The sequence below is a fragment of the Meriones unguiculatus genome, chromosome 2 (assembly GCF_030254825.1).
Source record: "Meriones unguiculatus strain TT.TT164.6M chromosome 2, Bangor_MerUng_6.1, whole genome shotgun sequence".
In the NCBI taxonomy this organism is placed as follows: domain Eukaryota; kingdom Metazoa; phylum Chordata; class Mammalia; order Rodentia; family Muridae; genus Meriones; species Meriones unguiculatus.
This window is the reverse complement of record NC_083350.1, coordinates 148,651,456-148,723,544: the sequence shown is the minus strand read 5'-3', so window position 1 is coordinate 148,723,544 and position 72,089 is coordinate 148,651,456. Positions and strand designations below refer to the sequence as shown.

Here is a 72,089-nt window from a genome sequence, read left to right as displayed (position 1 = left end):
TTGGACAGTTGAGTTAGTAATCACTACTAAGCTCTATTTTATGTCTCCGCAATTAAAAATGTATAAATGCCTCCTTTCAAACTGTCCTCATTAGAAATGTAAAAACTTCAGCCACAGAACCGAGTACTATGCACTAGATTTGACTCAAAGTCAATGGATGACTATCCTTCTTTGTGTAGCTATCATCTGGCTGGGTAGACAAATGCTCATCAAAAGAATTTAAGAGCAATTTTAGAATGACATATGCTAACCACATGTGAACTGATACAGCACCAGTAAATCCAAGAGAATGTAAAATACGAAAAACTCACAACCAGAGCTTATATAATAACAGAGCGTGGTGGTTGCAGAGGAATCTTTGGGTTTAAGATTGAGTTCAGAGACTATATTTTTCTTCCAAGCTGCTTTTGTTCTAATGACATGACACTTCCTAGACAATACTATAAGTTTGTGTCTTCAAAGTCACATCTCTCCAGACATGTTTCTCAAGATTACTACAAGAATGCTACCAAAATATACATTCCATACCAAGAGATGCAAATTGGAAACTCTAGCGTTGGAACCTGGGAGTACATATCTTAAAAAGTTTCCCAGTTAAGTTTATACATTCTCCTGGTTAAGCAGTTCTGCCTTAAATCATTCCGCAGGAGGAAAACATTGATTACATAATTCAAGAGCATTTCCCAGAATTGAAGGACATAAATTTCTAGAGTAAAAGAGCTTGCCAACTGCCTGGCCTAATTGATGAAAATAGATCTACAGCAAGACACAGCATGATGAAATGGACCAATGCTGAAAACAAAGAGAAAAAAAACAGTGAATTGTGAAGAGACTTATTTTGAAAGTCATCTAAAAGGAACTGTGTAATCTGAATGGTCTCAGAGCTCTCAGCAACAATACCAGAAGCAAGTAGACAAAGAAATAATGGCCTCTAAAGCAGAAGAAATATTTTTTTCCTACCTAGAATTTTATACCCAGCCAAACTATTGGCCAAGTTTATAGGTAAGATAAAAAGCATCTTCAAAATGCATTGTTGGGAAAAATGCAATATTCCACCAATCTTTCTCCAGGAAGCTAAAACTGTATTCCAGGGCTAGCAAGGCAGCCCATCAGGTAAAGGCACTTGCTCCTAAGCCTGATGACTCAAGTTCAATTCCCAGGATCCACACAGTTGAAAGAAAGAACTGACTCCAGCAAGTAGTCCTCTGACCTCCACTTGTATGCTGTGGTATACATACACACACACACACACACGTGTGCACATGCACAGAGAGAGAGAGAGAGAGAGAGAGAGAGAGAGAGAGAGAGACAGGTTAAAGATTTAAGGAAAGAGTAACACGGATTTAACTGACAAAGGATCCATTACAGGAGAGTGCAAAGGGAGGCTCCAAGGTGGACAGCAAAGGGTGACACTGTACAGGAAGCTGAGCCAAAGGCCAAAGGGGTCCTGACAATGGCTCAACAGATAAACCTAATAACCTGGGCTCGATCACGTGAGGCCCACATGGTGGAAGGAGAGCACCAACTTTTACAAGTTGTCCTCTGACTTCCACACATACCCTGTGGCATGAGTTCTTGTACATACACACACACACAAATAAGTAAATAAATAATTGTAAAACATAGTTTGCATGCTTTTCAAACTAAAAGGGCAGAAACCAAGTCAGATTGTTCCAAAAGAGATTGCCTCAAGACAGGAAGTCAAGAGAATGCCAGCTGTCTCTGAAGGCCTTGTGAGACTATCCTGAACAACTGGGGAGTTTGAGGCTGAATTACACAAACTGGAAGAAGACCAATTTCTCCTGTAAAGGGCCAGATAAACATTTTAGGTTTATTAGTCTTCATCCAGCAACCTCGTTCATCTGTCTGATGGTGAAAGCATGTATAGACAGTATGCAAAGAGATGGCTTTGCTGCCCTTCAGCAAGAGGAGACCAACAGAGCCATAAAAACTGAGCCCTGGGGTCCCTGAAGAAAATGATACCCCAACCAAGGACAATGCATGGAGAGGACCTAAAAGCCCAGCTCAGATGTGGCCTGTAGACTCAGTCTACAAGTGGGGTCTCTAGTAAGGAGAGCAGGGGCTTTCTCTGGCATGAACTCAGTGGCCCGACTCTCTAATCACCTCCTCTGGGGGTGCAGCCTTGCCAGGCCACAGAGGAAGATAATGCAGCCAGTCCTGGTGAGACCTGATAGGCTAGGGTCAAATAGAAGGGGAGGAGAACCTCCCCTATTAGTGGACTAGGGGAGGGGCACGGGGGAGAAGAGGAAAGGAGGGTGGGATTGGGAGGAGATGAGGCATGGCCCACAGCCAGGATAAAAATTGAATAAATTGTAATAAATGATAATAATAAATATGTAAAAAATAAAGAAAGAAAAGAAAAAAAGACTCAATATTTCCATCCTCACACACACACACACAAAAGAAGCAGGTAGCTACATTTGACCCAAAAGCTACAGTTTTCAATTACTCCCAATATAAGCACAAAGAAAACTCAGCAAGTACGTGAACATGGAAGCTGTTTACACATTATAACTTCGAGGGAAGATAAAGAGCAGTGCAGAAAAGAAAATGTTATCAAGGCCCCCGTAATCAGAAGCGTGTTTGCACAATCACAGGCATGCAGTCGCTGGCTCGCTTTGCCCCTCACATACCAATATGTCCATATTTGGAGTATGGAGAAGTGGGAGGTATGCAAACATGATAAGCGCCGGGTAGAATAGTGAGAGAAAGTCAGGTCCTCGTGTTTTCTAGTACGAGCTAATGTCTCAAAGGAAAACCTCAAGAAGCAGCCATGGTGACTAGCTGCTCAGTCTAACCTCAGCTAAGCTTCACGGAGAAAAAGTGCTTGGAGGGGATAAGAAGGACGATGGGACAGTGTTACCAGTGCTGAAGGTCTAGGTTGAGTCTTCCAGGCTCTTGGCCTCCTATCCAAGATGAAACAAGGACTCAACTCAGGTGACCAAGGTAGCAAGGTAACCTCATTCAGAGCAAAGCAGTGCTATAGGTGAGAGAGGAAGACACCGTCCAAACTGACAGCAGGTCGCACGACTGAGAGTACTCAAGGGCCTGATGATTGATTGCTTCAAGAGAAGGAGTTTGATTATTAAGACGCATAATAACGGTGCTTCTCTGTTTCGATTGATAGGCCATACAACTGTTTTTTTTCTCTTGCACATGCCCCTTCCTAAAACGCATATGATCTTAATTATGTGCACACCCAATTACATATAGACATAAGATGATAAACAGGGGATTCTTCCTAAAAGTTCAGTTTAGCACACTGTGGCCCTCCTCCTCTTAGACCAGGAGGTCTGGGGGATAGATGTGAACAGACATTGTCCAAGGTTGACGGTCATTAGGAGGGGGAAACCTATTTCACTGTTCGGAAGGGATTGCGCATGTAAACTCACACAGGTGGGCGGTCCTACGTGGCTGGGTGCATTGTCCAGAAACTGTTGAACGCATGGTATGTGGATCTAAAGAAGTCTGGGCTGCCGGGGGCATTATTAAAGAGAAGTGCGCAAAACTTAAACTAAGCAAAGTCCCAGGTTGCTCAGCTCTTCCCCGTGCTTGCCTGCCTCAGTAGATGTTACTGTGCGAGGCAGTAATACCCATAAGAGTTGTAGCATCGTTATCCAGGACATTGCCCCCAAGGATGTTCAGAAGCGAGCACCAACAAAGTACAGAAATTCCTCTCTCTTCACGGTGCAACAGGAATTTCTGAGCATCTACTAGAAATGCAGGTACTGCTGTTAGCTCCTTCGAAAAATGTGTCAAATATCCATTGCCACATCTGGCAGGGCATCACTAGAGGTCAGGCCTGTGTCAGGTGACACAAGGCTTGTTCCTCCAGGCCAAACTCTGAGCCATTGCATAAGTCAACACAGGCAGAGAAGGAAGACTGGGTGTGCAAACGGAGACTTTCTGTGCCACACGCAGCTGGCACGAGCTCTTCTTTAGCACGAGCTCTTCTTCTTCTTCTCACCAGATTTGCGGGATGTCAGAGGCGAGGTTGGGGAGGTCCTCTGACCATTCGGGTTTAGTGGTTCCAACAATTACATTTGACATTTTCATAAAGTCTAAATGAAGGAATCCCTTTTCAGCATTATGTTGAAATGAATAGTGAAGTGGTGACTTGGAATTTTTCTATTACCCACCCTTCCCTGGAATGACCCCCTCCTACTGCATCGGAGGTACCCACATTGTAACAAGCTATGAGCACAGATTGTCAGTGCAGACTTCAAGCACATGCTGGGTAGAAATGGAACACGGGCTAAGTATTCATACAAAATCAGGACAGTCCTAACGGGACTGAAGGAAGTAGGGTGTGACAGTGGGGAGAGAACAGAGGAGGCAACCAGACTGGCTCTATTGCCTGAGATCACAGAGAATCATTTGGTCTGAGGTTGAGAAGAAAAAGTCAATGACCTTGTGCATGAATAGAGGTGGACTAGAGAAACCACAAATAATATGGAGTTTCATGAAAGCTAAGTCAAAGCTCGCTAACTGCCCAGTGTCATTCTGAAGAAAGCCACCGCCACCACGGACACACAACAGCTGATCTCATCACTGACAAAAGCCTTTTTTTTTATTCATTGTGAATTTCACATCATGTATCCCAGTCCTGCTTATCTCCCTGTCCCCTCCGATCTGCCCTTTGCCTTTTCAACCCCCTCCCAAAATAACAAACAAACAAAGCATAGAAAATGTCTCATCGTAGAAGCTGTAGTATGTCACAGTATGTCTGTCCCACAATATACCCCTCTATCCACACATCTTCACTTGCAAATGTTCATTGCAGGGGGGCATTGGTCTGGTTTAAGATCTCTGGCTTCTGGGACACTGTCAATATTGGACCCTCATCAGGACTCCTACCGTTATCATGTTGTTTCCTTGTGTTGTGGAGATCCTGCAGCTTTGGAAGGAAGGACTGGCTCTTTCACATATCCCAGCTATTTGCAGATGATATAGGTTTTGGGTAAGCCAATTCGGAGCCCTGGATCTGGGCCTGGGTAATAGCTGAGCTGGTCAGCTCACCTACTCTTCCTTACCTGCACCACCAGGGCAAGCTCCCCAGCACTTCCCCAGCAAAGCCACCCGATGCCACCATCAGCAGGAGTCAGGGTCAGCTCTCCTGCTCCCTCCCTTTGGGCATGGCTCGTCCACACTCACACCTCCAGAGCCAGCTCCACTGTGCTGCCCAGTCAAAGTTTGGGCCGCTCTCCCAAGTGCTGCAGTCTGTGAGGGACTGGGAGAGATCTCCAGCTCTCACACCCTCGTGGCCGGCTCACCCCATGCTTTCACCCTCACAGCCAGCTCCCCTGTGTTGCGCAGGTGAGATGCAAGGCCTGCTCTCCTGAGTGCTACAGCCGCTGAGGGGTCAGGGCAAACTCTCCCGCTCTCATGACCCCAGGGCCAGCTCTCCTGGCTACTGCAGGCGTTGAGGGCAAGGGGGCAAAGGGCATCTCCCCCTGCCCAGGCCACCTCACAGCAGATGAGTGGATCAGCCAGCTCTCCCTCTTGGGCCTAGTTCACCTGCATTCCCTGCCACCAGGGTCAGCTGTGCTCTGCTGTCCAGGAAAGGTACAGGGCCCACTCTCCTGAGGGTGCTACCCCACAACAAACAAGTGGCAGTATCAGCTCTCCCACCCTCACAGCCTCGGAGCTGGCTCAGCCACATCTCTGCAGCCGGGACCAGCGCTACTAGGCTGCCTGGCTAAGGAGCAGGGCTAGCTCTCCAGAGGGCTAGCTCTCCCGAGCGAGTGCTGCCACAGGTGAGAAATGGGGCCAGCTCTCCAGAATGCCACCTCCAGTGAGGGGTGGGGCCAGTTGTGCACAACCCCTGAACATCCACTTATCCCTCCTGGCTCCCTCTCAACCATGGATGTCCCTGTGTTCTCCAGTGAAGATATGAGCCACAGACTCCAACACCAACCTCTGGTGCTGCATAGCCACAGACTCGGACTCAGTGGCAGCTCGGGCTGGGAATTCACCATAGCCCCTGTGGCAGGACCGGCCACTCACAACAGGCTGCCCCTCTCCATCCTCATGTCTCCAGTTCCATCTCTCTCCACAAGGCTCAGGGTGCTCCACTCTCTTTCTCTCCTGCCTGACCCTTACACACTTGCACATTGTGGTGGCTCCCGCTGCAGGCTGGCCACGCCACTCATTGGAAGGCCTCTGGGCAACGAATTCCATCTGTGCTGCCTGGTGTAGCATCAAGCAGGTATCTGCGGCCCGCCTGGGCCATACCCTGGAGGGCATGTCTGTGGGTGGTCCACAGGTCTTTGTCGGTCTTCCTCCTGCTGCATTGTGCTGGCTAGAGTTGATTTGATTTTTATGAGTCCTAGGCATAAGACAGCCCTGGCCACCAAAGCAGACTCCAAGCTAGAATGAACAAAGGACTGCCATCTGCTCTGCCCCTCGATGATATCAGAACAACTCCACCAACAAAGCGTATCTTTGCCCATTCCCGGGGTGGTGGCGGCACCGACAAAAGCTTATACATGTCTAAGAGGCTGCCATCTCTCCCCAGAGCCTGCTGAATCCCATAGCAACTGACCCTTGAAGATTTCCCAGAAAGCTTTGAATCTGTGTCACTCAAGAGGGGCCGTGAAAGAAAGAAGCCCCCTCAGAAGCGGGGCTAAATGCGCTCCAGCGGCAGGCAGGTAGCCCGGGTGTCTTGTTCTCACTGCCGGGCTACCTGATGGGCATCCTTTAAGGCGTTCAGTGTTAAGGAGATATTTTTGTTGCCGTCTGCTTGTTCTAAAGTCTGGTGCTGTGTGTGAAGAGGAACATTTTCCGCTCCCTCTTTCCTATGTGAAGCATAGGGGAACAGGTGGAACGGTTCCCCTCGGGACTTCTGAGGTCCACGGTCTCTGTTAGTCTCTGATTTCAATGAAGGGTTTATATCAGCAACAGAGATCCTGCTGGGGTTCAGTTGATATCCAGGTGAGAGCTTAAAGCCAGATAGGAGGCCGAGCATGCAAAGCCACAGCAGAAAGGAAAGAATGTCTGCCTTTGGGTTCCTGGAGTATCTAAGCATGTGTGTGCTATTCTCATAATAGAGACTTGAGGGTTAACGTTCTAGCGCAACCCCAGGCACTATCTCACTATTCACCCAGAATTTGTAGCCAATACTGCACTGTAGGTTTAGCACTATATCTGCCTCATAAATATGCACTCCTCAAAATTAATAAGCACAGAAGACTCTAAGTTTAACAATCCTGCACCTCTTCACCAAGAAGTTTTCTCCGAGATGAGAATATTGTAACCATTTTTTAATAGGATAGGCAAGCAATGGTCCAGTCATAAATCTGTTAACCAAACGAGTTCACACCCCCAACTGCAAGAGGACAATGTTGCCAGGGAGAGGCTCAGGTATTCCTATGGCCTATGACAGGACTGTGTGTCAATGTGTCATTAGGAAAGAAAGTTCCAGGGTGGACTACACCTAAAAGGGACATCAGGTCCTAAGTGGAATAGTACGACTCTGGGGAGATACTGTTTGGTTGTAAATGTGTAGGTTATAAACAGTGGCGAAGGACAGACAGGCTGATTTGTGTCTGAGGCAATTCCTGATAAATTCCTAGGCACCTTTTTACGACCTCACCAAACCAGCATTTCCAGGCACAGCAGCTGTGCCCCGTGGCTGAAATAGACTGCGTTATCAAGTCTTAACAAATGACGTGTCAGCCATGAGCTGTGAACACAGAATGCTGGGGGAACATGAAACACGGAAGGGAGCTAAGGGGGGGAGCCATAGTGAGTAAATAGTGAATAGATAATACTGGGCCTGGAGAGGTGGCTCAGTTGATAAAGGCCTTGTCATGCACGCATAGAAGCAGAAGAACCTAAGTTTGGTCCTCAGCACCTACAGATAAACAAGCAAACAGATAAATAAAAGAAATAATAAAGATGAAAGAGCCAGGCATGACATGTCTTTGCAATCAGAGGCTGGAACAAACAGGACCTCTAGGGCTCAGTGACCAAACAGCTTGGCCTACCAAGCTTCAGGCCAGTGAGGGACCCTACCCTAAAACAAGATGGATGCTCCTGAAGAATGGGAGCCAAGGTTGTCCTTTGGCTTTTATGTGCACCACACATACATGAAGAGGTACACACAGATACACATATACACACACACTTTCATAAACATCTTTAATACACTTAAAGTCAGGAAAAGAACCATATCATTAAAGTTGAAAACCACTTAGAGATGATCTAACCCAGGTTTCTCTGTTCTAACAATGGAATAAAGTTGCATTTTCTTTCCTTTTTTTAAGATTTATTTATTTATTATTTATATAGTACTCTACCTATATATATGCCTACACACCAGAAGAGGGCACCAGATCTCATTATAGATAGATGTGAGCCACCATGTGGTTGCTGGGAACTGAACTCCAGACCTCTAGAAGAGCAGACAGTACTCTTAACCATTGAGCCATCTCTCCAGCCCAAGCTGCCATTTTCTTAATGTCCCATAAAGTTTTTTTTTTTTTAATTTCCTGTTATACTTGTTTCACTGTCCTCTTCCAGCCTTCATCACTTGTCGTGGATCTCCAGATTGCCCTTCTAGTCTAAAAATCCCTGGTTAACAAGGAGCTTCAGTGGTATAAACCCAGGCCTCTACTTTCTCCAGGGATAGCAACCCTTCAAGCCTCCACACAGCACACAGAGGAAGTGAATAGAAACACTGCACATTGCTCTTGGTGGCTTTATGGGCTAAGTAAATGAGTAGCCAGGCTATCTGCAAATCATTTCCTGCTTTCAAAGATGCAGGAAGAGCCCCACAAGCCTCACCCTTTTGGGAGGCTGAGATTTCCTTGTAGAAGAAAGGAAAAGAGTAGCATGCTCCAAAGCAAACCAGAACAGGCATGCTGGGGACAGAGCTGTGGCTGGCAAGTATCTGCTCTGAGTTCCAGGTAGGGATCAGCAAACAAGTGCAGGATCAACTTTAGAATTACATGTGGTCGCTTTGGCCGATAGAAATGTCCTTATTTCGGTATTATTTATTATCTACTCTAAGTCAATCAACACTTTGTACCTGAAGAAGGGGGGTGGGAATGGGATCCCCAAATCCAGTTATGGTGCTGCATGTTTGTAATCAGGAGACTAAGCCAGAAGAAACGCTTTGAGTTCAGGGCTAATATAGACTGCATAGCAACACCTCGTCTAAGAACAAAAGGGAAGAAGGAAGAGAATGGAGGAAGAAGAGAGGGAGGGAGAGAGAAAGGAAAGAAGGGAGATGAAGGAAGAAAGAAAGTGAGGGAAGGAGACAGGTCTACAAAGCCCCTCACTCTACCCTTGTAAACACAAACGTCGCCCTCCCGACCATTCTTTCACAGTCCCTCCACTACCCCACATTCCGTACCTTTTCAAATACCTCCAATATCCTCTCCCCCTTCCTGCTTGCTTCCAGCACTATCCCATTTGCCTAGGCTGTCATTATCTCCTTCCTACACCAGTTTTCTGACATACATTGAGTCCTCTTTCAATTCACAACCTTCGCTATGGCCTGACCAAAGTTTCTAAAGGTCCAGTTTCTCCTGGGTAGTTCTGTTCTCAAAATCTTCACAGCACTCACCCCCACCCCAAACTCCCTGATTGACCTGTCTCCACTTTCATGTTGTGGCTATGCCTCTGCAGTCCAAACTTCAGCATCAAAAATGCTTCCTAGAAGCAATTTTAAACCTATGCTTGTCTCTGAACTACAAACTGGGCACGTTTACACCCAGAAAAAAAAAAGGATTCAGGTGAAAAGCATCTCTTTAAAGTGGGTTAGGTTCCAGTAAATGTCATTTTAAGTCAACACAACACACATTAGAATCTCATTGTTCCATGAAAACAATGGTGCTATAAAGAGTCTACTCTGGTTGGAGGCCAAGGCCCAACATTTTTTATTACAGGCCAAGGTAATGGGGAAAATGCTATTAAATTAAAATGTTATAGGTAGGACATTGGCTTCTGCAGACAGAACCGCAGTTCCAGCCAGGCATCTACCTAACAAGTCTTCGTGGAAACCACAGTTACCATTATGGGCAGCTGCCTGCCTGTAAACCACATCGCAGGACTTTCTGAAGCATATGTAGGCAGGTACAATCAGGAGAACTCAGTCAGTGTGATACAATAGGTAAACAGTGTTTCCTCTGTGTGTTTGCTAACTTCTAGTTTACTTTGACTTCAGTCAAGGTGAAGTAACCTTCCTCAAGGACAGAGAGTTTGGGGAAAATCAACCTGGGTGGATTTGGAAAGTGATTTTGAAACATACCTAGGGCTACTTACAACTTTTTGTCAATAACAGCGACACAGAGATGGTTGATGGTGCCAACTTTATTCCTGTCAAGAAAAAATATATATCCTTCTAGAGGTCTTGATGCACTGGTGCTTAGACCAAAGGTCTTTATAGGTTTTGAGAACTTCCTTGAGCAGAAATACTGCCTCAAACCTCAAAAGACACAAGTCTTTTAATTCCGCTGACATCTTGATCTCCTGCTCCTTCTTACCTTACAATGTTAGGGGGACTCAAAGTGTAATGAGCAAAGTCAAAGCCCCAAAACACAGTGCTCTGCTTGATTTGACTCCTATAAAGAGAATCTGTCTACCTGGCTCACACAGAGGGATTGGGGTAAGTTCTAGAAGGCAGCCAGACTGAGCACACAACCAGCCCTGGGAGGGAAAGTTCTACATAGATTATGTCCCCAGGTTACTGGCTAATTTTTTTCTACAAACATGAAACTATTAAATGTAAGTGGGTTTGCTCCAGGACGTATAGAAAGCCTTTAAAGTGTGTGTGTGTTATTCGGTCATTAACTTAGTAATTTCATTTGTAGTGGTTTTTCGCCCCCTAAGGAAATTGCAAAGATGTGTTTCTAATATTGTGCTTTATAACATGAGATAGAAAGAAAGAAAGAAGGGAGGGAGGGAGGGAGGGAGGGAGGAAGGGGGAGAGGAAGAAAGGAAGGAAGGAAGGAAGGAAGGAAGGAAGGAAAGAAAGAAAGAAAGAAAGAAAGAAAGAAAGAAAGAAAGAAAGAAAGAAAGAAAGAAAGAAAGAAAGAAAGAAAGAAAGAAAGAAAGAAAGACATTTAAATGTGCATCAGTAAGGCGATACAGAGTGTAGGCAGGTTGGCCTGAGCTCCAGGCAGAAGGCTGAAGCTAAGAGATTGCACAGATCGTAGTTTGCTTTGGGAGGTGAACCCAAGGAGGAGCCATGAAGGAGTGTGACAAAGAAAAGTCTTTATAAAGATAGATTACAAAACCGGAAAGCATTGGAAACTGATGATTATTCAGGTAGGGGCCTCTATGGAACCGCGCGCGCACACACACACAGCAACCCCTTTGGATTGTCAGCCTCTAAGATAGTATTGGGAGCATTTACTCACTGCCTCCCATTCTCCACTGGGCAAGGTTTCTCCAGTGCGGATTAACACTGTCACACTTCCAAGTCTGCACAGACTCAAGCGCTAAGTGGGTCCCTTTGGGCTTCCCACATGGGATGTGAGAAGCCCAAGACAGAAACTGAGAAATACAGTGTGGCTACAGCAGCGGGTTCATACGAGCTACGACCTATGGGACTGACAGAGTGAGTGAGGCTGAGCGGGCATGAGGCGTAAGAGCACGAGGTGTCCAACACAGACACCGCGGGCCCCAAGGTGACTCTGCAGTCAGCGGAACCTTACCGGGAAAGATGCCCGTTTTGACTTGCAAAGCAAGGCAAGCTACTGGATGCAGCTGCGGCGTGTAGCTGCTCATTAGCATTAGCTAGGTTTAGTTTCTAGTAACAGTCTCTCAAGGTGGCTCTTCAAGGAGAGGGTTGGTTTAATGAAAGGAGCAACGGAGCAATGAGGAAGTGAAGACCTCGGAGGATCCACTGTGCGGAGTCCTCGGGGGAGACGGAAGCCACGGGATGTGGACACAGCTGGGTTCTGGGTACCTCTGCACTCCACTCCCAGCCTTCTGGGCTCTCTCAGCCTGCCCTCCGTCCCAGGGCACCTCCGCTTCACCTGAAGCTTGTTCCTGATTCTCCCCAGCCTTGGTTCCTGCTCTCCAGCCCCTCCTGGTCAACAGTTTCTGAGACAACTCCCTGGGGAAACTCTCGCTCGCTTTCTCCCCTTCAGATGCTCCCTCAGGGAACGCCTCTGTTTACACAGATCAGGTTGTTGTCCACTTTAGATTCTCGAGGCTTCTCAGTGCGCTTGGGAAACAAAGCCACACTCCTGTGACACGGCGCTCTTGCCGCGCTCTCCTTCCCATGCTACCCCTCCAAGGTGATCCAGTCAGGCCCAACAGGCTCAGCGCTACGTTAGAGTCATTAGCCTTGCTGCGCCCACGGCCTCGAACTCCGCTCCCTGAACATCTTCAAACATCACCTCCTCCAAGAATCCCTCTTGCCCCAGTCTTACGAAAGCAAGTCTCTGTGCTCACAGCTTTCTGCCAGTCTGTTTCAGTCCTTTCTGAATTATTCCCAGCACCTGCAGCTCCATCTGTTTGTTGTCCTTCTTCCCCGTAATGTACAGGACACTTGGTAGCTCCCGGATGCTGTTGCTGCATGCTAGCACACGTTCCAAAGAGGAGAAAGCTGACGGTCCCAGATTCTGCTTTTTCCACTTCACAACCAGGTTGGAACGGGCAACCTTACATCCAGGAATCTTTCCCTAGCCCAGTGACAAAAGTAGCACTCACTTCTGTGGCACAAAACAGAGCTGCTCTGTCTGCTTTGGCTAAGACTATGAGCAGGTAAACAAAATTCCTATTTAAAAAAAAAAAATGTATAATCCTTTATCAGCCTGGAAACCTAAGTCATTTGTTTTTGAGAGAATTCACTTCCAGGTATGCAACACAAGGACCTGGTCCAGAGTAATCTGTTAAAATCTTACCCTGTCGCTTCATTCTCCATCGCTGACTTCTCTGCTCTCATTTTCCAACTCTGAGAAACTCCGTCTGTGTGGCTTCTTCACCACCTCTTCCTCCTCTCGGTGCTTCTTCTTCAGCCTGCGTTCTTCTCCCTTTTCCGCTGATTTGCCCTCATCGTATGGCACCCACTGGCGTGTAGTCTCCTGGGAAGTATAGACTGTCTTCCTCTGTCAACGGTTATTTCAGCTGAGCTGATTCTTGTACATCGGGAGGGTTAGGGTGCTAAGCCTTTGGAAATTCACCTGGAACAATGTTTTCTTCTTAGTATAGAGGGCCCAGATATGGGGCTCGTGGTCAGTACTGTCCTAGTAAGTTGTGCTGACCGTTCATGGGCCACACTCACTGTGGTGGATGACTATGCTACATCACTTGTTAAATATTTTTGCTCTCACCTGTGTGCACACATGCTGCCGTATATGCATGCACAATCTATATTTACATATGCTTATGTTATGCATTTATGGAAGAGAAAGAGGCGTGTAAGGAAACAGAAAGAACCACGGAAGATCCCGCAGCAGACCCCGTGGAGGGAGCTATGGCTGTCATAACACACACGACGCACCGTGAGTGTACACAGATGTAATAGTGTCACAAAGAGGGCTGCCTTCAGTTCAGTGCCCAAAACAACCCCTTCTCCTGTGTGTCCAGCAAAATGAATGGAAAATTTGCAAAAGTTGCGCTCTGACTCATCTCACGAGAATATGTTCATCTCACGAGAAAGATAGGGAAGTCCGGTATGGTGGTGCACAGCTTTATTCTCCTCACTCAGGAGGCAGAGGCAGGTGGATATCTGTTAGCATGAGGCCAGCCTGACCTACATCGTGAGTTCTAGCCAGCTGGAACTACAGAATGAGACCCTGGAGGGAGAGGGTATTCATAGATCCTTCGTGATACAGCAAAATAGTCATGGGCCTTGTGGTGAAATGTATGAGGGTCTGGAAGGACGCTATGTTAACTCTGAGAATTCAGTGTTGTCCTATGCATACAGAAGGAGACAACTTTTCTTAGCCATCATCACATGCCCTGCTGTGCAATAACCACTAAATATTAATAAATGTTTTCTGTTAAACTCCTAGGTCCTTTCATTAGCCATATCATTCCTGATATTTACCATTTGGGTGGCTGTATTTTCATTAGTCTCCCTCCTTTCCCATCGGAGCCAAGACACATGGTTTGCATGGCCAACTCCTCGCTTAATCCCTTTGAGAGTTACAACTAGACAAGATTAATCAGCACATCCAGGCCTTTTGCTTAGAGCAGTGGTTTTCAGCCTGTGGGTAGCAAACCTTTTGGGAGTCGCATGTCAGGTATTTACACTAGAATTCACAACAGTAGCAAAGTTACAGTTATGAAGTAAAAACAATCTTATGGTTAGGAGTTACCACAACCTGAGGAGAGTATCAAAGGGTCACAGCATTAGCAAGGTTGAGAACCACCGATTTAGAATAATTGGTTTAAGGATTGGCACATGACGTCATTTGGACCATGAACGGACACAGAATGTTCATTCATCTACAGAGACAGGAGGTCCTCTCCTCTGCCACAGACTTGACATCTTGGGATCATGAAGTCTTGAAAGTCAGCCTTCCTGTACCCATGATGAGACTCGGTTTGAGAAAGAGGCCACTATGGGGAAGAGAGGGAAGTAAGGAGTGAGACATGACCCTGAAGGTTGTGCAAGAGTGCCTGTGCTGAAGAAAGGCTTAGGCTAGCTTCCCTGCGAGAGCAGTCAGTTGCTGGAGCAAAGAATCCTTTCTTAAATTCACATAGGGCAAGCTTTCTTTCCTTTCAACCAAAAGGAACTTACCCAATACACTGGCTAAAGTATATAACCACCAGTTTGCCTCTACGATTTTCATTACAAATGCAGAGAGAGGCCACACTAACCATAAGTTTTGTGAACAGAGTATTCTACAAGGAAAGTATCCTAGCTAATTTTGACCACTCCGAACCACTAAATCCTGAATTTTATTCAGTTGTTCCTTCCGCTACAGACACTTTCAGTGAAAAGACTTCACTCGATTCCTAATTCCAATACTTCATAAAAAGACTGTTGAGAACAGTGACTCTGCCTTTGTAATGAGAACTATAAAGATCTATCCATACAGTGCGAGTAGTGGGAATACTTTGTATCAACTGAAAATGTTGCAATTCTGTTGCAAAAATCTTAAGTTCCAGACTCACTAAGGAATTATGGTTTTTAAACATTGGCTTAATTTGGTCACCAAAACAGCCACTAAAGTGTTGTCCTGATCCACTTTCTTGCATTGTCCCTTTCACAATAGGTGAGGACCAGCGCTATGCTTCGAGGATCCGGGGCCTTATTCATATCCATAGGTTGTTTACAGCCTCTCTCTACTGTCTCCAGTTTCCCTTTCAAATACCTCAGCCCCATTAATAATACCACTAAAGAGGCCTCACCAGGCTTTCTTAGGGCTACAGACAATTTTTAGCCCCACGGTTCTTCCCAATTTAAAAACAAAATGAATCTCGCAAACAGAATTGAAATGTCAAATTTTACTACCATCTGGATTTAAAGACTGCAAAGAAAATTCAGTTTGCGGTGTTTTATTTCTGTGGCCAGACTGAATGTATTGCAGTACATTTGTTTTCAGGCCATCTACCTCTCTATGTCGATGCATTTCACTCCGGGGGAACAGGGTACTGAAGTGAAAAAAGGAGAGACCGTCCAGAAAATTCCAAGAAGAACCTATAACATTCGGTAGCCCCATCCAAAATAATGGAGGTTCATCGTCATCGTCATCATGAGGATAAACCTGATGTGTTCGCTGGCTAAATTTAGAAGCATGAATGTGAATTAACAACGTGGTGCTGCTCCTCTGGGGGTTACAGTCTGATACATGAGCAGACATAAAGGACGTACGAACTGCTTAACAAAGCCTTCGTGGTCCATCCGTTTAAAGCACAAGGCAGCTACGGTGCCTCCCGGGTAGGAGAAAGAATATCAGTGGCTGAGACCAACGAGGTGAGATAGACCAGCCCCCAGGGGAGAGGGACGAGAGTGGTGGATTTAAGTCACTCTTACCATGCACAGAAAAAGAGCCCAGTACTGTCCCATAGAAGAGTATCAATTCTCTTAAGGACACCAAAAAGAGCCAGCCAACATTTTAAAGATACAGAGAGACTTATACCCTATGAAGTTAGGAGTGGGTTGGGAGCACTGTGAGAATCAAAGACAGGACCTGTGGCACACAGAAAAAAAGCTTTTGGCCAGTGTTCTCAGGATGGAAACCTGGTAGCAAACAGCTAGCTTCATTTCCTCCACTCGGGCACTCTTTGTACACTCGTTTGCTCAGCTCCAACAAATGATACTACTATTCCCTGAGTCCTGCCTTAGATGCGGGAGATAACACGACTAAGGCAGCTGCTCCCAGAGAGTATGAGCGTAAACGGGAAATATAGGGCTCTTTTCTTCTTTTCAGTTTTGCATTTTTATTGTGCAGGAGTATACAAAACAGAGAGTGTGCCGTGCGTGTCATTTCTCGGCACGCCGCTCAGCACCACTGTTGTGGACTGTCCGTCGGAAGAACTTTTTACATCTGACGAAACTGCCATTGTACACAGCCATTGAGGAGCACTTCCTCCTTTAAATTTAGGTTTAAATTTGCCTATTTGTATCTGGGTTGTCACTCAGCATACTAGATGTCCTCAAGGTTCATGTAGTAGCGTGTGCCAACACTTGGCTCCTTCATAAAGCTGAATAGTTCTTATATGCATGGACAAACACACGGACACACGGACAAACAGACACACACACACACTTAGCATACGTTACGTATCTGTTCACTATTCATGGGGACTGGGCTGTGTGTCCCCACCCGTTGGCTGTTGTGAAAGAGGCTGCCATGGACGTAGGTGTACGTTTTCAGTTTGAGCCTCTGCTTTCGGTACTTTTGGAAATAGCGAACAGTGACATTTCCGGATCAGAGTCTATCTTTAATTTGGGGGAACAGCAGACGGCTTTTCTCCGGCTGTGCAGCTTTGCATCCTTCCCAGCAAAGCTTGAAGGTTGTAATTTTTCTGCATCCTCACCAACACGTGTTATTTTCTGCCTTTTTTGTTTGCCCGATTCTTTTGAAAACAGCCGGCCTCCAAATAAGCAGGAAGTGGTATCTTATTACAGGTTTGATGCTCGCTCCTTGAGTGGCTGCTAACCTTTCAAATCATTTCATGTATTTGTTGCCCATTATTTCTCTTCTTCGAGGAAATGTTTACCCAATACTTTGCCCCCATTACAATTTATATTATAGAGATTTAGGAATTTTTTTTTTACAAGTCTGGAGACTAATCCCTTTTTCAGATATATGAGATGTGTGTGATGGTTCATTTTCCCTGTCAACTTGACTGGCTTTGAAGCCACCTAGAAAACCAGCTTCTCTGTGTCCATAAAAGTACGTCAGTAAACACCCTCTCACAGGGAAACCCCACCCTGACCGTGGGCAGCACCGCCCTGTGGCCGGGATCCCGGGCTGAAGGAAAAGGAGAGAGTAGTGGAGCACACCTCTGCTTCCTGACTGCAGAGGCGATGTGAGCAGCCACTTCACACTCCTGCCAGCAAACCTCCCACCATGATGGCCTGTGTCTCTTCTTAAACCAGGAGCCAACCAAACCCTTACATCCTGAAGTTGCACTTGCTAAAGGTTTTCTCAGAGCAATGAGAAGAGTAACGGGCACAATTTGCAAACATGTTCTTCCGTTCCATGAAGAGTTGCTCTTCTCACCCTGTTGGTCATGGCCTTTGGTGTGAATACAGATTTAAGCAAAATACCAGGCATACTAAAATACCAGGCACACTGTGATACCGGAGACAAACTTAGCAAACCTCATGTGTACTGCGGGTATGAGGGCTGCCTTGCCCATTCATTTACTTGACAGTTGCCACTCTGTGCACTGGGAAGCGGCAGTGAACAAAACACACACATCCCTATTCCCAAGGAATTCCCGTTGCGATGCCGTTCGTGAAGTAGCATCTAACTCAGAGATAAAGGATAAGGCAGAACCTAGGAGGCATCCAATAATGGATGTAAGGAGGAAGAATGAGGAAGGGTGGAAGGTACTCTCTAGAGACAAAAAAAAAAAAAAAAAAAATGGTCTGCCTGAAGGCCCTGATAAGATGAGGATGTGAATTTAAAGGAGAAGAAAAAGACACTACGAAGGCAGGAAAATCAGCAGGAGTTAGCTATAGCGGCCACGCACTAGGACACTGGCTGACGAGAACAGTGGTAGAAGAAGCCCCTTTCTGGGCCAACAATGGCATTGATTCTGGCTTCAAGTTAGGAATCTGGAGCCTGCCAAGAATATCAAGAAGAGTGGTTTGCTAGAACACTTTCTCAGTGAGTGTAGTCATTGTCTCGGCTGCACTGACAATGAACTATTAACCCCACTTTCCAGCAATTCGGAAGCTTCTGGACGTCCTAATATCTTCCAGTAAATCACTTCTACCTAATGTGGCTGAACTATCAGGAATGGGTTCTGCTGCCCCCAACCAAAGTTACTAACTGCTCTGCCGATTTCTTCTTTTACCTAAATGTGTGGGGGTGTGCATGTATGTATGCGTGTTCACATACATACATACGTGTGGGTGTTAGTATGTGTGCATATGTATGCATGTGCCTATGAAGGCCAGATATAAGGTTGATGTCATCCTTGACTCTCTCTAACTTCCATGTTGAGACAGGTCTTTTGCTGTACCTACAGCTCACAATTCAGGTAGCTCAGCTAGGCAGGTCAGTTAATCTAGATTCTCAGCTTGCCCAGTTTCATGTGGGTTCTTGGGAGCCCACTGCACTCCTCATGCTTAAGCACTTTATGCCCCAAGCCACCTCCACAACCCCTTACATCTTTCTTGACTCTTTTAACACCTCATTATCTCATTATCTCATATATGTATAATCTATGTGGCAAAGAAATAATCCATCTACAATGATTTCCTAGTTCCCTGACCCAAATGACAAGTCTTCTTTTACTTTAGCACCAAATAAAAGAGGTGATGAATGATAATGACTACCATTAATATAGATTAATATAGATTTACTATGAACAAGAGTCATTCAATATGCTTGACCATGTGTTAACTTGTTTTTAATCCTTGCAACATCTCTAGGAAGCAGGGGTTATGATTCTTTTCTCTCCTTTTTCTGTTTTTAACATCAGAATTTTATTTTTGAAATTACCATATATTATCCAGGAGTGGTGGGGCACACCTGTAATTCCAGCACTTGGGGAGGCAGGGGCAGGTGGATCTCTGCAAGTTTGAGGCCAGTCTGGTCTACAAAGAGAGTCCAGAACACCCAAGACTATACAGAGAAACTTTGTCTTAAGAAAGAAAGAAATTGCCATATATAAACAATGATGGGTTTTGTTATGACATTTTCATATACTTATACCATATGCTTCAATCTGTTCACCTCTTCTTTATCCTCTTGCCCCACTCATTTGTCTCTTAATTTTTCACATCTAGCTGTGTGTGTGTGTGTGTGTGTGTGTGTCTGTATGTGTGTCTATGGGCAAGAAGGTCAAAGGACAACTTGTAAGAGTCAGTTGTCTCCTTCTACAATCAAGGTCCCTGGAATTAAATTCGGGATATTCAGGCTTGGCAGCAAGTGCCTTTACCTTCTGAGCCACCTCACCACCTCTCAGCTCCTTGTTTTTCAAAAAAGAAAATAATATTAAATTTCCAAGGTCGTATTGCTAGAAAGTGACAGAATCAAAATCTAAACCCATGTAACTGGACAACACATATGTCCCCAGTGTTAGGTCATCCCAAGATCAATCAGTAAACAACAGGAACCAGAGAAGTATAATAGGAAGCCAATGTCTGGAAAGATAAAGATAACTCAGGGGGAAAATTGGTGGCTTGGAAAAGAAAGGGCTTCGAAAAAGAAGGAAATATTTATCTACTCAATCACACATCAGCAAACCTTCAAAACTAGTCATATGTTCAGTGAGTCCTGTTAAGATAACGCAGAGAAATTTCAAAATGTAAAACTACATCATGAAAGAGTTTGAAGTGAATTGTGAATATACTTTTGTTGTCTGTTAATAGTCATACCTCCACAATTCATTACAGGAAAAAAAGGGAAAGAAAAAATCTTACTCATAACCCAATACGAAGCTGAATAAGATTAGGGCCAAAATTTGACTGCTATAATAAGATCTACCAAAAATATGAATAAAAACCATTCTAGTGGAGCAGTGGGTGCAAAAAGTAAGTGTACTCAGAATGACCTATGAACGTGGAAAGTGGTGAGAAAATAGAGGCAGGAAGTGTAAACAAATAGTTGGAAGATTATGTGAAGAGAGAAATGGATCATGGAAAACATGATCATGGATCATGGGGGACAAGGGTTTATCCTTAGACATGATTAGTAATAAAAATGTCTTCGTGTTGTTATGAATAATTCAATGATGAAAGAAGTATGAGGAAGAAGATAATTTCAATATTGGGGATCTTGGGTGAACAAATGTGGGTCAGATTAAAGATACCAAGGAAGGTTGGGATTTAGGCACACCAACATTGCTTTCAGTGTAAGGAAGAAAAAAAAAAAAAGCAGATGCAGTTGATCTGGGTTTTAGTGATGGTGTGAGGGGATCATTATTATTAAATTGTACCAAACTGGTAAAAGTTACTGGCGGAGCCTAAGTGCGGTGAGAGGGAGGATATGTGGAAAGAAAGACTTTGTAGAGAATGGAGGGCACGAATGTGCCAAAAACAAACAACAAAAAAATTCTAGCAGCATTGGACACTGTTTGGGATTCAGAGTAGAAAATCAGGCAAGTCCAGACAACGCAGTCATATGAACTTTCTGTAGTAACATCAGCTTCTCAGACGTAGCTAAAGCATAATAGAACAACTGAGCTTCGTGGGAAGTTCCTCCATGATGAGCCATTTCCCTAAGAGGACTCCCACCCCATATATCCCAGGCTCAGAAATACATGGTGAGATGGAGAAGGTTCCTGGGCAAGAAGATAAATGACAACATAATATTGAGGAAAGTAAGAATCATTTAGAATCATTTAGGGACATTCAGTCCCCAAGGTGTCCTGAAGGGTCAAAGAACAGTTCCAAGGGAATAGGAGTGAGACTGAGAAAAAAAAAATACACTATCGAATAGTATTACAATGGTTTCAAAACAGAGACTTTGAAGAATGAGAGGGTGTCTGTAATGACAGTAATGCATGGTATGGCTGTGGAGGTAGCAGTGGCTGGCTGAAATCACTGCAACACAAAAAAATGCAAGACATTGCAATTGCAGGGTGTTGGGTGGATCAAGGACAAGGGACCTGACTGATTATGGGAAGAAAGGAGGAAACAAGCCCAACACACCAGATGACAGAGCCCTCAAATAAAGATGAGGGACAGGAACGAGGTTTTACATGAGAACTCTTAAAGGAAAGAGATTAGGTGGCAACATCTAGAGACATAAACTCAGGGCTTTCAAAGTTGAAAGAAGGGTGGTGGCTTTGTAAGGATCTCTAGAAACCAACAAAGAGATCTGCTTTACCTACAGTTTCCAAGACAACTGAGTTGAGGGGGGAAATACTGTCCGCTTGGGAGGAATCTGGAAAAGGAGTCCATTCCTATAATCTTATGAGAAGGATAATCTTACTTAAAAAAAAAAATTAATCAGCAAGAATGAAGCTAAGTTTCTAATTTCCAGACTTCTACATCCTAGAGATTACTACAGTGCTCAGACATACATAGATTCAAGTAGAACGGGGCTAAACAAAGAGTTAGAAGCCATAACCTCTGCATGACATTTGCTCTCTTGGGTAAAAGAATCCTTTGAAGGCAAAATCAGAGCTCTGATGCAAAAATTGGATTTACTAGAAGTGGGCCCCCGTGATGCTGTTAATGTTTCCACAATGAGAAGGGACACAAACAGCCCATGACTCTTTAAAACAACAACAACAAAAAAGACCTGCCCTTGGATTGTGGCAGCTCAAGGAGTCATTGGCAGCAGAATGTTGAGTACCGCTACCTACAGTGCCCTCTCTCTCAATTCCCCTGTGAGTTTACCGCTCAGTGACCTATAAAAATGTCCCCTACATTCCCTTTATGTAAGCGCTGTGCCTTTGCTCTCTGTTCCTGTCAGAGAGTCAGCTGAGAAAGTAAACACAGCCGAGGCCACATGTTCTTAAACTCTGATGCACCATCAGTTCCCCAAGGAGGAGAACCGTGGTCGAGGCAAACTCACAGGACTGTGTTTTCTGAAGCCAGATGCCTTCCCAGTCATCTTCACACACAACCTCTGGGGTGTCATTGCTTTCGTCCACAATCAGAGAGAAGGTACTGAGGCTAAGGAAGCTTCAGTGCCTCGCTCAGGTCATTCTATAAATACCAGGTAATGCAGGTTGGTCTTCAGTCCATCACCAGACCTTGTATGGCGTCTACTCCATGAACACCAACCTGTTCACTGACGACCAAGGAAGGTCCATAATTAGAAAGAAGGGGGTCGTATGAAAAGTTAGTTTGCTCTTGGCAGCGTCTTCCCTGGCTGCATTATGCACAACAACCAGGAGATGGAATTAACCTACATGTCCATCAACAAAGGAATGGATAAAGAAAGGAGGTACATACACACTATAGTGGAAGGGAGAGGAAGAGAAGGAATTAGAGTAAAGTATAATCTTATATGCATGCATGAAGATGTCATGAAGAATCCCATTATTTTATATGATAACCTAAAAAGCTAATACAAAAAAAAAATACCCTTGAATAATGCACATTAAGACAGTCAATGCTGGCATAGCAGGTATCCAAGGGAAGTGTGTGTGTGTGGGGGTGCTTTTAAATTTAACAGCATTTCAAAGAATGCTATTGAATTGCCAAAATGTGAGAATTATTCACCCAGGGTGTGAAATTGTTTATACAGCCACCATAGCTTTTAAAACAATAGTCATACATTATGAAGTTTGTTCCATTTTAAAATAGGAAAGAAAAAAAATTCCAACCATCTTTCCTGACCTTTTTGGGCTCATTGTTCTTTAATTAATTGATCCAAAATCAGCATCTCAGGCACTGTTGTACAGTGGCACCGTTCTACAACACTTCCTTGGTAGCATGTACTTGAGTTGTCCTTATGCAGGCTGGGTTTAGAAGTCCCTCAGAGCTCTGACAAAAGGAAGCCCTGCTAGCATTCCAGGGACCTCCCAAGATCTCTCAGCCTTCCGTTCTTCTCATCTCTGCTTCCACCAGTATCTACATCCAAGCATACTTTAATCAAGACTTCCCTCATTTGAGGGAATCTATACATATTTATATGTGTGTGTGTAATATATATATATATATATGAATGTGTATATCCCTTCTGAAGTGAATACATGTTCTTTAGGCTTTCTTCCCATACATCACTCTGATTGTATTATATTCCAAAAGTGTTGTTTATAATAAGATGTCCTCAGAGCTAGAGAGACTGCTAATAGTTAAAAGCACCTGCAGCATCCCAGGTTCAGCTCTCAGAACCCACACCAGGTAGCTTACAACCTCCTGTAATTCCCACACAAGGGGACCTGGCGCCCTCTTCTGGCCTCCACCAACACATGCATGCCTGCAGTACACACAGATCCACATAGGCACACATGTACACAAGAACTTTAAAAAAAAAATCAAACAAACAAATCATTAATAACCACTCCTCACTTCAGGCAATGACACTTGATTTCCACACTATTGACAGCATTTGTTCACAGTTGTCCATAGGCCAGAGCATCTTCTACAGTTACTTTAGGACTAAGCTGTCTTCCTCCAGGCCCACATCTCTGAGCTCAGTCCCTTTCCATTATCTTGGGGAATAACCATACATACTAATGATGGTTAGTATGTCAGAACACCTCCTTCCCCGCTTCATCCCAACAAACTCTACCTTCACCTCCAGTACTAACCAATCTTAGCTTTTTCTGTCACCCATTCTGCCCCATTCCTAAGATCCCAAGTAGAAACTCAGTTCACGTTTGAAGACTACATCCTGCCATCTGTCTAATGTTCTCATTCTTATCACTGCTCAGCCCCCTGTCTTCTGAGGCCAGAATCCTATAACATAGCTCAGAGCTTCGCAGCCAGCATGAGTTTGGATAACCTGCGCCACCAATAAACCATTTAGTGGAGAAGACTGAGGTCATGTCGCCTCTTCTAGAAATGCTGAGATGTCTGGTGGCCAGTGTGGGGTTACAGTTGGTCCTGTGACAGCACCATGTGAGGCCTGGGATTCATAATGAAGCATCTATGTAGCATCCACTGAGGACACTGGGATGGCTGGTGCCATGCAGAAGGGAAGGCAGCATGATAAATGCTGCCTGAGGACACTCAAGTCATGAGTCGGGGTGAAGAAACTCATCAACAAACAACAAAAACAAGTTTGAGAATACCCCCAACCAACACATCCAGCAACAAGAGTCAAGAACAGTTATGCTCATGAGCAATCTCTTCCCCCAGAACACAGGTCAATAATGGCTTCTTAAACGTGTTGGAGGTTTTCATCTCTGTGTACCAATACCTTGCCTGGCCTTACACCTAAAAGTTAAGGCTACTGAAGTGCATCTCTAGGAGCTGTTTTAGCTGTCAAAGAACTCCCCACCTCTACTGAGTCTCACCCCTTGGCACATACTGACTACTGTATCTCTTTCTTGTTCCTTATCTGGCTAGCTCTGCCAATATCTCTATTTCTTTGCCTGTCTATCCCCTAATGTCATTACTTCTGGACTCTCTAAAACCACCATATTTATTTCACCTTCTCCCTACTTTACTGAAATCCACCTAATTAACTCAAAAGCAAATTGAGATACTTCTGTTGGATTCCCTTGACCTAGACACTTCCAGGACATACGATGTTATTAGCAAAATAAAATTTCCTTCTTTTCCGTCCTACTTGTCTTTCCTTGTATTCATCACCTTTCATTTGTTGTAATAAAACATCTGAGACAGCCAACTTAAAAGCAGAAAAGATGTATTTTAGCTCAGTTTGCTAAGATTCAATACACGTTTGTTGGCCCATTCTCTTTGGCGCTATGATGGGGCATCATAACAGGAGTATGTGACAAAGAAGGACCATTTGCCAAGGAGAAGCAACCGGTGAGGTATGACCTTCTTCAAGGATAATCTCGATAACCCCAGAGCTCTAGCTAAGCCACATCTACGAAAGTTCTCACCACCTTCCAATCCTGCCATGCGGGAACTAAGCCTTTAACACAGTGTTTGGGAGAGCATTCCAGATCATTACAGCATTCCTCTTTAGAAACACTCTTACGCTCACCTCATCTTCTTCATCTCTCCATTTGTACCTTACACACATTCTTTGGACACTTCTCCTCTCCCCCAACCCAACTCTTCAATGATAATGTTTTCCAACATTGCAGCTTCATCTTTTCAGGCCAAGTTTCCTTCCCTTTAGATCTAATCTACCTTTCATGAACTCATGTCCTGAGTTTTCGTGTTCAAAGACAGGTACTACCTAACTTTTGCTACACTGTACCTCAGGATGCCACACATCCTGATTGTCGTAGAAAGAAATTTAACTAAGAATCAGGAAACAACCATGCATAATAAATGTCGGTCTATTTCCCACGCAAATCATTCTCAAATGTCAATCTGTAAGCTATGCTTGCATGGCCACCCAGATCTAAACATACTCTCTCCTTTGACTTTTGACTCTTCAACCTCAGTCATTTGAAAGTCCTTCTATATCTCAAATCAGTTCTCCCTTCTCTCCCTATCCTGTAATCACAGCTACATTCTTCTGTATGTGCAAGCACTGAACTTCAGAAATCATTTAAATTGTTTTCATCCCTTCCCATATCTCGATGTCTTCATCCAGAATGCCCTCCAATGTCCTTCCTACTCTCACCACCAGACCTATTGTCCAGGCAGACGTTGGTTCTTCCCAGGTGTCCTACAACATGGCCTGTGCTCTCTTCTCGCTTCAGTTCTGCAAAGCTCACCACCTACAAACAGTCTGGTCAGGCCCATTGCCCACTCAAAGCCTTGAGTATACATACTCTTTTGCTCAGTGAGCACAGTAGGCTCCCTAGACTGGCAATCAAAGTACTCCACATTGTGACCAGACTTGCTACTGCGTGTTTTTTAAACAAACCCCGGGTTTCTCACCTCTGTGTCCGCTTCCATGTTTCCTCTGCCTGTACAGCTTTCATACCCAACTGTAGCTACTGAAACCTGGCCAGCCGTCAAGGTCTGCTTCAAATCTTGGAAGCCTTCTCTGGTTTCTGAGTTGAATTTGATTTATCTTTCTTTCTTTTCTTAGTAATTCTTCAATATTTTTATTTGTATGGCTCTTGATTTATGTTATTGTAATTAAAGACATCTATCTACCTCTTCTACTGTGCAATAAGCTCCATAAAGACAGAGATTATGTCTTATTATAGTTTTATCTCAATAGAACTTAGCAAAATTCTTTGCAATAAAAGACCATCTGTATGTACCTATTAAATTCATGATACACATCTCTAAGAAATTATATGCTGGAATTTGGCAGTTTTGAAACTGTTCATTATGCCCACTTGTCTGTGTACACAAAATGCCCGTTTCAGACCTTCTAGGTGACCAAAAGGCCCTGCAAGACAAATATTTATCAGAGTTGCAAAATGATCTCCCTGCACCCGGGGCCTCTTCCTGGAATCACACCAATGCCTGAGTTCATGAATGAAATGATTGATCAGTTTGGAGGAAAATCATTTTTGTAATTATCTTCTCTGGTTAAAAAGACGAGGAGATATTGACGCTTCCAAATAGCGAAGGGAGGAACATCTCAACTAAGAAAGTACACCAGCAGGGCGGTTTGCCCAGGACCTACGATGCTTCAGAAAAGCCATCTGGGTGTCCCCTCTTTGCAGTTATCAAGGCCCCAGAAGCTATACGGGGCAGCAGAAGGCTTTGAACTTGCTCCAGCCTAGCCATGACAACCCTTAAGAACTTGTCAAAGTCACTCCTTGCCTTTAGTCTCCATCTCTGAATCTTAAAGGGAGAAGCGGAGAGGGTTGGTTCAGTCAGTAATGTGCTTGCTGCAGGTACACTAGGATTGGAATTTGATACGAAGTAGCCACATTAAAAAAAAAAAAAAAGTCAAGTGTGGTGGCACAGGTCTGTAAGCCCCGCAAAGTAATAACAGGAGTACCAACAGTGTCATAGAGCTGCTGTAATGATAAGAAGACATGTATGCATTGTTTGGTACAGCGTCTGTCATGGCGTAAGTAAAAAAATGGATTTCATGGTGACTAATTTCAGAGAAATCCATTTCCAAAAACAGCCAGTAGATGCCGGTGATGCTCCTCCCGGTGATGCTCGGGGCTCTACCTTCTGTGGGTGTGTCCCAGCAAGGGCCGAGGCAGTCAGAGAACAGCCTTAGATGTCAAAGGTTACAGGTTACAGACTGTTAAGTCACAAGTGGTACATCATACAAACACATCCCCCGGTACGAACAAATAGTGATGTTGTTTAATTGAATTGCCTGCCAATATATAAAATCATAGTTTAAGCCAGGTGGTGACACACACCTTTAACCTCAGCACATGGGAGACAGAAACAGGCAGATCTCTGTGAGTGTGAAGCCAGCCTGGTCTACAGATCTAGCTCCAGGGCAGCTAGTAGTACACAGAAAAAGCACTGTCTCAGAAATCAATTAATAATTTACTAATTACTAGTTAATGTTAAAACCACAGTTTCCCTGACCTGGCTTCTTTTTTAAATATGTGAGGTGCTGACGACATGAGCCTGGAGAGCTGGAGCAGCAGTTAAGAGTGCACCCTGTTCTTTCAGAGGACTGCAGATAGGCTCCCAGCCCCCACACTAGGTAGCTCACAACTGCCTAGAACTCCAGCTCCAGGAAATCGGAAACCCTCTTCTGACCTCTGAGGCACTCATGTGAACAAACCCTCATACAGACATCACATGTACACGTAATGTTTTAAAGATTGATTTGGTTTTTTTTTTTAGTGTGTGTGTGTGTGTGTGTGTGTGTGTGTGTGACTGTCTTTCCTGCATGTATGTATGTGCAGCACTTGTGTGCCTGGTGCTCACGAAGGCCAGAAGAGGGCATCAAATCCCCCAGAACCAGAGATACAGATGGTTATGGTATGTGTAGGTGCTGGGAACTACACTTCAGAAGAACAGCCAGTCCAGTATTCTCAACTGCTGAGCCATCTCCCTAGCCCCCAAATATACACATACTTTCAAAGAATAAAAGTAAAAACATGTAATTGGAGTATCTGGCAATATGAACCTGCAATTCCATATATACCTTATTGTTTGCAGCCTGCCCATTCACACTGCATTTTGTGCTCCCACAGGCATGTTGTGGCTTTTGTTTTTGTTTGTTTTGTTGTGGAGGGTGCTGGAGATAAAACTTAGGGTTTGCTAAAGAACTGTGCTACCATGAGCTGCACTCAATCCTTGCCTGAGTGATAAGGACAATGGTTTGTTACCATAGGAAACCTACAGTTTTGCCCTCACATGCAGAATTCATAAAGAAGTCAGCATGTAGAAAGAAATGGAGCTGGGTTACGGAGCTGAAGGAGCTCTGATTACATCATTTGCTCTCTAGATGAAGCCAGACCTGGAATCCTCAAATCTTTGTACTTCTGAAATATAAAGTATTGGGAACACACCAAAAAGATCCTGGGGCCAACCGCATGAGCTCTCTGTGGCTAAAACTGAAATGGTTTGATCAGTAGAATAAGTAATATAATATTGGCTCATAACCCAATTATAAAAACAATATCTAAGAATCTATGTGGATGTAAATAAGTGGTGAAATAAATACGCGTGGAGAAATTTTCAATCTCCCATAGAGAGCAAATCCAAATAGGTCATGTACATGTTCTCCTGGTGTGTCATGTTCATGAATCATAAGATTATGATACAATCAATATGGCACTTTCCAAAAAACTTACACCCTCATGAGAAACACATGAAGAAACCTAAAGTGTATGATCCACTGGAAACCACCAACTGGTAGTTCTTAGAACCACCACAGTTATCAAGGACAAAGAAGGTTTGGGAAACGACCACAGACCAGAAGGGGGTGTGGAGACACGACTGTTTGAGCTTCTTGAAGAGAGTAGTTTGTGGTAAATACCAACTTACTGAGTCACAGCTGTGGAGGGTGGAGGTCCAGCATCAAGGTGCCAGAATTGGGGGTGGGGGGCATCCTGCATGCTGTGTCACCACAAGGCAGGGACAACTCATAGAAGAATGGCAAAGAAAGGGCAGAAAGAAGTGAGAGGGAGCGAACCCAGTCCCAAGAGAGATAACTGGCATTACTGCATCTGTTGCCTTCTTGCCCTAAACACCAAAAGATCCCAGTTTCCAATACTGCCTCAATTCAACATCCAAGTCAAGAGATGACCCTCAGACGACCTTCTGTATGGGCTCCTGGGGCCAAATGGGGAACTTAGATGGAAACTAGTGAAATCAGAATGATCACTCTTAGCTAGTTCTTTACCAGTGTTGTTCTCTAACTTGCTATAAACACACACAAAAAATGAAGGATGCTGACATTAAGGGAAACTGGGTGAAAGTATTCTGGAGTTCTCTAAATTATCTTTACAACTCTTCTGGGAAACTGACACTATTCTAAGATTCCTAGAAAATGTTTTTAATAATGATAGGGCTGGGGAGGTGGCTCAGTCTGGAAAGTATGTCCCATGCAAGCATCAGGACCTGAGGTCAGATCCCTGGTACCCACTGGGTAAAGCAGCACACAACTATGGAAGACTAGACACAGGTGGATTTCTACAGCTCCCTGATCATACAGCCTAGCCAAATAAGTGAGCTCTGGGTCCAGTGAGAGGCCCTGTCTCAAAAAATAAGGTAGAGAGACATAGAGGAAGATATCTGGCTTAGACTTCTGGCCTCCACACACACATGTGTGCATATACATGAACTTCTCGACACACATGAACATGCACATACATGTATATGTTCCTCCACATGCAAAGGCATACATACATATGAATACATGCAAGTACACACACAATAATAGTAATAATAATAATAATAGACAAGTTAATGCCCTAAATGGAAATTCTATCATAAAGAATGATGTTATTTCATTTATTTCAAAAACGTAAAAATTACACTTTTGTAAAAGATAGATTCTATGTGTTTTACATATTCCCCATAACATGTAACAAGTATCTCTGCCATTTTTCTAGACATCTTTTCTTGGTGTACTTAGAAATTAGTAATAGTATAAGATTTAATTGACCTACTCAGAATTTGGATTCTCCCCATTGTTCATTAAACTTACATACTAAATTAATGCTTGTTCTTATATGTCTTGGCAGAAAAAATTCATACCTTCTGAACAAATTAGTAACCTTGGCTCCAAACACCCATGATTTTGGCAGGTTACACTTTTAGTTTCGTAAGCCTGGGCACAGGGGAATCTTCAGGTAAAGATGTACTCTCCCATCACTACAGGCAGAGTTATGCTTAATGAATGTCAAAGGAATGTCTGCACTCCCAGAGAAAGTGCAGATCTCCTCAACCTTCTTGTCAGAGCAATGGGAAGCTGGCTCAGTGCCCCAGTAGGAGACTAAGCTAAAAACATGAGATCCAAATCATGGCAGGGAAGTAACTCATTCACTCAACAACACTTTTCCTAACACTCACTCTAAGAATGCAGCAATGACAACCACTCCAAAGAGTTCCCGCTCCCACTTCAGGGGCAGAACAGGAGGTGTAGGGAAGTTAAGCAGCTGAAGCCGAAAGATTCTTAAAACACACAATTGGGTATTCAGTGAGCACAGCAGAAGTGGGAAGCAGTAAGAATAAACACGCACTTCACGAACAAACACAGACCATGACCCCATTCATCATCTCCTTGGGGCCTCCCTGCGGATATGGAAGTAATTAAGACACTACGAACACCCTCCAAGCACGAGGCGCTTGGTGCCTAGGGTAGGAGAAGTATGTAAATAACTACATACATGAAGTACAAGTTCCTGTGTGCCCAGGAAAAGTAGAGAGTGTTCTGGGAGGTCTAAAATGAAGCCGTTAGCTGTAGCAACAGATAGTGAACCAGACAGCCCCATAAAAAGACTCACCTTGGTGTGCAAACCTAAACGGCCTTAGTGGGGGGGAGAGGGTGGGGGGGCAGATACTCCAGCCACGGGACAGTCTCAGTAAAGGAACTCAGGGCCTCTTGTTTAGCTGAAGGATATGTCTCTGAGTCTTGGGAAATGTGGCTTTAAATAATAATGAAGACACAGGCTAAGTGTGGAGAAGGGAAGGTGTGTGGGTTTCCATGCTCTTCCTCAGACTGCTCGGCGGACTGTGCAGACAGCACACTCAAATGATAAGCATCAGTAGAGCCATCGAGGAGCAGGCAGGCAGCATGTGCCTCCACATGCAACACCCTGAGAAAAACACATCTCTTGTGTGTGGCCAGACACACATTACCTGAAAGCAACTGAAAGGAATCCTCACATAAAAGCAAACTTGATGCAGAAAATGGCTGTGTTGCGTTCTTCAGATATGCTGATCTCCTGAGACCGGTCAGTGTAGACATGTACCAGCAGCACTTTTTTCATTTATTCTGTGATAAAGCGCTCTGACCAAAGGCAGCTAGGTGAGGAAAGGGTTTATTTCATCCTACAGTTTCCCGGCCCAGGCCATCACTGAGGGGACTAAGGTAGGCAGGGAAGGAATTCACTGCAAGAATGTGAAGGTAGAACTGCTTGCAATTCCACGAGGCATTACCTCTAATCAGGGAACTCACTCACAGTCAGGAAAATACAGCAGAACCATGGAGGATGGTGCTTGTTGGCCAGCTCACTCTCTGACCTGTACTTAAAGTTTTCTTGACTCTCAAAACCACCTGCTGGAGGAATGGTGCCCACCCATAATGCGCTGGGTACTCCTTTATAAATTAGTAATCAGGACACTCTTTCACATAAGCCCTTATACCAATCTATTCTAAGCAAGTCTTCAACTGAGGCTTTTCTTCTCTGAGGACTCCAGGCTATATCAAATTGACAATTAAAGCAAATGAGAACAGCACTGGTCTACGAGTTTTTTCTTTTTCTTTGAGACAAAGTTTTGTGTAGACCTGGCTTTAAGCATAAGGTTATTGTATAATTCAAATGCTAATTTCGGCACCTCCCATTTCTGGTTGTAATCCTTATTCTAAAAATCCCCTGTCTCCTGGAGAGGACAGGAGCTCCACAAGGACAGCGCCAGATCCTAAAAGTCTGGGCACAGGGGTCTTTTCTGAAACTGATACTCCAGCCAAGAACCACTCATGGAGATGGCCTGGAACCCCTGCACAGAGGTAGCCTATGGCAGTTCAGTGTCCAAGTGGCCTCCATAGTAATAGGGACAGGGACTGTCTTTGACATGAACTGATCGGCCTGCTCTTTGATCACCTCTCCCTGTGGGGGGAAGGGAAGAGCAGCCTTGCCAGGCCACAGAAGAAGACAAAGCAGCCGCTCCTGATGAGATCTGATAGACTAGGATCAGAGGGAAGGGGAGGAGGACCTCCCTTATCAGTGGACTGGGGGAGGGATCATGGGTGGGGAAGAGGGAGGGTGGGATTGTGAGGGGAGGAGCGAGGGAGGTACAGGGGGACTACAAAGTAAATAAACTGTAATTAATAAAAATAAAAATAATTTTAAAAAAATCCCCTGTCTCAACATTGTGAAAACATTGCTTCCCACTTTTCCCCTGATAGGCCAATAAGCAGCTTACAGCTAATCACTAAGCTGGGGCAAGAATAGAACTGAACTTCCTTCTGTCCAGGGAAGGAGGAGTTAGAGGAGGAAGTAGGAGATTAGGCCACAGGAGAGGTCCAAGAGACATCAGGAGAAAGAGCTGGAGCCAGAAGCTACAAAGAGCAAGTATCTCTGGGATGTACACCGGAAGGAAACACCGGGATTAGCTTAGAATATTAAGAATAGAGAGTTAACTGCTCAGCTCTTGTGCTGTGAAGCTTATCGTTAAACAAATATAAAAGTCTCAATTATTTGTGTGATAGGTGGGTTAAGAGAGAAACTGAGAGACAAAAACCATTTTATAAAAATAACTTTAACACCTGGCTGGCGGGGATACATGAGACCTTTTCTCACAAATCAAGGGGGCTAGAGAAAGCTGGAGTTATAAAGTACTTGTGTAAGCATGAGGACTAGAGTTCATGAAAAGTTAGGGTGGCAGCGTGTACTTATAATCCCAGTGCTGGGAGAATCCAGGCAGACCTCTGGAGCTGACTCCTGAGCCAGTCTAGCCTTATCGGCGAGCCCCGGGTCCCAGGAATGGAAGAGTCTCAAAAACCAAGATGAACAACCATCCTGAGGAATAATATACATCACACACACACACACACACACACACACACACACGATGAGGCTTAGTTTGGTTCATGACTTTGGAGGTGTCAGGCCATGACCAGGCTAAGCCACCATTTTAAGCACATAGCAAGACAGCCAGTCACAGCAGGGTGCAGCTAGGCTGGTTCACCTCACACCTAGGCACAGAAAGAGAATGAGAAATAAACCACAATCTCACAAACCCCTTCAAAGACATGCCCTTTTCACGACCCAACCTAAAACTCCCAAGCAAAGCATCACCTCTTAAAGGTCGCATCACTCCGAGTACCTCTACAGGCTGGGGACCACGTAAACACACATGGAACTTTGTAGGATGCTCTAGATTCAAGCTGACAGCACATGTCATCCACACTTGGGAAATTCTCCATCATTTAATCTTTCTGCTATCAAGTACTTTCCAGTTTCCGAGTTATTTCCAGTTTGTTGTGAATGTACTTGTAAAGAACTATTCTATTTCTTTGGGGAATGTTCCCCTGTAGTCTTTGAATAATTTTTTTAGAACAAGATCTAAAGAAGTATATTATGTTGTAGATGTCAGAATGTGAGTGCATTAAGAGCTGCCCATGCCAGAGGACATTTCCCAAGCTCGTGGATGTAGAATTGCCCTCATTCATTCGTCATCGTCGTCATCATCATCATGATCATCTCGTTAGTACAATTGTCAAACAATAGCTCTCAGATGGACAGGCAGATAGAGAGGCAGATACACACACACACACACACACACACACACACACACACACTTTTCACCACACTCCAGGAGCAAACCAGGCAGGAAAAGAGGCTGCTCAAGGGGAGACAGAGATGAGTTGCACTGGAAGGCTATGGCTCACTACACCCAGGACGAAACCAGAAAGGGGCACACCTGATGAATTATGACTGTAGACTACTGCCAACTCAGCTGGAAAGCTCTGCCCAGCTAAAGAAAGCTCAGCAAGCCAAACCTTCCCAGGACTTTAATAAATGTCTTATTCTCACAGTGCTTCCAAGATTTCTACATAGAAACTGCTTAGTTAAAAAGAAAAGATGTGTGCTTTGACTACAAATGTGTCTGGGGAATTTGAGCATCAAATGACTGAAGAATAATTTTGTGGTGTAATGATAATTGTGTCAGGCTAAAGAGCATCTTGAGTTAACGTTTGCAAACACAGAACAGTAATTAGCCATTTCAGCAATTAGGAGTTGGTTTGTAGAACATAAGAGCATGGGACTTTGTGAAATCCTGTTTTTAAGGGAGCATCTACATGAAGGTGTGCCTCTTCTGGGAACTATGAAACTGAAATGTGTGAACGCGTAGGAAATGCAAGCTCTTGAATTCTTACCAGCATACACCTATGAACAAAGGCAACGGTTTAAAACTGCCCAGCACTGAGGAACATGCAGAAGTGCTGACCATGACCTCTGCCTTGACCTTGGCCTCCATCGGGTTATGTTGGTATATGCCTTTGCTGAAATCCTCAAACTGATCACTTAAGATCTATACAATTTATTCTAAGATATATCTCAAAACATGCATCCTGAAGAACTAAAAGTTGAGCACCCTCAGATCAGCTCCCTCAATAACTTGTTCCCTGGGCTTCGGCAAGTAATGTAACCTCAGGTTCCTCAACTGAAAAGTAAGAGGCTTGTTCTTGGTGATCTCTCAAGTCCAGATTTCAGGATCTAGTTGACTATTTTCATTTTATTAATTTTTTTCCTTTGACAATTTCATACATGTATACAACATATCATGACCTCAACTTCCCCCTCCCAGTCTCCCTGACCATCCTCCAAACATCCTCCCCAGTTTCATGCCCAGGCACTTCACTGTTGTTTTGAGTCAGGGTTTCTCTGCGTACCCCTGGCTATCCAGGAACTCACTCTGTAGACCATGCTGGCCTCAAACTCAGAGATCTGCCTGCCATTTCCAGTCATGATATTTTTTTAAGTACTCATGATATCATGGAAATTATAAACCCAACTTAAGACTCTGATCACTTTAATTTTAAAAGTTCAGTTACACTAACATATAAATATAGTATTAGAAGAAATAAATTTGAATGGCATAAATAAGTTCTTTCTCCTGTCTCCATTTCTGTAGTTCTAGACATGACCCATCTTTCCAGGCTACCATGTCTTCTTCCAGACTTTCTTTATTCTTGGGGAGGCGTGTTCTGTGGTTATATAAGAAGACATGGCATGATGCTGACAGGCATGCCGAACTCCCCATGGTTTAGCTTCCCATCTAAAATTGGCAACAAGGTGCAACCTCCCTTGAGCATGCTCTGAGAGCTCCATAGCAGGCACTCAAATCCCTTAGAACCTGTCACACAGGAAGTTCCATTAATACGGATCAGCTTCTTACCATTATGTAACAAAATAGCCACATACGTCTTTCAACTCAGTGGAAGAATATGTAATTCACCCGTGCAGCCTCCCTCAAAGAAGTGATCCAGAGCACAGTGTTTCATACAAATATGCTTAGGAGAACGGATCTGAGAATACTCGGTCACAGGTCTTAAACAGAAGGGTTGCTGGATCGCTCCAAGCCTTATCAAAGTTCCGTTAGTAACATTTCCGAGTTTCATTCAGTATGAGAGGTATTTATTTAATGGGTGACGGGGAGGAGTGAAGGACAAAATTCAAGAGTCACAGCCCTGTGCCTTCTCTGTAAACCATAGGAAGATGGCAGAGAGCAGAACCGGAACGTAGCCGGATGTGCTGCTTAGGCTGGGGAGGCGGCTCACTCAGTGAAGCCTTTGCGTTTCAAGTGCGAGCTCCTGAGTCTGATACCATGAACCCCCAGAGAAAAGCCAGGCGGGGGTGGTGCTGGAGAGAAGGCTCAGCGGTTTAGAATGCTTGCTGCTCTTCCAGAGGACCTGAGTTGGGTTGCCAGCACTCATGCTGGGTGGCTCACCACTGCCCAGAACTCCATCTCTGTGGGGATCCAATGCTTCTGGCCTCTTTGGGCACCTGAGCTGGGTGTGCACATATCCACATGCACACACACATACACATAAAATATTAAGAATTTTTTCGTTGTTGTTTTTCAAGACGGGGTTTCTCTGTGTAGCCTTGGCTGTCCTGGACTCCCTTTGTAGATCAGGCTGGCCTCAAACTCACAGAGATCTGCCTATCCCTTTCTCCCTGAGTGCTGGGATTACTGGCATGCACCACCACACCTGACTGCAAGAATAAATTTTTGCAGATTGGGTTTTTCTGCATACTGTCCTAGAACTATGTAGAAAAATGTATTTTTGAGGCATATCCCTGAGGTAAATCAGGGAACTTCAGGTTTAGCGAGAGCCTCCATCTCAAACAGAAAAGAATAAATGGTGGTCAGCACCCGAGGAATGACGCCGGAGGTTGCTCTCTGGCCTCCACAGACAGGGGCATCTGTACACACGTGGACATGCACATACATGCCCGTGGTGGTGGACTGAATGGGAATGGCTTCCATAGACTCATGTGTTTGAACGCTTGGCCATAGGGACAGATACTATTAGAAGGTGTGACCTTGTTGGAGGAAGTGTGCCCTCGTGGGGATGGGCTTTGAGGTCTCCTGTGCTCAGTCTATGGCACTGTAGTACACAGTCCCTTTCTGCTGCCTGTGGATCAAGATGTAGAACCCTCAGCTCCTTCTCCAGCACCATGTCTGCCTGGACACTGCCATGTTTTCCATCATGATAATAATGGACTAAGCCCCAAGTAAATGTTTTCCTTGCCTCAGTCGTGGTGTCCTTTCACAGCAATAAAAACCTTAACTAAGGCAATGCCCGAATAAATAAATAAATAAGTAAATAAATAAATAAATGTGCTGTTTGATGAATGCCTAAGCTTTATTTCTAGACTCATAGAGGAGAGGCCAGTGCTTGCGCGACTGTTTACTAGCATTCAGTAAAAGATTTTTATTTCTTAGAGCAGAATCTCTTAGTAAGGGGAAAGCCTGCTGGGTAATTTAGACATCTGTGGCATGGTAAGACAAGACCTTCAACTTTCAACCGAGAAAGAATGAAGTGCCACTATTTCTTCCACTCAAGCTCAATCAATTTTTCACCTTTACACATAGAGATAAGAGCCGGTATCAAAGGTCCATCAGTCATTGGTCTGGCATAAGGAAAATCCAAAGCACCTGACCGGGTTGCTCAGTCTCAGATGTCCCCTCTGCTGGGATGGACCCGGCATTGGCAGGTGATTCTGCTGGTCTCTTGACAGCTCACCCGGCAGAGAGTGTCCAGGCAGTGCCCTGCTGGAGAGACAAAGGGCAGGGAGAAAGAGATATCCTCACCCGTTTCCCTGGCTGAACGCCATATCAACACACTTCCAAGAGCAGCCGACCTCTGGTAACACTGTGAGCAGCCGACCTCTGGTAACACTGTGAACTCTGGCCCTAGTGGTGTGATTCAAGAGCCCTGTGCCCAGATTGCTACTCGGTCTCCTCTAAAACTGCCTGGCAGCTTACACTTAGATGCAGTTTAGTTTAATTTAGTTTAGTTTAGTTTAGTTTAGTTTAGTTTAGTTTAATAGTAGTGGTCTTACGATGCGAGCATCCTTGGGACAGTTCTTTAAAGCAGTAACTTGGCAAGTAGTCATTCTGTTTCTGCCATGACCCTTCTGTTGTTTCTTTCTACCAGTTGCCTAATGCCATCAAACATAGAAGATGAGTGTTATTATGTCTATTGTTGTTTCTTGGATTGTCCAAGATTAAAAGGGAGTCAATTTGTGTGCATGAAGGGTTATCCATATCCACCAGCTCTCCAACACATGGTGACAATCGAGGGTCTTGTCGCTTAGTGTGGAAATCCTTGACCTGAGGTGGTAAAATTATAGTCCCATCAACACCACCAGTACCACCAAGGGGGAAAAAAGCATCTTGATACCATAATGCCCAAGTTCTGAAATCATAAACTGAAACTGGTGAAGGACAGCAGATCACAACGTGTACTGCCAACACTGGTGTGAGGGTCCACACACAAGTGAAGTCAGTCCTCCACAGGCCTGTGTGCAAGCCCCATCCTCACACATGTGGCCAAGGAGAGAAATTACACCAAACCCTAGAGCTTTCAGTGGAGTTTTAATGTCTATTTCCTTCATCATTATTTTAATGTGCTTCTGATAAATTAGCATTTACTGATGTATTACCTGCTGGCTATTCATTCATGACTATTTGTTTAAAAATACTTATTAAGGACAACTGGGTCAGTTTACTAATGCTTTTACTCATGAAGGTGTTATCTTCTGATGTAATCATTTGTCAGAAACCTTATCTCATTCACAGAAAGAATGAGTTATAATTCTAGAAAGAAAAAGTAATTTTTATTTGAGACAGGGTCCCTTGTATCTCAAGTTGAATGTAGACTCAATACATATCCATAAATGACCTTGAATTTCTGATTGTCCTGCCTCTGCCTTCCCGGGCTTCCAGCGTGCACCACCCTGTGTTTATGAGGTCCTGGGAGCTGAATCCAGCACCTTGTGTGTTCCAGGCAAGCCCTCTACCAACTCGACCACACACCCAGCCCAAACCCTCCTGTTTTCTAAGTTTACCCCAAGGATTTTGTTACAGTAACAGAAAGTAAACACAGCAAGTGACCAAATAGGCACATGGAAATATTTAACTAAAAATACTAAGTTGGGAAAAAAAAAAAGAAGACCTTAGCATTTTATGAACTATATAAGAAATAATCTACATATATGTAAATTAACATTCATGCCTCAATAAAACTTTAGCATCTTCATTCTTTTAAAAGCTTCTACTTTGAAACAATTTCAAACTATGGAAATGTTGTTATATTCTATAAAGGAAAAATATTTCATGGCATGAAAAAAAGAAATGTTTATTAAAATAGCACTAGGCATTTTGGAAAATGTGAAATATGCCATATAACTCTCTGAATTAAAGGGAAAAGATTAAGGAAATAAAGAGGGATGGCAAGGCCAAGTGCCCAGGCACTTCCTTCAGGTGGCTCCAGGCTCTGCCACTTTGTTCACACCTGAGACTGAAGCCAGGGCTTTCAGAAATAGCACCTTCTTCCCCAAGGCGTCAGGGCACTTGGACAAAAACGCACAGTTGGAACAGCCCTGTCAGGCCTCACAGGTCTTCTCCGTTTTTGATAAGCGAGAAGACTGAGTGCCTGACTGCTGGCTCAGGGGTCTTATCACTGAGAGGCCACGAGGCCCCTGCTTGAGGGAGTGGATATGATATCAGAGGGAGAGTCTGGAGTCCAGCCCTGTAACGGGGAGGACAGCCATGGGTAAGCAACAGAGAAAGGAGAGGCAGAGATCTCCCAGAAGCCAGAAAGACAGAGCCTTGGTGCTCTGTTGTTGTGTGTGGACAGACAGGAGCTGTTGCCCGCAGATTCTCCAGTAGCTGTGCCCAGCCAGGCACGGCTGAGCTCATGTTATCTTGTGCTACATTTTCCTGTGTGACCACAGCTCCTTAATGGATACCTGCTTCTGGGATCTTCAAACAAACGAACAAACAACAACAAAAGGGTCTCACATACCTCAAATCATTCTCAAATTCACTATGCAGCAGAGAATGACCTTGAACTTCTGATGTTAGCACCTCCACTGCCCAAGAATCAGGATTGAGGTACCAGTGCAACACCATACCTGGTTTATGCTGGGTTGGTTTTCCAACCCAAGGGCTCATGCATGGGAGGCGCCTATGTCATGGCATGTGTGTATGCGTGCGTGTGTGTGCCTGTGTGTATGCGGGTATATGCTCATGTGAAGATCAGAGAGCAACTTTGGGGTCTGTGCTCCCAATTCCATAGCCTCATCTTCAGATGCTAAAGCCTTCTTGCTACATACAAGAGTCTGGGATCATCTTCTGCAGGATGCTGTGGTCAGAGCCTCCACTCAGACTCAACTCTCTGGATACAGAGTTTCTCTGTAGCTCAGGCTGATCTGGCACTCACGGTGTAGCCCAGGCTGGCCTCAATCCCTGCATCCTCCTGACTCAGTCTTCCAGGTGCTGTAGTGTGCCTCCATGCCAAGCGCTTATAGCTTTTGACCAGCTAGCTCTCAACCAGGACTGGATATCTTTTGAAGACAAGGTCCAAAGCATATTTATCTTTAAAATCCCACACCCAGCAGAGTGCCTGGCAAGGAGTAGGAACTTATAATAAAATGGCGGCTGGAGAGATGATGCCCTCATGGTTAAGAGTATTAACTGCTCTTACAGAGGACCTGAGTTTACTTCCTGGCACCCATGTTGGACAGTTCATAATTACCTGTAACTCCAGATCCAGGATATCTAACTCCCTCTTTTGGCTTCTGTGGGCTTCTGCACACATATGCTTATAGTCACAGCTAGGCACACACATAATTTAAAATAAAATAAAATCTAAAAAAAAAAAAAGATGTTGAAGCAAGAGATGCTCAGGGAAGATGCCAGAAGTAAAACACTTATGAGTCTCATGCCCAAACTAATATTATTTATCCCACCATTTTTATATAATTAGCATTACTATAATTATCCTGTTTTACAACATGATTTTGAAAGTAGTTGGATGAATCCATCCTATGTGCAGGCTTTACTTTATGCTCAACAGCTCTGAGTTAAATTAGAGGGATAACAGTTAATGTGGTCACTGAGTAAAATGTGAAATATCTTACTGCATTGCTTAATGAGCTGAGAAATCTTTTTATTTCTGTCAGGCGCAGTTGGATCGTGGACAAGTCTCATCCCTATCCTACTAAAGCATATCAGAGGTGGGAGAAGCTCCAGAGAAGTGCCTGATCAAGTAAAAATGACCACAATATATTTGTAATTCTCCTTTGATTATTTTCCTAGAAGAAAACAACAAAAATGGTTATGAAGAATTGAAATAAACTGGGTGTAGTAGCACACACCTTTAATCCCAGGATTCAGGGAGGCAGAAGAGGGCGGATCTCTGTGAGTTCAAGGCCAGCCTGGTCTACAAAGTCCTGGACTGATAACACTACACAATAAAACCCTGTCTCAAAGGAAAAAAAAAAAAAAGGATTGAAATAAAACTGTTGTTGCATCGTAAGGAAATAGTATGTTATGGGCTGGAGAGATGGCTCAGCGGCTGGGGGCGCTCACTGTCTGCTCATCCAAAAGTACTGAGTTCAATTCCCAGCAACGACATGGTGTCTCATAACCATCTATAATGAGATCTGGTGCCCTCTTCCGGTGTGTAGGCACACATGCAGGCAGAGTACTGTATAATAATAAATAAATAAATCTTTAAAAAATAATAAAATAAAATCCATTTTTCAAAAATGGATTTTTAAAAATTCCATTTAAAAAAGCAAGTTACATAGAATGTTACATAGAATGATTGCGTAGTGGGCTGGAGAGATGGTTGGGTGGGGAGATGTTGGTCGTGGGTGTACTTTCTGCTGGATGGGAAGAAGAAGGTTTTGAAATTTATATCTGAGTATTGTATCAATCAAGAAATTTAGTGAACTATGAATATTTTCCATTATTAAGCATAGTCGATTATAACTGTGTATTTCAACATTGCTGAAAGAATAGATTTTTAGTGTTCTCACTATAAAAATGCAGATAAAGCTGTGGATATGGTACTTGGTTTGATATACTCATTTTATGATGTATGCATAGCTCATCAGGTTGTTATATATACACATACACACATGCATACATACATATATGTATATATACCATTATTATATGTAATATCTATTAAAATGCCATTATTATTTGTCAACTGAAAACGGAGATATAAAAGCATCCTCTGAAATACAGGCTAGATTCAACCTACAGGCCCATCCCCAAATTACACATTCCCTATGTTAGATCCTTGGTCCTGAGCCATGGCTGAGGCGAAATAGCCCCAAATTTAATTTCCACTAAGAGTTTCTCATCTCAGTAATGAACTTGGCAGTTCATCCCAGAGATTCTGTAAAGGATACCAGTCATTATGGCCAACAAATTGTATCCTTCTTTTATTGGTCTGACAGCAAATGAAAAGGGTTTGTTTTGCCAAAAGGGATACCAACGTAATTTGTGAAGACTTGACCCCATTAAAAACATTCTTGAAATATGCCCAAAAAGGAGGATATATCTAAATTAACTCCTACAGGCTTCTCCTGAGCTGTCAAAAAGTGTCCTCAGAGCAGTATTCATGTCACTCCAGCTTTACGGGAGAGGGCCGGAGGCTTCTAACAGCCTCTCCAGGATTACGCACTGCTGTAAACAAACGCAGAGTCAAACTCATTCTGCAACCCACAGCCTCCCTATCACCAACCATCGCCACTCTCCTCAGGCCTCCTGCCAAGGGCATGTCCTCTTTCTAAGTCATCTGGAAAACGCTCACAGGCTCCAAGGCTAAAGATGGTTCAGAAAGGATGCTGCAAAATGAAAGGAGCACGTCGAGTGCTCCTCAAGCAAGGAGGGAGAGGGCACAAACACGACAGTGCGCTTTAAGTGAAAAAGGGCTCCAAGACCAGGCAGGCTCTGATTTAGTCGAGTGGGGTGTAAACAACTCCCGTGGAAGAAGAGATGCCCCGGGAGACTAGATGTTAGGTTCAAAAAGCTCAAGGCAGGAGTTAGCAGAGCCTCTTAATTGAAGCACCCTGCGAGAGTGTTGAGGCCAGCTGCCCCAGTCCCTAGTGAAGAGAGATGTCCAAGGCTTCGAGTTTGCAAGAAGACTTGGTATCTGCCTCATAAAGATTAAGCGGTTCCCACCCACCACCCTCTCTGTTTCTCCCCGCCCTCCTCCCCGCCCCCAAGTGTAATGTGGTTGCACGAGGGGCATGGAGAGGCCAGCACACAATGTGCAGTGTCCTGCTCTATTGCTCTTGCACTGTCTTGAGACAGGGCTTCTTACTGAACCTGTAGTTTGTGTGGGGATTTTGGTTTGTTTGGTTGTTTGTTTGTTTTATCCCCCCACAGTAGCCAGGGTCCTCTGACCTTCACCCTTCCACCCCCAGCACTAGGGGCTATAGCTTTGTCCCAGCTTTTACACGGATGCTGGGAATCCAAACTCAGGTCAAATTTGCACAGCAAGTGCTCTTATCCACGGAGCCATTGTATGCTCTCCCTAGCACCAAATTAAACATTTCTATATGCTAGAGCTTAAAATAAAACCGAAAGTCCAGTAACCATCGACCAGGAGAAATCAAAGGGTTCAAATGACTGCTACTATAAAATGATCAAGAACAAACATTTCAAGAGAAAAACTTGACAGGAGAAAAGACAGACAAATCATGGAACAGGAAAAGCAGACACCCCAAAACAGGAGGCCTTAACCTCATCAGTAGTCAGGAAAGACAAATCAAAGTGTGCACTGTTTTTCACTGTCCCCTGCTGTGAGAGGGAGAAGGAAAAACACCTAAATTATCAGGATTATGGAAGACAGAAGATAGAGAGAAAACCCCTCTGCCCCATACTGCTTGGGAGTATTGTAAGAATGATCTTATAACTTCTCCACTAGTACTGAGAAGATGTGGGAGACCTGAAAGAAAAGGACTGTCCTTCAGGCACAGGTAAATGAGTAGCTGCACTGGCCTCCTAACACGTCCAAACAAGCTCTCCAGAATGACATCGAAGGCTTAACTGTGACTTAGCCACGACTAATAAAAATAAGTGTGCTCTGGGCCTGGGCTGGTGAGATGGTGTCCTGGTTTCATTTCTATTGCTGTGGTTAAATTCCCTGCGGAGAGCAACACAGGGAAGGAAAGGTTTGTTTGGCTTACAATTCCAAACTACACCCATCATCTCGAGGAGGGCAAGGCAGAAACTCAACCCACATGGAATCCACAGTCAGGAGCAGAAAGAAACACATCCTTGCATGCTTGCGTGCTGTGCTCAGCCCCACTTCTCCAGGCTCACACACAGTCCAGAACCTAGAGAATGCCGCTGCCCACAATGGGCTGGTTCTTCTTCTATCAATTAACAACCAAGACAAAGCCCCTCAGATGTGCCCATGGGCCAAGCTTATCTAGATAATTCCTCATTAAGATGCTCTTCCCGGGTGATGCTAGGCAGTGTCAAGTAGACCATTAAAGCTAGCGTAGATGGCCTAGAGGCTTAGTGGGACAGTGCTTGCTGCATATGCCTGACAACCTCGGTTAGATCCCTGAAACCCCCAGTGAAAGGAAAGAACCAACTCCCAAGAGATTTCCTCTGACCTAACACAACAAATGAATAAAATTTGAAATGTCTGTTGATGTGGTCAGTTAGATGGTTCAGCAGATAAAGATGCTAGCTGCCAATCCTGACAACATTCATAAATAGGGGGAAAGAATGAATAAATTCTGGCACCCATATAAATACTGGGTACTTTTGTTTTTTAAGTAGAAGTATTTTGAGGGAGACAACAAAAGGCAAAGGCAGCATTTCAGTCTCAGGGGCCAAAGACCAAGTTCAAATTGCTGCTCCCACCATTGCCTGGCAAGTTCAGCACATCTCAGTCCCTTGTCTACCCACCAGGGACCACAGTCCCCACTGCATATGGAAGTCATGCATTAGATAAAAAAACACGGAGTCTGCCTTCCAACAGGTGCTGAAACAATGTCTAGAGTGTTCTGTTGGGGTGTCAGGCACAACTGAAATTGAATACAAGGCTCTATTTTCATAAGGCACACTCATCTATATTTATATTTTCAACAGCATAACATGTGTGTCTGCTCAATAAGAAATAGAAGGCTGTAACTTTTAAGATAAGATCTATTTATATTTTTATTTTATGGGTGCATGCCTGCATGAACCTATATGCACCGGGTATGCCCAGGTGCCCACAGAGTTCAAAGGGCACCATTGCATGCCCTGGAACTGTAGTTACAAGCAACTGTGAGGGCCTGCTGCATACCTGGGACCAAACCTGGGTCCTCTGCAAGAGCTCTAAGTGCTCTCAGCCAGTGAGCCATCTCTCCAGGCCAAGTTTTAGCTTTTCCTTTCCACATTTCTGTGTTTCCTGGCTTGTTACAAAAATGCATGTACTATTTCATCATTTCAAAGGGTAATCCAAACCGGGCAGAGTGATGCAGGCTGTAAGCTCGCCTCCTCAGAAAGCCAAGGTGAAAAGATTGCCTGAGCCCAGATATCTGCCAGGACAACGAATAAAAACAGTGAACGAGTGAATGAGGGTGAACGGGGGAAAGGAGGGATGTGGGGAGGCTTAGAGAGGAGAGACGAGATTGTGCGGGGGAGCACACCCTAGTAATCTTTTGAGAGGAAACAGGGTGGGGTGTGGGTGATCGGTCGCTGGTGCTGAGGCATCAAATGTTGCTGAAGAACAGCAGGCACTAAGGCTGGGCATAGGTAAAGTTGGGGTCCTGTGATCCCTGAGGAGTTTGCACTAATGCTGACGTTTAGGGAAAGTCCACAGAAGAAAGGAATGTGAACTGTTGGCTTTGACCTCCCTTTCAGAAAAGAAGTCCGACACACCAACTAGATGGCAAATCCTCAAAGGCTGGTAACTGCTATTACACCTTGTTGACTCTTTAGTACCTCTCATGGGACACACAACAGCTAGGGATGCATAAACTGTATTAAGTTCATGCTTTTAAACACACAAGCCACCTAATTCCCCGATGTGTTACATATTTTCCAAAATGCATTGTGATTTAATTTCTTGTCCTATGTATGTCGTCCCATGGACAGAAAATTTCCAGGAGATTTTATCACTGCAAGTCTGAGTTCACAATGACACACTGCTCACAGGAAACTGAGAGATTAGCATAGGAATTTTATATGCCAATCAAGTACCTTGGTTAACGTAAGTTCTGCCCTGGAGAAAATCAACTTCCACATGCAGGCAAATACACACTCTTTTTTTTTTTTCCTCAGAAACAAAGGCCACAACTCTGAACTATGGCAAATTACTCACGTAACGCTCTCTTGAGAAGTCTTTTGTGGGCGCCTCAGGACCTGGGGCCATTAATTCAGCAAATACTTAATAATCTCCGTCGAATGCCAATCTTTGTTCCAAGCTTTGAGGACAGAGCAGGGAACAAAACAGATAATCATAATCTCTACTGAGAACTAATGAAGGCACAGATGAGAAACATGCGAAAAAAAATCAAGCAGTGCTGAATGTTACAAAGAAAAATTAAACACGACAAAGTGTAAGGTAAGAGGAATAAAGGTGTGAGTTCCTTAGACAGAAGGAAAGGGGTTCTCTAAAGTGATATTTGCGCCGAGACTTGAGTCTGAGTTCAAGTTAACCATGAGCAACTCCAGGGCTACAAAAGAACAAGTGCAAAATCTGTGGGCTAGGAATGGAACTTGAGAATTCAAGGAAAGGAGTTTGAGAGCAACAAAAGATAAAGTATAAAACAGATCTCGTAGGTTATGATAAGGAGTTTGGATTTATTCTACTTGGAAGGGAGAGATGCTAACAAAGTAAAAGCAGGAAGTAACAGAGTCTGACTTTCGCTGTTGAAGAGCTAACGGTGGAAGATGGATTTGCAAAGGCAAGAGTGAAGCTCAAAGGCCAGGCAGCAGGGGATGGCCATGACTGTAACGGAAAGGACTTCACTAGAATGTCAGCAATAAGTGGGAACTCATCAGTCAGATTTCACTAACTTCCTGGAGACCACTAAGATTGGATGCTTGTGTGGCTGCTTTTCTTGTCACTGTGACACCATATCTGGCTGTGGCAACTAAAAGGAGGAAAGAGTCATCCTGACTCACAGTTTGAGGGAACACAGTCCCTCTTGGCAGGGTTGGCAAGGCAGCAGGACCATCTGTGGTCCTGTCAGCAGCGTGGTGATGCTGCTTGTTCACTCCTAGGCAGATCAGGAAGTAGAGCTGGAACAGGAAATGAAGTTGAGCTATTGAACTTCAAGGCCTCTCTTCCCAGCAGCCCACTTTCCATTCAACTCCACACCAGTTCTTACAGGTCCCATAATCTTCCCCAAATGGTACTACTAGCTAGGAACCAAGAGTTGAAACATGGGGCCAAACTATAATCCTAACTGTTTTGGGTTATAGTTTGAAGGAATCAGGAAAAAAAAAAATCAATATCATGGTCTTTGGTGTCTTCTAATCAAAATTCCAACACCATGTGATGATGACAAGGCAAAGCCACTCAGGATTCCTGTGTGACAATTTGTTCAAGAGTGTTCCAACAGCATCGTATTTTGCTTAAACTGTGGCTCTTAGCTTCTGTTTTTTGGTTTTGAAAGTATCCATTTCCTTAAAATGTAAGATATCCAGCTGTGAGAACAAGAGGGTCTCTGACTCTTGTGGTTGCTCTTAGGACTCTTGTCCAAAGTTGTCATGGCCAACTTTGACATGACAGTTATTGCTTCATCTTTTTATACTTTATTTTGTCACGTTTGGTTGTTTTCTCTCAGAAGCCTGTTCTTTTCCAAGGAGAGACAGAAAGGGAGTAGATCCGGAGAGAAGGGGAGGTTGAAGAAACTGGAAAGAGTAAAGGGAGGTGCAACTATAATAAGGATATATTCTATGAGAGAAGAATCTATTTTCAATAATTAAATAAATAGATATTAGATATGCATAACACATAAGTTCTGCCAAATCGTTTCTGTATTTTGTTTTATAGCTTTTTTTTTCATATGATGGTCATATTTTACTTCAGGATGGCTTAGCCAGCCTGCTTACTTATACTACAGAGAGAATCTGAGTGGTAAGCCTGTCTTCCTTAGAGTCAACTCATATATATTTTATGTGCATGGGGACTGCATGCATGTGCAGATGTCCATGGAAGCCAAAGAATGTTGAATATTCTGGAGCTTGAGTTATAGGCAGGTGTGTCTGCCCTCCATTAAGTACTGAGAATGGAACTCCAGCCTCTGCAAGAGCAGCAAGCACTTAACCACTGCCATCTCTCCAATCATCGAGTCAACTGTTATATTAATTCATCTCTTTGAAATATTGGCCACAATGAATTTTGGAGACATGCTTAAAGCCACAGAGGGGCTTTCTTTGTTCTAAACTAACTCTTCAGGTTTTATGTATCCCTTAACAGTCCCTTGGTTAATAACACTGAAAATAAGCCACATATATATCTATACACAAATCTAAGAAATGCATATAAAATGCTAGAGACAAAAGGCAGTATTAAACATATTTTGACATCTAAAAGAATTTGAGAAAAGCTACATCCTGGGAATTTCTCATATAACTTGTAGGCATCTCAGATGGAAAGAGTCTATCTGATTTTTTACTCCTTTTATAACCTTAGGAAGAAGCTATATGGATTTGTAACTTCCAGGAGCTTCCTGAGCCTTGTAAGTTTTATATCCTGAATCTTATGGACCTCTGTCCACCAAGAAGGAATGTTTAAAAGAAACAGCTCCACAACATGATAAACTTGTATTTCCTCTTTCCTTTTCTTATATTGATTTCTATTAAGAGAAAAGTACTGTGAAAGAAAGGGAAAATCCTGATTTGCATTGTAGTCCTTTGAGTTTTTATAAACTGAAGAAGACAAGAGTTATGATGTCAAAGAATGTGCAGGAAAGAACAAACAGAAAAGTGAAAGGAGGTGGGGCCCTACTTCACCCAAACAGCTGCTGCTCCAGCACCATGCCTACCTGCCCGCCATGATGGAAATGGATCCTATCCCTCAGGGGAACTATCAGCCCAAATAAACCCTCCTTCCAGAAGTTGCCTGGTCATTCTTCTTTATCACAGCTACAGAGGAAATATTTAATACAATAACCCTTCTTGTTTGAGGTTGTTTTTTTGAGACAGAGCCACATGTCTAAGTTTAGGAAGTTTAAACTCTTAAACAAGTGAGCTCATGATCTCCCTGCCTGTCTCCAAAGTGTTAACATCACAGTGGCAGACCTGGGTCTGCAACCACCTTTAATTGTAAAATATTCATGTTCTTGTTATACCAAAGGCTTTCTTCCCCAAATAGACTTAGGATAAAGAAGGCTCATATATCAATTTAAAATGTGCTCTTGAGAGCCAGGCATGGTGGTATATAGCCTGAAATCCCATTATGGATAATTCAACGCCAACCTGGGCTATGAGATCTGTCTTTAAAATATTATTGTGGGCAGTATATCAAAAACAAGTGGCCATTGCCTTACCCCTTCTAGTCTATCCACTGAGCTCAACCTGAGATGTTTACTCACTTGGATAAATCAGCAGTTAATTGAGATGGCCGTTTCTACTTTTACAATACTCTTTATCTTTTTGTAGGAGCTCTTACACCAATGATGTGTAAGTTTTTTTCCCCACCCCAGGAGACCCTGAGTGGGTCAGTACAGTATCTCAGCTAATTCAGCTTGTACCCAAATTTAGGTCCTGCTGGCTTATTCATAATAATCATTCTAGGAAGAAAAAAAAAATCCAAGACTTGGGTAATTGTCAAAATTTGTCCCCAATTTTATCTTACACCTCTTTCAATATGAAGTTTTCAAGGAGAAATTAGAGATCAAATTGCTCTATTCTAAATTACAGCTCAAAGTAATCAGTGCCAACTTGTGTTAAAGTCCAAAATTATCACATCCAACATTGAACTCTCTGACCACTGTAAATTAAAGTTCAAACATCGGGTCTTGTTGGTCTCTGGAAGTGAACTTAGCTCCCAGTTCAGAAGCTTCCCTCCCCACAGGGATTCGGGTAAAATTACAGGGGTGTGTCTCAGCAGAAGCAGTCCCCTATCAAACTTGAGGTATAAGATAGGCAAAAAAGAAATGCAAGTTTCTGACTCCAGAGAGGGAGGAGAAAGGAGAATGGTAGGTTGCATAAGTACAAAGATCACATATCTGGAAATTCACTGGCAAGCCTAGAGGATCAACGTTTCTTCTTCATATATCAGGAATTGTCTTCAACAATAAGAAACGTTTCCACTAAGATAGGAAAAGATTACAAGACACAGACTCTCAAATTTATTTAAGAAATCTTTATTAAGTATCGTGGTAGAAATGAGAGCTGGATGCTGCCTAACATCCAAACACAAATGCATAGCATGCCATATATGTCAATACCTTGTATTTTAGATTGTGATATCAATGCCCTATATCTGTTATCAGTTATGATCAGTCCAGTAAAGTTAATAGCACAACCTCAAATATCTGAGTTGAAACAGTAGAGATGTTTCTCATTCATATGATGCCATATGTTAGCTAGCAGCTCTTTTCAGCTTCACCCTGACTTTAAGACTAAATGATGAATTGGGATCATTTGAAACTTAATGGAGATTGTCACCTCACACCCAACCCCCACTGATACTTGCTTTCCTCACATTTTACAATTCAGCAGGTATACACCTAAGACTGCTTTCACCACCAGAAACGTGTTGTTTCCAACTTAAGACTTAGAAAGACCTAGAAGTTTGTCCTTTAGCTTTCCAAGTCCTGAACTAGCAGGCTATTCTTCTGGAGAAGCCATGTGAAGAAACCTCAAAGCAAAATTGGACAATGCCCCATGAGCTGTCAACTCACAAAACCATGAGAGCAAAAGTTGCTTGACTGTTTAAAATTAAGTGCTGGCTATGGGACAACAGACAACGGGGGTTGGGATGGGGGGATATCTCCTGGCAAAAGGAGAGAACATGAGCAAGGTGCACAGGTGTTCCAAGCCTTTCTTTGGAAGTGACAAATAAATTCTCAGGGGTATGTGGCTAGAGAGGTTAGAGCTGCAGGAGTGCATCTCCCAAAGATAATTGATAAATCAGGAAGTACATGCAGTGCTAAGGAACCAAAGTTAAGAGCAGGGAAGAAAAAAGAGGGCATAAAAAGTCAGAAAAAGAACACCAACAATGCACAAGGAGGGATACTGGAATCCAAAGAATTTCAAGGTGATAATCCCACACAAGTCTGTAACCCCATCAACTAGGGGAGGATGAGAGAGGAAAATCAAGAGCTGGAGGCCAATCTCAGCTGAGTGCAGTCTTGGCCACACAGACATCTTGCCTCAAAACAAAACAAAACAAAAAAGTCAAGAATAAGAGGCCAAAATGGGTGAAATAAGGAAGAGATCTATAGACATTCAAAGATAGAAATCAGTCACAGGCCTGAAAGGGAAAGTAACATTGGACAGGTGGAAAACTAAGGAGGGCATTCAATGACAAATTAGTGTGAGCACAGAGTCTTGGAGTGGGTAATGAACCAGCAAGTGGGGGCCACCGAACAAGCTATTATAGAAAACAAACAAAAACAAAAACAAAACAAAATACAACAACAAAAGGATCACTTTAAGAGAGGACATCTCAGAGATTAGTATATCTAGGAAAAAGCTAGGGGCCACTTAGGGATTTACAGAAATCTCTAAACGCAAACAGCTTTTCTCAATTGCTGAGTTCTCCTTTCTTGGCCCTTGAGATTGATGTCTGATCAAAGGAAATTAAAATACAAGATGAGTCCCTTCATGTGGGAATGAGGTTAGGAAAGCATCAGTTGGAAAATTACTGTAGTATTCAAAGCAGTAAATACCTACTGGAAGAGATTACTATGACAGCGCAAACAGAAAGAACGTCTTTGGACCAGTTCAGGAGGCTTACCTTCAGGGTAACCTGCACAAAGGACTCTAAGAGGGGGTAGGGTTTCCAATGTGAAGTCAAGACATTTATTTTAGGAAGGGCATAAAACTTTCTTGCTTCACTAGACAATATTAACTACCCAACATTCCCCACCCCATGTAGGGAGCAACAGAGATACAATGTTTTCCAGTTCCTCTCTTCTAAACCACTTAAATGAAGCAAAACTAAACATCCCATAACTGAGCTCCAGAGTTAAGCCTGGCCAGTGGTTCTCAGTCAGTGCCACCCTCCTAGGGAGCTAGTACACAGTAGAAAGGAAGAGCTGTTTGCATGTCATAATGCCTGGGGTGACCAGCCATGCCCCACGTCCAGGAGTCTTTCGTAAGAACTCCCCAAAGCTATGTAACAGAAGGCAATCTCACTGTCAGCTCATGCTTTAGGGAGAGCCACTGTCCCAATTCTGAACTGTAAGGTACAAGTGGCCCACTACGAGCCCCTAGGCTTCTTTTTACCTACTGTCACTGTCCCAACTGTTCAGACACTTGAGACTGCTGCCACCATTTCTTTGTCAATCTTGTCTCCATCGCTGACATTTCCATTTTCTGTTTCCAAGTCCCACAGCAACTATGACTTCTAACCCTAACCTTCCACTAACTATTGAGGTTTGCCTGTGCCGACCTGACTTTTACCCCTGTTCTCTCAGTATAAAGATTACATGGTCACTAATTCCCAATTAAAGACAATAGCCCTGAAGAAAGAAAGAAAGAAATAAGAAAATGTTCTCAGACAGGGGTTGGCAAACTATAGCTTACAGGCTGTTTTTGTGCCTCTTTAGGGTCTGGAACCGACTTTAATATTAAGTGACTGAACAATCAGAACAATGGGCAAAGGAATGTAGCTCAGCTGGTTATGAGTGCTTGCTGACATACAGGAGGTAGGAGGATCAGGAGTTCATGGTCATCCTCATCTACATTGCAAGTTCAAAGCCAGTGTGGGCCACATGAGACCGTCTCAAAAACAAAAGAACGCTATTTCCCGAAAACAAATTCAGTTTCAGTGTCTCTAATAGGTACAGTTTAAACTGGAACCCTTAACTATGAGTTGAGAAGTTGAGAGAGAGACCTTGTAGCCCACAGCACTTAAACATATAATCTATTACAGAAGACGTTTCCTCCCCGCACGGAAGCCATAATTTGAGTGTTATGTACAATGGCTGGTTTCCCATCCCACCCCTTTCCCTCAAGTGCTAATAAAACTTCTCCAGGGAACGTTTGATCACCAGTATCTTTAATGGATAATACTGTCCTATCAATTACCTAAAAACTAGTATCTGCCGGAAAAGCCCACTTTTGATTTTCTAGACGACCGCTCACGCCAAAGCCAAAATCAGCTCTTTTGTGCTGGGCAGCTCATTCCTAAACTCCAGTTTATACCCGTCCCCGCGCCCTTCTCTCGGGTGCTCAAAGTCACTGGGAACTGCCCACCCCCTGGTCGCACCTTCCTTCTTTACAGGCAGGGCGACAGGAGCCTGTCCAACTAGTTGAGGGCGCGCGGCGGGCGGAATTCACGCCGGAAAGCCCAGGCTCCCGCAGGCCGCAGAGCCGGGCTGTGGAGCCGGAGCCTTGGCGGCATTACCCGCGCACGCCCACGGCGGAGGAGCCCGCGCGCCTCGGGCTCCAGTTAGGGGCTGCTCGGATCCGGAGCAGAGGCACCGGGCGCAGCTGGGACCAGGGCCCGAAGGCCGGCTCCACAGCCCCAGCACCCGTCCAGCCTCGGCCGTGCGTCGTCACAGACGCCAGCCCGCCGTCTCCGAGAGAAACGGCGCGCGCGGCAGGGAGGGGCCGGCGAAGAGAGCCCAGCGCGTGGCGCTCCGGGGCCCGCGCACGCGCCTTGACGGCGTCCCGCCCATGCGTGCGAGTGCGCACGCGCGCGGCCGGCTCCGTCTTCTCCGCCCGCCCCCTTCTCCCTCAGACCCGCCCCTCCCTTACACTCCCTGGGCTGAAGCGCCGGGACAGGGAGAGCAGGGAAGTGTGGGGCGAGGTGGGCGGGGCGCCGCCCGCGCGCGCCGCCAGCAAGAGCAGGAGCAGCGAGAGCGAAGCCAGACAACGTTACCCCGCCAACAGCCAATAAGCTGCGGGTGCTGCCACGCCCCGTCCCCTCACGTGATTGGCTGCGCGCCGCCCGGAGGGCGGGGCCGCAGGCTTGGGGAGGGCAGGGGGCGGGAGGAGGAAGGCGCTGGCGGGCAGTGATGGCGGCGGGTGATGGGGACGTAAAGCTAGGCACCCTGGGGAGCGGCGGGGAGCGTGGCGGCGACGGCGGCGACGGGAGTCCGGGCGGCGCGAGAGCGACGGCGGCGGGGAGCAGTTGGGTGGCTGCGCTGCTGACGACGGGCTGGGAGATGCTGCTGAACGTGGCGCTGGTGGCGCTGGTGCTGCTGGGGGCCTACCGGCTGTGGGTGCGCTGGGGGCGACGGGGTCTGGGCTCGGGGCCCGGGGCGGGCGAGGAGAGCCCGGCCGCCTCGCTGCCGCGCATGAAGAAGCGGGACTTCAGCCTGGAGCAGCTGCGCCAGTACGACGGGGCGCGCACGCCGCGCATCCTGCTCGCGGTCAATGGGAAAGTCTTCGACGTGACCAAAGGCAGCAAGTTCTACGGCCCCGGTGAGGAGTGAGGGGTGTCGGGGGTCCCGGGACACCCTATCGCCGCCGCGGCCCCGCACCCGGACGGCCGCCCCGCGCACGCCCCCAGTTGCTGGCGTCGTGGGGAGGGACTCAGGCGCCCCACAAACCTGCGCTTGGCGTTCCCAGCCCTTGTCTTTTCGCAGCTTTTCCTGAGGCTGAAATTCTCAAAATGCTTAAGAGTTGTCACTAGTCGCGTTGGCGCTCAACCTTTCTCCTGAGCTTTGGGCATTGTTGGGGCATGGTTGAAGTGGCGACCCAAAGTTTTCAGCCCTGCCTAAGTTACGACTTTCTTTTTGCCCTGCGTTGTCTGTTTGACACTTACCTACTCTTTCCTTCCCCGGACTAGTCTGCATAGAGCCAGGGTTAGGGACACGTAATTTCTGGTCCCAACCATTTCTGTTGTGGAGCTCGGTATAAGAGCCACCCAACCTCGTTTTCTTTCTTCTAAAAAGCCAGTTTGGGCTCCAAGATGCTTTCCAAGATTAACAACTGTATGTGAGAGGAGGCCGTACCAGAATGTAAAGCTTAGTAAAGAAGACTGGCAAAGATACTGGCCCTAAGCGTCGGGGGTGGAGCTCATCTGCCCAGCCGGCAGGCGGGTCTGTCTGTCTGTCTTGTCTATCTGTCTGTCTCGTCTCTTCGCAGTTTCTGTCTCCCTCCTCCCTCCCCTCTCTCTCTGTTAATAGTCAGATAAGTGTTCAAATACCCGTTGATAATGAATTATTGTATTTTCCTTTAGCAGAATGGGGGGAGGTGGACCTAGCAGAGTCAAACTTCACTCCCCGTCATGCACTGGTTCTCAAAGTTGAAGGTTTTACAACTTTCGGAAAACCGCGTGGAAGGTAGTTGTAGTAGAGGTCCTTTTGCAGTGCAATCTATATTTCAGATTATGCAAATAAACTTCAGACTCGGGATATCTGTTATTAGCCCATAAAGTTGAGCAACATATTGTGTGTCCTGATTATGCAGTGGTTAAAGAGAGAGAGCAGTTATAAGAGTAAAGCTAGAGACCAAAAGTGATCCATTGTTGGAAAGAGTACATCCAACTTTTAAACAAGGTTTCCTTTTAGTTTTAGTGTGCGTGATTTGACACTGAATATGCTTCTGATTTCACTGCTTTAGTTGGATGCTATTTCAGAAGTCTTTTGGTTTGTTGATTGAATTAGAGGTAAGAAACTGGAGCCTTTGGTGTCGGATCTGTTTCTTGGTTTTAGGTTTCATATTCTATGTATATATTTATTTCCTTCTGGATATATAAACACAAACACTTGTCTCCAATGGTTAATACTTTTTTTTTTGTTTAAGAGCATGTAGGACAAGAGAATAGGACTAAAGTACATTATTTACATAGACCAAGTCAAATAAACTTTTTAGAGTCAAGAATTTATCCTGGTTTTGTACAGCCTTCCCCCCAGTGGCATTAAAAAGTGTGTTCAGTGGTTAAAGATTATCTGGAGTATTTGTAAAAAGAACCATTATTAGTCCTCATACATTAGTAAAGAGTCAGTTTGGCAGCCCTCAGTGGCACATGTGGCAGGAGTTAAGAACGAAGGGGTATGATGTAGAGTAGGTCTCCTTGAGCACTGAAGGCATTCCTCAGATAATACTGAAGAACCACCCTGTCTGGGTGTGGTAGTGCAAGCATTTAACCTTGCACCCTGGAGGCGGAAGCAGGTGGATCTCTTTGAGTTCCAGGCTATTTGGGGCTGCTTAGTGAGACCCTGTCTGAATATGATGCATAATTAGTTGATTACAGTAAACAATCTAATAGGAATAGCTGGAAGATTTTATTATTGAGAAGAACGGTAATACAGCCAGAACATCTTGAGAGCTTAGACTTAATTTTTTTTGCATGGATACAAAGTGTTAGAAGTACTTTCCAGGAGTCTTGGTGGCATATTTTTGGCTAGGACATAAACATAAAATTAAGTTTTGCCTTTAATTTTCATTTATTCCCAAATTTTAGTGTTATAATTTAGGCCACAGTTCTTCTTACGTGAGAATCTTAGTAATTTTGAAAAACTTTGCCTAGAGCTGGGAAGCTTATTTTTTTCTGCCCAACTGCTGTCTAGTCCCATTTTGCAATTATGTGTTTTAGATTGAAGATTGTTCTGTGGGTTTTCTTTTTTCCTGTATAGTACTGGACACATTCTCTTTTAGCTGCGCATCTTTAAAGTTTCACTTCTTTTTTGTTTGTTTTGTTTTTTTGTTTTTCAAGACAGGGTTTCTCCACTAGCTGTGGCTGTCCTGGACTCAATTTGTATACCAGGCTGGCCTCGAACACACAGAAATCCACCTGCCTCTGCCTTCGTGTGTGTGCTGGGATTAGAGGCATGGGCCAAGTTCTACTTTTTAAAAATTAAATGGCAATACTTCAAATGTAATTTCTTGCCAACTATTTGCCAGAATGTATTGGCTTTGTTTTCAGTATTATATTTTTTATATGTAATATAATAGTCAGGTGATCATGTACAAAACTGAAGTCCCTGAGCAGCTGCTGTATTGGATCATTCATTTGTCATTTTTACAGTTCTTTGGTGAAGTTGCAAAGTACCTGCCTTTCAGATGAGTTTGAGGTTTAAATAAGCTGGCTTGGATCACATAGATAAACCCAGAAAGTCCAGATAGGTTTGACCAAAAAGTTTATATACTCTGTAGACATCTTCTGGGATAAACTTACAGGGAATCCTATTACTGGTTTTCCTTTATTCCCTTTTCTGGTTCCTTCCCATAGAGATTTTGAACTTCAAACATATTTTCATTTTCATGGCTTTTATGTTGTTCTAGCTACCCACTATAGCAGCCCAAGTCACAAATGGCTAACTAAATTAATATAGTTTAAAATGAGTTATTCGGTAAGATCCCAAATGCTCAGCCACATGGCTACCACCCTAAACCTTGGATTTCATAGAGTGCTGTACTCCTGCTTCCCCAGGAGTTCTGGTTGATGTCAGTGAACAGGTTCACGCTCCATTTCCTGGGTTTCTTTAATGTATTTTTAAAATGGTTCTACAAGATACTTGTATTCTCAGTTTACATTTGTGAAGTCTGAGACTCGGAGATTTTGCCCCAAAGCACCTATCTGCTAAGTAGCCACACTAAAAATCAAACCCAAGTCCAGCAGGCTACACAGGCTTCTCGGCACATTTGGAAGAGGTTTTGAATATGTTAATTGTATAATCATAAATCATTGTTGATAGGTATTTCTTCACTGGACAAAATGAGCTAATTCAAGCCAAGTTAGAGTAAATAAATGCAGGTTTATTGGGGGCAGCTTTCTGCAGGCTCACTGGTCCCAAGGAAAACAGGATCCAGGAAGTTGCCATGCAGGGGGAGAATCAGAAAAGTTGGGCAGTGGGGTGAGGGAGGGGGGACGGCAACACCAAATGTCCGGATTATATGGGGAAGCCCAGACCCTGGACTGGAAAGTTGAGGGTTAGAGGGCCGGAGGTATACTAGCCATGCCCTATATAACGAGTAGGGACTGAGGGATGGTGGGAAAACCTGAAGACCAGGTCAGCTTGGTTAAAAAGGTACCTCAGTTGCTTGTCCCGGGTCTGAATCCCAACAATTACTTCAGTAGAGCTTCATGAATCTTATTCTTTGCAATGGCAAAAAAGCATACTCTTGGGCTATTTGATTTTTTTTTCCCCTTATTCCTCCTGTTTGTCAATATATGCCAAAGCCATAGCTAACTTACCTTTTAAATTCCACCGAAAAGGAAAAGGCCACATAAGTAGTCCCTTTAGGCTGCCTAATACGAGGTTGAGGAAAGGAGCCCATGAACCCACACCCTTCCTCCTGTTTAATCTTGTCTTCAATAGGTTAATTTTAATTTAACATTTTAATTTACAAAGCTGCAGCTTAAGCAAGAGTTGCAACATACAGGCCAAACCCAGCCTGACCTAGTGCTGCATGGTATCAGAGTTGTCACAATCCAGCTGTCATTAACAATTTCTTGCTTTGAAGCCAGCTAGGTTTCTTGTTGGCCTAGTTACCACATGCATCTTGTTAGCTACCAGTAAGATAAAGGGACCAGCTACAATTTTTGAAGAAGCTAAGCATGGTAGTCACACCCTTTTATGCCAGCACTCCTAAGGCAGAAGCAGGAGGACGGACGGCCTTTAGTTAGAGGATAACCAGGCTATATAATTGAGCTCCAGGATGGTTATGCTGTGAGTTCCTGTCTTGACAAAAAGCAAATTTCAAAAGAGTTCTGTATTGTGCCGTTCGTTTCTGTAAGGCTCACTTGGTTTCCCTTCTGAATTCAGCGTCATTTTGTTGCTTTCAGTGTTTTAGGGAACTGTATTATGTTAAATACTGAAGCATTAAAATAACAGAAGGTGCTGACTGGGACTAGAAGTAAGCAACACAACAACCAAAAGCACACACACAAGAGAAGTAAGCAGCAGAACTAGTCATATGTATTGAACTATTCAGATGGTTTTTGAGGTCCTTTGAACAATCTGGCATAGACCATTCCTCCCCAGGTTCCCATGGCAGACATCACTATATAATTATTTTGCCTGTACTCTTTCTCAATCAAGATCTTCAATATAAGGCTTCATCTCCATCTTTAAATACAAAGAAGGAGCGCCTTAGATTTTACTACAAGACTTTAAATAAGGCGTCTTCAGAAATTAGTCTTTGGCACAGACCAGGACATATCCATGGACTTGACATTTGACATCACTTGAGGAGGACAGGCGGTGTACAAACACATCCCAATATGGAGTTAAACTGTAGTTTTAAAAAGTGCTATGAATGTTAGGATCAAGGGTTAGATGGTCACAGAATATAAGGGTATGACCTTCTAAACCTGAAGGGCCAGCTGCAGCGCTTGAGTTCTGGAATGGTTATTTAGCCTTACTGTACAGCTGGGATGAGCGCACGGGCGTCCTCTCACGCTGTCTAGGCCTGCCTGTCATGTCAGACCATCCCTGTCCCCTCCACTGAGATCTCAGGTTTGCTTTCTCTGGTTACTTGTAGTTTAGCTTAAGTTAGTCCCTCCAGGCCTTGGAACCAACTTGTGCTGTTTTGTTTTTTCTTATAAAAAACATATAACCAGATTTTAAACTCATCAGCATTTTGTGTTTCCATAGCTTCAATCTGGTTGTGTTTTTGTTTCCACCATCTTATTTAACACAGCCTCTGGCCACGCCTTTGTGACTAGCAGTGCTCTGAATGCAGTTCACTTTAGGAAAAACTCCTCTTAACCCTTTGCTGGCTGTTCTTGGAGCTTACCCCTCCCCTTTCTCATTTCTTTGGATGAATCTGTACCTTCTCTTCTGGTGATGTCCCGATACGGTTTAGATATTAATCTGTCCTTTGGAACAGTAGAATTTTAGCCAAATATTATTCCATGTAAATTAGGAAAAACCTACATATTGAAGAGAGCTTACTGCCACTTGACAGGTTTTTCTCCCTCCAAGTGCTCAGGATGAACCTGGGCCACAAGCATTTTGGGCAGGTGCTTTATTTCTCACCTATGTCCCCAGCCCTGGAAACTTTTTCTGAAGAGTGTATGTGTGTGTGTATGTCTGTGTGTGTGTGTATGTCTGTGTGTGTGCACACCACATATATGTAGGTGCCTAACAGTTCGGTAAAAGTCAGGTCTGGAGCTGTTCAGGTGGATGCTGGGAATGGAACTCAAGTCTTTATTACTTTATTGCCTTTTTGAAATTTTACTGTTTCTTGTACCTTAGTCTTGGAGTTCCATCTTCATTTTAATAAAAAGCCTGTAATTCTTTTCACTGGTAGGAAAATACCTGTCCTTAATCTGTCTTTGTTCAGGAGTAATGATTTGAGGGCAGGATATGAAATAGTAGATTTTTGTTATACTTTCATTTGAGCAGTATGTATCACTACCCTTTGCTTGTTAACGAGTTTGTTTGTAGTAATTTTGTTTTTCCCCATGTTGTGGTTGAATTTTTCTGTCCTTCTGTCCTGCTGTGTGTGTGTGTGTACACTGCATGTGGAAGGCAGAGGTGGACATCACTGTCTTCTGTAGTTTCTCTTCACCTTATTTTTCGATACAAGATCTTACTGAATTTAGAGTTTGCCAGTTTGGCTAGGCAGCCAGCAAGCTCTAGGGATCTGTTTGTGTCCATGCTTCCATGACAGGCTGGAGTTAGAGGCACACACCTGGCTTTCTGTAAAGTGCTGGAGATCCAACATCATGCAATGAAGTGCAACAAGCACTTCATTGACTAAGCTTCTCCCTAGCCCCTTAGATTTGATGTTTGTTTGTTTGTTTGTTTTTCAAGACAGGGTTTCTTGTGTAGCCTTGCCTGTCCTGGAACTTGCTTTGTAGACCTTGAACTCAGAGATCTGCCTGCCTCTGCCTCTTAAATGCTGGGATTAAAGGCTTGCCTCACCACACCTGGCTTTAGATTTTATTTTTAACATGTGGATTCTGCTTGCTAAAAGTCTTTGTAGACATGTCATTCATCCATTTTAGAACATTTTAAACCTTACTTTAAATTATTGCCTCCTCCATTCTCTCTCCCTCTAAAAGACAGGTAGGTGTGTATTTATAATTACCCATCTGTTCTTCATGTCTGTCTTTTTTATGTTCTGTGTCTTAGATTTTGAATACGGTAAGCAGCTTGAGCCTTTCTTTGCTCCTCTTGCTTTGTTCTTGGGGCACCAGTGTGCGCTTTCTTCCTGTCGTTTGTCATTTTTGTTACACCTTCTTTCCACCAGTCACTGCATTCTTTGTTTCTTGTCCATATCCTGGAGTGTTCCATGAACTGTCAGCTATGGATATGCTCCTGGAGAGTGCCTTAGATCCCCAAATAAGGCTTTGCGTGTAAAGATTTTTTTAATGGTATTTTTAAAAGGTAATACATGCCCAAGACTGGAGACTAAAGGATTCACAGTGAAAAGTAAGGCTCATCCCAAGAGCCCCCTCATGTTGCTCTGCAGTGGAAAGGGATCAGTCTGAGTGTTGCCGAGCTCTGCTGTGCTGTGCAGGTCAAACCGTCTGAACATGAATCTTATTTCCCCACACTTAAATAAAGTGCACTGTACCTATCGTGAACAGTAGTTCACAATCCTAAGCGTCGCATATGGTGTGGAAGTTACCTGATTAACAGCCCTGATTGATGAGCATGTGACTTTCCCTCCTTGTACCAGTGTTCTATATGTAAATAAAGCAGTGAGTCCTAGAGGCAGGATTACTAAGGCTGGTGGTGTGGCCATGTGGGGACTTCATTTGGATGTGAACTCCATGAAGATGCCTGTTTCTCATCCTTGCCAAAAATGTGATGCTTTAAACTGCTTGCTTTTTGTCTGGATTAAAACAGCATTTCGGTAGTTATATCATTTGCATTTCTCTTATTCTGAATGGTGTGTGTGTGTGTATATAGGTGCAGAAGTGTGTGTGTGTATTTGGCAGCCAGAGGCCAATCTTAAGTGTTCTCAGTTGCTGTCTATTTTTTTTTTTCTTTTTAACCAGATATCAGTAGTCTAGAATTCAGTAAGTGGATGGGGCTGGCTGTCTAATGGAGCTCAAGGGATCAACCTTTATAATTTTCAATGTAGATTCTAGGGATTGAACCTGGCCATGAACTTGGGTCATTTTTTTAAATATACATTTACTTAGAGCATGTGTGTAAATGTGCACAAAAGCAGGCACACTGTGGTGCACACATAGAGATTATACCACAACTTGCTGGAATCTTTTCCCTCCCCCCATGTAGTGCCCATCTAATTCAGGCCATGAGACATGGCAGCAAGTGATTTCTGCTGAGACATCTTGCCAGCCCAGGTCTTCTTGCTTGCAGGGCAAATATTTTTAAAGCTAAACTATGTCCTTAGCTCCAAATTGGGCATCTTTTAAGAAAACCTGAGTCAGTTTTCTTTTCTACATACATTTGTTCGTATATTCCTTGTACATTTTTTTTCAATTGTGAATGCTTATCATTTCAGCCTTTACTGCAAATATTTACTTAGTGCCTTTCCACTTATGTATAGCTTGGGGTTTTGTTTTTGGTTTGGCTTTGTCAGTTTTTAATTTTTAAATTTATTTTATGTGCATTTGGCTGCATGTATACCTATGTCCTATGTGCATGCTGAATGCACTGTGGAGCCCAGAAGAGGGCATCAGATCTCCTGGAACTAGAGTTATATATAGACTGTTGTGAGCTGCCATGTAGGTGCTGGGAATCAAACCCAGACCCTGTGGATGAATAACGAACCAGTGCTCTTAACTGCCCTCATTGTTTTAGTATTTTATTATGTGGGTTCATGAATGCTGACACTCAGCGTATATATGGAAGTTTCTAGGTCAGTTTTCAGGAATTTGTTCTCCTGTCATAGGATCTGGGTTTCAGAATTCAGGTTGTCTTTGCTTGGCAAACATCCTTGCCTGCTGAGCCCCTCACTAGCCGTGCATAGCATTTTGTGTGTGGTTCTTGGCATTGGCCTCCCTCGTGCTAGATAAGCACCCCACCACGTAGCTGCATCATCTAGCCCTGTATTGTGCTTTAGACCTTTATGTTTCAGATTTGTCCTTTATGTATACATCATGTCTCATGCTTATTCCTTTCCCTTCCTTTTATCCTCATTCTTTTTTTTGGGCTGTGTGTGCTGCGTGCGTGTGTTTGTGCATGAATGTGTTTTAGTCTGTATTCACCATGTGAGACATACCCAGGCTCTTTGTCTTTCTGATTTTAACGTGATGGCTTTCCAGTTTGCCTTTTTCCCTGCAGATTATGTACTTTTTCTGTGTGCTCAAGTCTTCTAGTTGAACACTGAGAAACAAGAGAGGACTCTCAGTTGTGTGTAGCATTACTGTATGTGAAGCATCTAGTTTGGTCTCAGCTTTAGGCAGATAAGATAATTTCCCTGTCAGTATGTCACTTGGTGGGCACACGAGCATCTTGTCTTGACAGCAGTCTTCAGCTTTACTGTACTGGCTCTAAATTCTGGGGCTTCCCAATCACAGGGGAAACCGCCTCTACATTTACAGGAGCTTCAGAAATACCAGGTTTAAGCATGGAAATAACTAAAATATTTATTGTGGAATATTTCTTTTTTATCATCCTATAGTCAAATTACTTGTTATAGATTTTATATACTTAACCATATTTTCTGTTTATTATTTTTATATCATTGTTTCATAATGAGCATATATATATATCCTCATCAGATCATATGATGGTTTGTTGCCAATTCAAAAATATGTCACATCATTCTGCACAATTGTATCAGAAGTAAGCAGTTTTAAGTTTACGTTTTAAGGTTTAGTAACTGATAAGTTGATTGACTTTCGTCTCTAGTTTTTTCTTGTTTGTTTTGTTTGTCTCATTAGGCAGACCTCATACTCAAAGCAATCCAGTCCTCACCTCCAGAATGCTGAGATTATAAGTGTGCCTACCCCACCCAGCTGAGTCACACCTAGATATGGTGATGTAGAATTTTAATCGCAAAAAAAAAATAGATAAATAAATAAATAAAATAATTTTAATCGCCGCCTTTAATCCCAGCATTCAGGAGGTTGGGGCAGACTGATTTCTGTGAGTTTGAGGCCACCCAGGGCTATATGATGAGACCTTATCTCAAAAAAAAGAGAAAATATTGAGTCAGAATATATCCAATCCACTTACCCTGTGGAGCATCCTAGCTAGCCAAGCTTGCTTTGAACATGTTCATGAGGCCCACATTAGTCTATAGTTGAACACACTCACCTTACATAAAGCCCATTTTACACTGCAGTGTAATTTATGAATTCTTCATTTTGTGACTGCCTGGGAGCTGCATCTTTGAGTGTTCTACCTGTTACTAGTCCAGGTAGCAATCAAAATTCCAAGTATATTCACCATCATAGCTGATTACTTGGTTGGGATTATCATAATAATGTCTAAATGAGTCTTGATACTCAGAAACAGCATTTACTATTTTGGTAAATCATACCAGGCACTTAACAGTAGATCAGATGCACTTTTCTTGGATAGCTGCCATTTTTGTTGTTTTCATTTTATGAACAGTCATGTGTACTTAGCAAAATACTGTTGCTGGTAATATTGTTTGTTATGGAGGGTATGTGAGGGAAGAAATTGCCACTTGTGTTATGAATGTGGGAAGACATCTTTTTGCAGACGTTGGAGTTTCCCTTTGTCAGACATGCTGCCCAGTTCCAGCTCTGCTTCTTAGTCTACTTAGGTTCCTTCCAGCATGGCACAGAGAACATGTTAGCAAAGGCCTCTTTAGCAGTTGATGCATGTGAAGGGTACGCTCTAATGTAGCTTAAGGAACAGAGGAATATATTACTCATTCTTTTCCTTTAATGAGTTGACAAAAACCAATTTTATCTAGAATTTATTTTAGCAACAAAAGATTGGCAGATTCAGATTTGACCCTTAGGGAATCTGGCAGAGATTTACTTGAGAACCCACTGGTTTATATATATTAACATTCTAAAAAGAGTGAGGATTTTCTGGTGGCTTGCTTGTTTGATTTTATGGTGCTGAGGGTTGGACCTGGGCCTGTAGTGGCCTGTGTGCTGTTTTCATAAGCATTGATCATCGTTCTCACCTTTGCATCACTCAGAGATGTCTAATCGTTTATGCTCTGATATGCCTGGCAGAGTAACTTCTAGGCAACAGAGGTACAAGATTCCAGTCCCAGATACATGGATAGTCCAGGCAAGAAGAGTGCGAACGTAAGGCCTGTTATGACTCTACATAGTGATTTGAAGGCCAATTTGGGCACCCTAGTGACACTGTCTGAAAATAGTAAAAAGTGAAAAGGTCCACAGGGACAGCAGTGAGAGGCAGAGCGCTTGTTAGGAATGCCTGTCCACCCTCTGTGCTACCCTAAATGTTCACAGTGTAAATGCTCTGGAGGGTTTGGAGTGCTGGGGAAAGTGAGACAGTCCCTGCCCCATCCACTTACTGAATTCTAGACTACTGATACCTGGTTAAAAAGAAAAAAAATAGACAGAAACTGAGAACACTCAAGATTGGCCTCTGGCTGCCAAATACACACACTTCTGCACCTACACACACACACACACACACACACACACACACCCCATTCAGAATAAGAGAAATGCAAATGATATAACTACTGAAATGCTGTTTTAATCCAGACCCACAAAATGCTTTCTGTTGGGGACAAGAGGCAAGTCACTGAATTCTGTGCTCTGATTTTATCTTTCTTATTTATTTATGTATTTATTTAATCTGCCAAGTTAGGGAAAAGGCAAAATCTATTCCTTCTTTGTGAAATCCTGAAGGACTCAAGTTATGGGGAAATTCTTAAAAAGTAAAACTGTTGTTTCCTCTTCAAGGTTGTTGCTCTCCAGCCATTTTTTTTTTTATTCTTTCTTCGTTTTATTTGTGCGGTTTTAGGCTTTGGTCATCTTTGTTTCTCGAGAAACAAAAGGCCCACCTTCAGTCTTTGCTCATTGTCTACTTACATAGGCTTGTCTCTACAAAGCAGGTAGGAAGTGGGGATTGGGTGCTGAGGTTGGGTCTTTCTTGCTTACCTGCCCTAGAAGCCTGTCTGTCTTGCTTGCTTTTAACATTTACTTTTCCTCTAAAATAGTTAGCTCTAATTTAATGAACTTTTGAATTTTACTCTGTAAGTAGAAACTAAATTAAATTTAATTTTCTAAATACTTTTTGAATGTCAGTTAAGATCATAGGCAAAGTTTAAACAATGATAGTGTCCATTTCTTATATAGAAAACACATGGGGGAAAAATGTTTGTAGTATTGGGAGAATAATTAAACATTAAGTACATCCATTCAGTGAGAAAAAATATAGGCATTTAGTTATAGCTTGTGATAGTCACCTAATGCCCATTGGTAACTTGGAGAATGCTTTAATAATTAAAGAAGCTAGAGGCCCTGCACACCTGTCACCTTCCTGGCCAAACCTACAAAAGCTATTTAAAAACCTGGGAAAGCCATTCTAGCTCTACCCAATGACCTTTCCAAGAATGAGCTTCCTACCCCAGTCGTGTTTACAAGAAGTCCAGTTAGTAATTCAGATTACTGCTCATGCGAGGTAAGGTGCTCTGCTGTTCAGGTGAGACTTGAGTTCTTGTCTCAGAAGCTGCAGGGCCATCTGAAGCTAACGTGGAGTTTCTTAAATGCTTAAAATCAAGGCATTTTACTCTTGTTTTCTAATAGCCCCTTTACTAAATTAATACTTCCCTTGGGCCTGGTAGATAGTTTAGTGGCTAAAAGTGCTTGCCTGACATGACTTTGGGTCCCTGAGAACCAAAAGCAGGATGCAGTTTGTCCTCTGACTGAATTGTGCAAAGCCGTATCTTTTACACACAAACATATATACATAAACAAAAACAAGTATTCTTAACTGTCAAGCCAGTAATTGGCTGCTCATGAAGGTCTCTATGGTTTTAAAACTTTCCTCAGAAATGACTTTTGCCATCTGGAGAGGAGCTCATAAACTTGAAAGTGTCATTTGTAGAACTAGATATTTTGGAAATCATTTAAATCTTTTTTAGAAGCATTTTGAACAGAAAGGTCTCTTGGACCCCTTCTGTAATTTAAGATACAAACAGTTCAGTCTTAAAGACTTCTGTTGTAGAGTGGAAGTATTTGCTAGATGTGCACTAGGGACTGAGTTCAGATCTCCAGCGTCTCCATTAAAAGCAAGGTCCCACTGCATGCCTATGAGTGGTGCTGGAGGTACGGAGCGGCAGGGTTCTGGAATTGTGACCAGCCATTTGAGCCAAGTCAGTGAGGTATGAGACAAGCTATCTCATGAAATAAGCAGGGAGATTGAGCTAGACCTGGCATTGATGCACTCATGGACATACAAAAGTGTTTTTTAAAGTTCTTTTTTGTTTTGAGAATTTGATACAGGAACGTGTTTCATACAGGAACACGATGTGTTTGATCAAACCTACCCCATTGCCTCCCCTATGATTCCTTGCCTATCTCCACCACAACTTTTTGCTCTGACTTAATGTGCTTTTTAAATACCCACTGTGTCTGTGTTGGGATGTCAGTATATGCAAGGGTATAAGGTTACCTCCTGAAGCCACTCATGGGCTGTATCCCACTGATTGCTCCTGTCCCAGCATAAAAGTTTCAGGGTATCTGAAGTAAATTTATTCTAGTAAAATGCTTTATTTGGTAGAAGGGAAATTTCCAGCAAATCTCTGATTATCTCATCCAGAATCTCCATATTATGAAATTAAGGCTGTGTGCCAAAAGCAGGTCATGGAAAGGACCCCAATGTTTAGACACACTCAAAAGTGGTGTCAGGCTCTTAAGTTGTCTCTTTCAAGTTGTCTCTTTCTCTTTCAGCGGGCCCATATGGGATCTTTGCTGGCAGGGACGCCTCCAGGGGGCTGGCAACGTTCTGCCTGGATAAGGATGCACTTAGAGATGAGTATGACGACCTCTCAGATTTGAACGCAGTGCAAATGGAGAGTGTTCGAGAATGGGAAATGCAGTTTAAAGGTATCTTCATTTGGGGAGTTTTTGGAAAACTGAATTATATACGCTGTCGCACATGTCCTTTGAAAGACACAGTCTATCTTCACTTTCATCATTAGTATTTTAAAAATAGTTAAATTTAGCCAGCTACTGGCACATGCCTATAATCCCAGTATTATGGGAGGCAGAGGCAGGTGGATCTCTCTGAGTTCAAGACCAGCCTGGTCTACAAAGTGAGTCCAGGACAGCTGAGACTACACAGAGAAACCCTGTCTTGGAAACAAACAAAACATAGTTTAATATTAATATAACTGTACATGTAACAACTGGGTTGAAAGTCTGTATTTGAGAATGGGTAGTAATGTGTGCCTTTGGGCCCAACAGTCTCAAATTGATGTTTTCAATAGATTTTTAAGACTTATTCATTAAGAAATGTTTTTGTTTGACTTTGTTAAATAGAGGCTTCTATTTAAAACAAGCTGAAGGGTTAGGGTGTATGTAGCAGATTGTGCATGACCTTGTGCCCTGAGTTCCAACCAGCAGCAAGAACAAATGAATTAGTGATGTCAACACTAATGATAATGTATTGCAAATGATTTGTTCTTAACTTTGAGCAGTAAAGAAGGAATGCTGTGCCCTCTGTTGTGCCCCTCGTAGCCTCAGTTTTTTCCTCGTGTATGACCTGGCCCGAGCCACTCATCTCCTGCTGGGTCTGTGCAACTCTGTGGGCTTCTTGGCACTTGTCTTGGTTGTCTGTGTACAGCGCCCACCTTAATGCCCTCCTCAGTTAATTCACTTAGCCTAGATTTTTACTTCCAGACACCAAACAAGTTTTACATGCAATCAAGCTTCTAAATTAAATGCCTGGCACATAAAAGCAAGCAGAGTAGCAGATCAAAGGAGAGAGCTTCACAGGGGAAAGAGTGACGATGTGGTGGGGCCTTGCAGAGCCCACAGGAGTGAGGTCAGGTAGTTCTTGTCCCCGCTACTTTGTCACAATCTTCTGTCCAGAATGTCTTCTCAGATCTGCTTACTCTGTGGTCCTCCACCTCACATGCTCTGCTCCTACCATCACCCTCTGTTCCTTTAGCCTAAGAAAGTCTCTGTTTCCATCTGCGTGTCTATATTTCAGAATATTAGCCATGTTGTTTTGTAATCCACTGCTTAAATGACCTAGAAAATCCCAGTTTTATGCGCACACACACACACACCTACATACATACATGGGGGGGGGACTAGGTTGACCTCAAACTCTTGGCAGTCTAAGTGCTGGAACTGTATAGATGAACCACTACATCTGATTATGATTTTTTTAAACTAATATTTTGGGTTATTAAGAGCTAAAAGAATAGAACTGGGGGTGGACCTCAGTATGGAGCACCTTCGTGAAGCCTCAGATTCAAACCCTGGAACCAGCAAATGAAACAGCCACAAGGCTCATGTCGTAAAGCCATGTCAACAGCTCTAAGATGGTCCATGCATGTACATTTTAAAACTCCAAGTAATGCTCATAGTGTCTGATTAAGACCACTGACACTGAACTCTACTTTAAAGAGCAGCCCTGACCCTTGTCAGTTCCCTATTGCCTTCTGTTCAGGCCGTACATGCATGTAAATGAATCATCGGGAGACCAGCTATTCTGTCTGATTTAGGAGGCAAGTGTGTGTAGTTCCTGTAGTGCAGTGGGATTGTGAACAAATTTAACCACTACATTTCTTTTGGTGTGTCTTTCAGAAAAATATGATTATGTAGGCAGACTCCTAAAGCCAGGGGAAGAACCCTCAGAGTACACAGATGAGGAGGACACCAAGGATCACAGTAAACAGGACTGAACTTTGTGAACAACCAAAGCCAGGGGCCTTCAGAACTGCAACTCTTACTCCTTCCAGAGAATGTCCAGTCTTTGGGTGTGATGCACCTGCTGTGAGAAACATTTCACCAGAGTGTACAAGATAATGTGCCTCACTCTGAAGACCTGAATACGAGGCGTTGTTTGTGCTGCCGGATGAATTTGTTGCAGTTGTCTGTAATGTCTGGTGGGCTTCATCACCCTGAGAAGGAGACAGGGCCTTCTTAACAGCAAGAAAATCACCAGGTTGATTTTTACCCCCTTCCCACCCTCTCTTCCCTCCTGCTTCCCTCTTCCCTCTCTCTGCCTTCCTGTTCCCCTCCCCTCCCTGTCTCTCTTTTAAAACAAAACAAAAAAGTATCAAAGACAACCAGATAGGTATTTGCTACTCAAGTGTGCAGCTCTCTGAAAGCAGCAAGGGATCCTGTTTCGCAGGCTGCTTCATTTGTGTTAAGGGAAGAGCCTTGGGCAGGGAAGTGGGGGTTGCACACTTATTTAAGAAGTTGAGGCTACTGGAACATGAAAACATGGATTCCCAAACTTTTCTTTCGGGGCTTGTCAGGGAAGAGGAAATCCATCCTTCTGAGAAAGATTTGGAAGTTCAAGGGATTTCCAGTCGATTGACGTCAGCAGTTCCCAGCTAAGATAATTAGAAACCAGTTTTCTTTTTTTCCCTCCCTTCTGCTAGGTCAAATAAATATTAATTGTGCCTTATTTCACTTCCATAAACTTGAATTACTTTTAGGGAAAGCCCCTCTGTGAATTCAGAAGTCACTACAAGCAGCATTGAGACTGAGGTTGTCGTTCTGTGTAGAATGGAAAAGGAGTACTCAGTGTTAACTGCCATGTGTTACTACACAATAGCTAGCATTGTGATGGCCAAATGCATCCCCTACGCTTTTTCTTTTCCAAGAAAAATTGAAAATCAACAACTCTTCCCCAACAGCTGCCTAATTTTAGGAGTCTGACCCTCACGTTTGTCACTGGTGTGGGTGCATGGGGCTGTGGTATGAATGTCTGTGTGGGTGAGTCTGGATGTGTGTGAGAGCACCTTGGGAGGGACTCTTTCTGCGATGCTGTAAATACGAGTACCGTTTTAATAAAGCATGTACAATAAACCAAATTAGCTCGAGTTGGACTCTAAATGCAGAGCCATGAGCCAGTGTGTCATATACTAATAAGACTGCATTTGATTCAGGATGAGAAGAAAAAAAAAGAAAGAAAGAAAGAAAGAAAAGAAACTCTTGGAAATGAAAACCGGCCCCTGGTTAGCCAAGTTGTACCCACCCCATGCTCGTCCAAGGCAGGTCCACTTTGGTAGATGGTTCAGGTAAGATGTGATGTATTCTGTGCTTAGGCTTTGCTGCCACTGGGTAGGAGCACCAGCCTTCCAAGCAGGAGCTGACATAAAAACACAGTATTGTGCCGATAGCTAGTAAATCCCTTGCTTGTTAGCTGAAAAAGTTATATTTCAGAGCCTGCCTAGGCCGGATTTTGGCTTCATCATTATGGATTCCTGGTCAGAAGCAGGTTGCTCCCACACAGAAAAGCCCAGATTTTGGTGACATTAAAAGACTTGTACCTGATGGGTGTAATGCAAGCAGAAGCCATCAAAAGATGCAACAGGAAGCAGAAGGGTGCAAAATGCTACACTCTTAGCATATTGGAATATTCTCTAGGAAAGTGTGGTGATCACCAAATCCTGGCTGAAGAACTCTTGTGAAGACTAAGGTGTGTTGGTAAATGCTTTCTTTTTTATGTAAAATATTTTCTAAAAACAAATTGTTAAAGTATATATCTTACTCTGTAGTAAACTGGTATATCTGAACATTGAGCCTGAAGGTTGATAATCTGCATTTGTGAGAAGCCCAGGTATTAATGCAGTAAAAACAATGCATTTTGTTTTTTAAAAGGAAGTGTTTTTGTGTTTTGGACTTTAAATAAACTGTATTCTATAGATAATGTCTTAACTCCAGTCAAATATGTCCTTGTCAGGTAGTGTGGTGCAGCAGTCTTGGAGGGCTCTGTAACTGGCATGTTTCCAAATTACCTGATTGTTAGGGGTTTTAAAAATATATGGGTTTTTTTGTTTGTTTCGTTTTTCTATTCATTCACTGTTAGAATTCAAACCAAGCACTTCACATATTGCTCAACCATTCAGCTCCAAAGTATACCCTTCCCAGCTCCAAAGTCACTAAGTCTGAATCCATTTGAGATTCTTCCAGACATGCTTAGGACTTGGTGTGTTTGAGAAACACTGCATTCATCTTTTGAAGTTGTGTGGTTCATATTTGCCAGACAATAAAAATAGAACGTAAGATTTTGGTCTGATTCCCTACATTTTTGTTTTATATATGTGTATGGGTGTTTTGTCTGCAAGTATCTCTGCACCACAGTGCCCGTGTAGGTGAGAGGAAGGTGTCAGATCCCATGTTATCCCATACTGTGATTGTGGCTGCTGGAATTGAACCGGTGCTCTGAAAGGCACC

General features: G+C 43.7%; 1 protein-coding gene and 1 non-coding gene across 2 annotated transcripts; one reads left to right on the top strand and one right to left on the bottom strand.

The window, feature by feature from the left end:
• Positions 1–6,340: 6,340 nt before the first annotated feature.
• LOC132652596 (small nucleolar RNA SNORA48) lies at positions 6,341–6,483 on the bottom strand. Its single transcript, XR_009590194.1, has one exon. It is a non-coding gene; the product is annotated as a small nucleolar RNA SNORA48 (small nucleolar RNA).
• A 47,378-nt stretch (positions 6,484–53,861) lies between these two features.
• On the top strand, positions 53,862–71,562 carry Pgrmc2 (progesterone receptor membrane component 2). The gene is made up of 3 exons (XM_021643069.2): positions 53,862–54,310; positions 67,620–67,775; positions 69,486–71,562. The coding sequence occupies exons 1-3, from the start codon at positions 53,902–53,904 to the stop codon at positions 69,581–69,583; spliced, it is 663 nt and encodes a 220-aa protein (XP_021498744.1). The 5' UTR covers positions 53,862–53,901; the 3' UTR covers positions 69,584–71,562.
• The last annotated feature ends 527 nt before the right edge of the window (positions 71,563–72,089 follow it).

Bases quoted from the DNA above. Each gene is read 5' to 3' on its own strand.
- Pgrmc2 (XM_021643069.2), top strand. From the start codon at position 53,902: ATGGCGGCGGGTGATGGGGACGTAAAGCTAGGCACCCTGGGGAGCGGC. The intron at 54,311-67,619 runs GTGAGGAGTGAG...TTTCTCTTTCAG, and splicing joins CAGCAAGTTCTACGGCCCCG to CGGGCCCATATGGGATCTTT. The intron at 67,776-69,485 runs GTATCTTCATTT...TGTGTCTTTCAG, and splicing joins ATGGGAAATGCAGTTTAAAG to AAAAATATGATTATGTAGGC.